Genomic DNA, 69,986 nt, shown 5'->3' with positions numbered 1-69,986 from the left:
TCAAATAAATCATGTAAATTAAACGGATCTTATGACATGATCAACTTGACCGATGATTCAAATTGGGCCCAAATGGGCCTTAAATCAATCACTGCAAACAGGCTTCGAAGTTGCTAAATGTTAAGGATTCTTTGATCCCATCAGTAAAATTGTTGCGAAGGCTAAAGCAAATCTTACAAACAATTGTTATATAAAGATAAATGTAATTTTGGCCGATATATTCGAGGAGTATCTTTTTGCCTTTCATAATGTGACTTGCCAAATCTAGAAAAAGTCTCATCAGTAAATTTATTGCAAAGGTTAAATCGATCTCATGAATAATATTATTGCAGACTAGAAAGAGGTTCACACCCTAAAGGAGCATGCATGGGAAGGTTCATCCCACAGTCCAACAAAACCTAGTTCTGCTGGCAGCAAAAGGAGCATGATCTTGATGTCCATCCATAACAAGAACATCATCAGGATTCAATGGAAGCAGCCACAAATGGCTCCCAGCAGTCTTTCCAAGTGCATGCATTCACTGTTAAGTCGGTCTTACTGTCTGTACAGCATGACAAAGTTCCTTCCTAGTTGACTTCTGCAAGCCCTGTTCTTGATGTCCATCGCATCAAGAACATCAATCAGATTCGTTGAACGCCAGCCGCAAATGCCAAGAATCGAGCATCTAGATTTCCTCCCAGTCCATGTTTTGGCAAGTCCTTAAGCTGACCGACCCATAGGAACTTGTGAGAATTGGAGAAGAAGAGAAGGGATCAATGTACCTTTCTCCTCTTCTCCGACTGCTGCACCCACCAAATGAGCTCGTCTTTCACGGTCATTTGGGGCCTTGTACGTTCTGGTGAGGAAGACCACCAGTTTGGGTGGCGCACGTTACCATAAGCGACCTGGGCAGGAGAATTACCAGCGGCAGGGCTGTCAGATTCCTTTAGCCATAATAATAAAGAAATGATTCCTTGGACCGACTGCGGATGGAGACGGGCGGCCTTGCGGTGAGATGAAGGGAACGTGGTCCGGGTCGGCCATTGGCTTCATTTACCTCAACTGCGACGCCGTTTTCGCTCCCCTGTTCCTGTTCACGTTCTTCACCCCTGTTCGCCTATAAAAGGTTACGCGTGTGTCTATGAACCATTTCTTCCTTCTTCCTCCCACTTTCTCGAGCCCTCCCGATTCCTTGCTTTAGTCTTTGGCCATGTCCATCGCAGCCGAACGCGACGGTAAGGCCTTCCTCCTCGCCTCAAGCTTCCGATGCGATGTGTGATGAGGTTGTTCTTTGGTTTGGCTTGACAGCACGAGTCTTATGGTTGTTTTGGTTCGACAGTTGAAGGGACTAGCGGTGGCTCTTGCCGGCGACCGGAGAAGAGGAGGAGGACTGACTCTCCGTTCAATGAGAGCAGAACAGATCAAGGCCGAGGGCAGGATCTGATCAGCAACCTGCCCAACGATTGCCTCTTGCTTATCTTCAGTTTTCTTCCGAGTCCCAGAGATCGCTGCCGGTGTTCTGCGGTGTCGAGGAGTTGGTTCGCGCTGCAGACCTTCCTGAGAAGGTCTGAATTCAGAGCCAACGTGGTGCTTCCCCCTCGATCGCGACAAGAGAGCTCCAGATGCCTCCAGGGAAGCAGCGCCAACGACTTGAGGCTGGGCGCCATGGCCATCGGGATGGACGAATGCGGAATCTTAACGGAGCTATCTGTGATCGACACGCTTCCTTGTTCTCTGCTTCCTCTTCATCATCATCATCATCATTGTCACGTTTCGGACGTCGGCCTCTCAGCCATGGCGCAGGCTTGCAGCAACCTCAGGTCTCTCGCGCTACACAACTGCACCAAAGTGAGCGATCGGGGCCTCGCGACGGTCGCACAGAACTGCACGGCGCTGAAGAACCTGGAGCTAACCCATGCGGCGTCGGTCGGCGACCATGGCCTCGTCATCCTTGCAACCAGATGCCTCAAGTTAGCATCGTTGAGCCTGACCGCATGTCCAAGAGTCACCGATCGTTCGCTAGAGGCTTACTCCAAGCATTCCACCCACCTTAAGTCGATCACAGTGGCGCAGTGTCCTTTCATCACAGACTACGGCATTCTTTCGATCGTCGTCTTGCTAACGAAGCTAGAGACCGTCAAGATCTCGTCGATGAAGCTGGGCGACGGCGTCCTCCGAGCAATCGCACGCAGCGGCGAGCAGATCAAGACGTTGGCTCTGGAGCACGTGTGGGGTGTATCAGTGACGGGCTACCGTTGCATCGGAGAGACCACAAGGCTCAAAGGGCTTTCTTTAGACGCTTGCACCGGGTTGACGGATCGGTGCTTCAGAAGGTTATCGCCCACCAGCTTTGCCGGCCTCAAGAAGGTGGCGATGACGAGCTGCTCCTCGCTGACAGATTCGAGTCTCCTCGCGCTCACAGGACTTGCAGTGGAACTGGAGAGTCTCCACCTGGATACTTTCGAAGCTTTCACATACAGGGGTTTGATGATTGCTCTGGGAAACTGCAGCCGGACTCTGAAGGTGTTGACTCTGGTCAAGTGCGATTTCCGTGGCCGTGGAGCACTTGAGCAGCAAGAGGTCTACCCCCCTCGTCTTCTTCCTCTTCCTGCGGAATGCCCGATGCTACAGACTGTGAAACTGGAAGAGTGCGAGGGACTGGGAGATGACTTCATCTCGTGGGTCGGCCTGGCCTGCAAGAGCATCACCGACGTCAGTTTCGTGCGCATGGACTCCATTACCGACCGTCGCATCGAGTCCTTCATGAACCAGCTCAAGGGGTGGAACAGGATCAGCAGGGTGGACCTGAGCGAGAGCGCCGGCATCGGCAACAGGAGCGTGTGGGCGGTGACAAGGGAGTGCAAGGCGCGGCTGAGGTCGCTGGTGCTGCGGGGGTGCGAGCGCGTGTCGGACCGGGGCGCGGCGGTGATCACCAGGCGATGCACCAAGCTGGTGGAACTCGACCTAGGCGGGTGCAGCATCAGCGACGAGGCGGTGGAGAAGGTGGTGGGGGAGGACCCGCCGGACCTTGAGGTGCTGTCGCTGGCGGGGTGCACCAGGATCACGGACCGGAGCCTGGACGCGTTGGATGAGTACGGGGGCCTGGGCCTGAACCGGCTCGACCTGACCGGTTGCTCGGGACTGAGCCAATTCCGGGTCAATTTCATCAAGATCTACATCGATGAGGTCGATTACTGACGGCATGCACCAAACCAAACCTTGACATCCATGTGCTCATCCAATCCATGTTTAGTATTTGCGTCTTTGTACTCCTTTGTGGATGATATCGCGCTTTTCTGTGATTATTAATGAACCTTTATCTCATTCCATCTTCAGAGAGAGAGAGAGAGAGAGAGAGAGAGAGAGAGAGAGAGCGCTATAAAGACCTTTGGTAGGAAGAATGCTATATATTGATGATTCGAGTGAAAGAACATGATCAAATTCATCTTCTTTCTCATCATTAGAAAGAAAATTTATTAAAATTAATATTAAAAAGAGCCTCCATTTTGATTCTTGTACTTCATCCTCTCAAAATATTGATAGAAGATAAGATTTTTTCAACTATAAATAGGAGAGGGATATGTTAAATGTATTTAAGCCTTTTCACTTCTTCTATAAAATTTCTTTAATAATTGTTCTTTTCTTTTATTATTTTCATCAAATATAAGTGAATGTGTGCTTATATAGTAAAGTATAGAGACAATATGAAAAAAAGGAATGGAAAGAAAATATGAGTGAAGGTGTGCAAATATAGTAAGATATAGAGACAATATGAAAATAAGGAATTGAAAGAAGGAAAGTGATGTGAAATTAATCACCTCACGTGATCGATTTACATTTGTGTAAATTCTTACGATTCATCAACTTGTATTCTTTAATTTAACACGAAATGTTAATTGTTTGATATGTGGAGTAAGTTTTGAGTTAATGCAGATCTACTTCCGTGTTCGTCTTGGCTTATGGTGTTGGGGAGGCTAGAGATTCGAGCAATGTTCCTATAAGGCTTACGTCGGAGGCTTATATGATAAAGCTCTATCCAATATAAATGTTAGTACATAATTAAGAAGATTCATTAAAATGATAGGAAAACTAAAGAAAATTATCTCTAAGAACACACGTAAGGCTCTATTATATTGTATCGGAGTGATTGTTGAATTAAAACCACGATAAATAAGAGGACCATCAATGAATCATAAGATCGTGCATCGAATTATCATACTATGATTATGGGACAACGTATAGTACAACCTTATCTTACAACTAGCAACTATCGTTATCGAATCAGCACTCCTCGCTGTGTGATAATTCATCATGATCCCATGGCATCGGAACATGATAGACGGATCAACCGAGTGATGCAATATTTCATCGAGCTATGTTGTCGATAACATAACGTAAGATAGAATCAATAATTTGTCAAATAAATTTTGGATACAAAGTGTGACTATGCTAAGTGCTAACACCAATCGTTGGGTGGTTAGGATGTTTGGATGCACCAATCTCATAAATTCCTAATTCAATCTTATTTTTTTTCTCCTTGTCTCTGCACACAAGTTTGTGTTGCTAATGTAAGACTAACATACGACTCATCATAGAGTTGCAAGCTAGAATTAGGCTGTATTCACTGATGTATTAATTTGCGATGCTTGTTCGTCACCATGCAACCACTCCCAATGCGACAATATATATATCATGCATATCCAGTCCAATATGAAATGAATCATGAACATGTAGATTCATTATCTTAGACGCCGATCTGTAGCTGATATGGCCTAATATTGCCGTTTACGTGCCCCCAACAAATGACGATAAAACTTGAGTTGCACGACGCGTGTACTCTTATCATAAACAATCGGGCAAGGAAATAAGTATACAACACAACAGTGAGTGTTTTTGCCGTACGGTAGCTTTCCCAGTTGTGATCAACTCAACCACTCCATTCAACTCTGCTGCCATACATCTCACTGCCCTACTGTCGATGTCCAATGAGACCGTGGCTGCTGCGTAGAGGTCTCAGTACCTTGCAGCGGCAATTTCGAAGCCATGGCAGTGAGAATTAACTATGGGAGACGGCTTCACGTGCAGAGGGAAGGAGAAAGAGGCTGAGGAGGAGGGGGTGGGTGGGGGGCGGTGGTGCATGGTTTCGTGGTCATTTCTGAGGACAGCCCAGCTGTAGAGTCGCGGTCTGCCGCTCCTCTGCCTCGTCTTTTATTCACTTCTTTATCTTTGCTGTTGTTTATGCCTTCATTGCAAGTAACCCCACAGCCCACCACTCTCTCTCTCTCTCTCTCTCTCTCTCTCTCTCTCTCTCTCATCTCTTATACCGGGTGAAGGTAATCATTCCCTTCATCATCACCTCCTACGCCACCCATATCAGGACCCTTGCTGCCTCCGCTCGACTGCTGCCCTCAATCCCCCTTGAAAGAAGCCGGAAGTCTTGGGGGGTGGGGGAGAGGAGGAGATAAAACCAGGCAAGGGAAGCTTGATCTTTGAGGGGAATGTTGTCTGGCTCGAGGCCTTCGTTTCTCTTACAGATCTGTTTGAAGAGATCTCGGACCAGGCTTCATTCCCCCCAATCGTAGCTTCCATCTCTCTACCTCTACCGAGCAGTCACCATGGCCTCAAGATCTGAAGGTGCGTTATTTCCGTTCTTCTTTTCGTTTGGCCTTTCCTGTTGTTTCTGCGATGAGCAGATTGGAGCAATGATGGAGGGTTATGATGACTGACTGTCTTCCGAGATCTTCTCGTCTCATGTTTTCTTCCCCTTTCCTGACATGAAGGCTAAAAGGCCTTCATCATTACCTCCCGAAAGGGGTTTATCTCTTGTCTTGCTTCCCTTTCTCCCCCATGGCAAATTTGCATGCTGAGTTAGCTGGAAGATTTCGAGGTAAACCCACTTCAGATCTCTGTTCTCCTTTTCCGTTCCTTTTCGGAGGGGCACATTTCAACCTTCTTTATGTTCTTCATGTTGCAGTCCACAGTGCAGATATGATCACAAGTTACAAGCAAGTGCATGTGGCATCTCTTGCTACCTGTCGATCTCCTCCTCATCTTGACTGGATCTTGTTTGGTACTTTGCATTTTGATATGGAAATGTCAGATTAGGTTATAGCATTTTGTTTTTCCATCACAACCTCGATCTTTATGCTCAGACCAAAACCTAAATCCATTCCCAATGCTACGCTTAGAATATTATCCTGATGCCACTTCTCAAGAGATAGATGCCTTCGGTTCTCACGCTCCAAGACGTACATCTGCCTGCTGTTGTTGTGTGTAGCCAACACATCTCGGCCTTCAAAGTTCAATGTCATTGTATCTTCTTTTTTAGGTTAATCTCATTTGCATACTTCTTTCCTACTAGTGGAAACAGGAAAAGCTCCCGTCCAGCTTCAGGTTTCGCTGTAAGAATGCTAGAAACTGAACCTGTCCTTGCGTCGCATAACATGAATTTGGAAACACGCGTTGCGGTGGCTTCTTCTTCTTCTTCTTCTTCTTCTTGCACATGGAGAGTGTTGAGAACACAGTACTGTAGGGTTTTGTTTGGACACAGAAGGGTAAACATGACAGCTTTCAAATCGGAAACTCTCACACGGAACCAGGGAAAACGTCAGCTTGCACCCATTGCATCCCATCTCGCAGGCTCACGCACCATCACTCACAGTAGATCTCGGGGTGACTTTGCCTCCGTTCTTAGCATCACGTAGTATGTCATCTGAGCTCACAACCACACTCAGATTAGGTTATACATCTGATAACCAGAAAAAGAAGAAGTACGCACTTACTTCCACACCGAACGAACATCTCAGTTCCAATAAATCCATTTTCTCTGTCAGTAGATCAAGCTCTACTGAATGACATCAAGATTTTGTTAAAAGGGATGAAGATATCTGTGATGCACAGACTTGGAATGTTTTGTTGAAGGTCAAGTTAAGGCTTTTGGACGACTATATGCGGCCACTTTTGTGGACATCTTTACTGTTTGGCTTGTCGGCAGCGGAAGAGTTTGAATATAAGCTCTTCGGTGCTTTCTTTTCCATGAGTTCGCCGTTCCAGGAAGAGCATTGGAAATGGTGTCCACGGTAATCCGACCAATGTTTCTTTGTGTGGAGGCGAGGGTACTATCAAATTGGATTTGTGGCAGAGAAATGATGTTAAGCATTGCACTTTTGTTCTTGTAATTATTTGCAGTAGAATAACATTTGTTAAGCAACAGCTTCGGAAAACATTTCTGGTTCATTCCTTATATCTCATATTTGTTCTGCTCTTTCATTTATCACATCTGTTCTTCTAACAAGTGACGGATTCAGAATGCGTGAATTCTGATCCGAGAGGATCCTAATTGGGTCAAGATAGATAATGTGATCTGTGTGTGCGTGATATCCTCTTCTGTGCTTGGAAGAGATAGTGAACGATGCTGTACATGGATGCTTCAGATAGATGTTGCACGCATTCTTTCGTTTCATCCTATTATCTCGTGCTCTCGTCTGCCCCCCGTGCGTAGCACTGCAGTTAGCACTATCACGGCCATCGCCGTCTCCTCTTGTTCGCCTTCATCCATTCATTACTCGGTGTATCTCAGCCACATCCGGCAGTAATCCATGGTGATTAGGAACGAATATAAGATATCAAATTTGATATGACATATTTCTGTACCATACACGTGGCTGCGGTTGGCGACCACGATAGCACTGACAAAGGAGCTCCAGGTTGGCATAACACGATACTTCATACCCGAATGAGGCGACCATTTGCTCTCGTACTGTTTGGCGTCATACAAGTCAACGTCACATACCGTAGAGCCATTCCGGAAAGCTCAGAATGGCGCCACACGAGGTACGAGCCAGCCACCCGAGGAGTCGGCAACCATTAACGGAGTATGTACGATCGACTCTCGTTCATAGGTATAAAAGCCAACCCCCTGACCAGCACCGGGAGGAGGACTTTGAGAATTCAATTCCCTCTTACTCCACTCAACACTAATTTAGACTTCAGAGGAGTCGAGTTGAGAAATCTCCCTCTCGACCTCAGATTGTGTGCAAGAGCTCGGCGATGAAGAAGTAGGTAACTTGCCGAGAGAGAAGACCACACTTGAGAGACGAGGCTCAAACTCAACCCAACTTGATGCTCACTTCCACCATCCGAGCATCCGTGTGGGCAACCTCACGCATTTAGGATTGGACTGAGCCGTGCTAACACCGCGTGGGCAACGAGCATCGCTATTGCGATTGCCTGGGCTTGCAAGCTGCCGACCGCTTGCACACAGATGGTGGCCATTTGTGAGGGCAACAAGGGCAAAAATAGTTGTTGCCCTTTCTCGCTTTTGCGTCAATAATTTTGATATCTAAAGCATTTCTAAAACACAACACATACAGTTTAAAATCCAATCTTCACAAGAATAACTTGGCTCTGATACCACTGCAAAGAAATCTAGGGTGACATCACATACGCAGCGGAAGAACATAAAACAAAATCTTAGAATTTTTTTTGTAGAAAAGAAGGTTGTATCATCGTGCGAAGATTGATACGCAAAAACTCACGAAACTAAAAACCATGCATGCGCAAAAACTTACCTAGGGAGATCGTATATTCTTAAAATCTTACAAATCTGTGAGAGAGGATGAAGAAAGTCAATTGTCCTCATCTCTAAAGGTAATCCACACGGCAAGGGCTATAAAGACGTTTCTCAAATTGCTGCCCAAATCTCCATACGCCCCAAATAGGGGCTGCTAGCAGAGAAGAAGAAAGGGAGAGGAGAACAAGATGTGGCAGCCAAAAAGGTCTAGTCTATGACTCTTTGGTTTCCTCCTATTTGTAGAGGCACCATATCAATTTAACCCTGATGAATCTCACTCTATTGGGTTCTAGATCTCCATCCAACTATCCAAGCCTCTTATATTGGTGGATCTCTACCTAATAATATCTTATTGGCTCTTATTTGATCTCATCCATAAGCCCCACCTCTACCAACCACTCCTTGGTCATATTTCTAATCACTCGGGAAAAAGAGAGAATCTCCTTCAAGTGCCCAAGCTGCTCGTACTCGTCGTTAGATAGACCCAGGGGGAATTATTAATTGACCAAGACAACCATCGAAGACCAAAACCCCAACCACGACTACAACTGATAAAAAGGTATCAACTCTTCCACTCCTTATTATTGGAAGGAGCCCCACTCACCCTAAAACCTCCTCGAGATGACAATAATAGCCGCCCGCTCCCTTGGAAAGACGAAACCAAGAGAAGAAGAGTGAGCGGGTTGGGGTGATACCTACCCCTCGGCATTCCCCGAGGAAGACTATCAAATAGGCCACGAGTTGGGCGTCATCTGCGACAGAGAGATCCACCACCATGAGAGGCAAGCCTCAATAATGGGGTGCAGGGGAACCGAAGTCCCGCCTCGAGCGCATCCAACATCAAACCAAACCCGTTCGGAATAGGGTCATAGGCGCATTTCCCAGACCAAGGAGCATGAAGCTCGTAATTGCCCGGGATGCTATAACCCTCTCGGACGCGGTCGAGCAGTTCCTCGATCATGATGGAATTGAAATTATGTAGCTATTTTGAAACCTCAAGGGCCCGAATGGCCTTCTCATTCATCGAGGAGGCTTCACCCTTCGACGTCCTTGATCGATCACTTGAGGAGGAAGAAGAAGAAGAGGAAGAGGAGGAACAAGAAGACACCCTGACCGACCTGGACGGCTAAACGACCGAAGAAGAAGAGAACTGGGGAAATTGTAGAACAAGTGAGCGAAATAGAGCTGATGGAGGGACTTATAAAGAGAACGACACATGCCCAAAGGAACCCTTCACCTACCCAGAAGAGGAAGACATCTCATCTCATCATAATGACTTGTGAGAAGGAGTGCCTAGACCCAAACTCCCAAGCAGGATGGTCGGAGGATGTGCGAAAGAACTCAAAAATCCTGCTCAAAATATTTGAAAATCAAAACTCCCGCCAAGGCCAAGGTCAAAGTCAACTTTCCCTCCATTTCCCCAGAAGGCTGAAGATTCAAAACCTCCCGCTCAAAGACTTGTAGTGCCCGAGTAGCGGTGCTTGGCTAAACATGGGCCCGAGTGACATTGCTCGATTACACCAGTCTTCAGTACCCGAGCTATGGTGCTCGGCTACATCAGACCCCAGTGCCAAGCTTTGGTGCTTGGTGTTAGAAAATAAATAGATAAACAAGTTGTAGAAGAAGTTGATTGTTATTAACATATCCCCCTTCCTTTTATACAGGTTAGAAGGGAGAATTTTCCTCAATAGGTTAGAGGATTTCCCTCAATAGAGTAGAGAGATTTCCTCAAACAGTTAGGGAAATCTCATCTACTTATCATGCCCTCGCAAGATGGTACTTCGATCAAGGAGGCCAATCTTGGACAGATGTAATGCAAAAAGTTTACGAGTTAGAGGCTTCGTAAATGAGTCTGCCAATTGATCAGCCGTATGAACATGAGAAACACGAAGTTGACGGCGAACAACTTGATCGCGTACAAAGTGGAAGTCGATGGCAATATGTTTCATGCGGGAGTGGAATACCGGATTAGCGTACAGATAGGTAGCTCCAATATTATCACAATATATTGTAGGGGTGGAATCGATGTTGAGTTCCTGGAGTAGATTCGTGATCCAATTGAGTTCTGCAGTGGTAGCGGCAATGGCACGGTATTCAGCTTCAGTTGTAGACCGGGCGACTATCTTTTGCTTCTTAGAACTCCAACTAATTGGATGAGCACCAAGGAAGATAATATACCCCGATGTGGATGTTCTATCATCAAGGTTACCTGCCCAATCAGCATCGGCAAAGGCATGAAGACAAAGTGGAGAGTGTTTACGAAAAAAGAGACCATGATTTAGGGTCCCTTTAAGATATCGTAGAAGTCTCTTGACTGCAGACCAGTGTAGAGTAGATGGTTGCTGCATAAACTGTGATAATTTGTTGATAGCAAATGAGATGTCTGGACGCGTGAGAGCTAAGTATTGTAAAGAGCCAACAACTTGGCGGTATTGAGTGGGTTCCGTAGTAGGACTTCCATCCGATAATTTGAGAGAACCACTAGTAGAGATGGGGGTTGTAACTGCATTTGCATCCTGCATGTTTGTCTTTAATAACAAATCTTGAATGTACTTGCGTTGTGATAAAAGGAGACCGGAAGACGTGAAGGTAGCTTCGACGCCCAAAAAGTAGCTCAAGGGTCCGAGATCCTTAAGTGAGAATCGAGCTGCCAGCTGTTTGATGAACGCTTGGATGCTGATGGGATTGTTTCCTGTGACAATAATATCATCCACATATACTAGAATATACATTGTGTTTCCATGATGATGTCGCAGAAACAACGAAGTGTCAGATTTGGAGTTAAGAAAGCCGACAGAAGTAAAAAATGAGCTAAGTTCAGTGTACCAAGCTCTCGGAGCCTGACGAAGACCATAAATGGCTTTCCGAAGTTTGCAAACATGCTGTGGATACCGAGGATGAGTAAAACCAGGGGGTTGTTGCATAAAAACATCTTCGGATAGAGATCCCTGTAGAAAGGCATTATTAACATCTAATTGTCGTAATTGCCAGCCTTTAGTGGTAGCCAGACTCAAGATAAGTCGGATTGTAGTGGGTTTAACAACAAGACTAAACGTCTCAGTGAAATCAACTCCAGGTCGTTGATGAAACCCTTTGGCGACCCGGCGTGCCTTATATCGGGCAACAAAGCCATCTGGGTTCCGCTTAATTCTAAAGACCCACTTACACCCGATGATGTTTTGTGAAGGATGGAAAGGAATGAGATCCCACGTTGAATTATAGAGGAGGGCATTATATTCCTCACTCATGGCAGTACGCTAATGCAGAGATTTTTGGGCTTGAGTAAAGGTGGTGGGTTCAACGTCGGGGGATGAGGAATTCATGATAGCTTGTAGGTTAAATACCTGACGAGGTTTAAAAATACCATGCTTAGAGCGAGTGGTCATAGGATGATTGGAGATGAGAGGATTGGGAGGTGATGTTGGGTGAGGATCTATGGCACAAGCCGGGTCAAGTGGAGACACGTCAGGGGCACTTGGGCGAGAAGGAGGTAAAGAGGATGGTTGTGTTTCGGAACATATTGCCCCATCAATTGGGGAAGAGTGGAGTGGAGTAGGAACAGAGGAAACGGGCAAGTGTTGAACTGGAGTGATATAGTGCGGATCAGGAGGGGAGGAAGTAGACGAAGTCATGGGAGGCTCGTCCGATTGGTCCGAAGGTATACTCCAGTGAGATAGTGAAGTGGTCCGTATGGCAGGATATGGAAGGGTTTGGAAAGGAAAGTTAGACTCAACAAAGACAACGTGACATGATATGAAGATTTTGTGAGTGTGGAGATTATAGCAGCGGAAAGCATTATGTTCAAGTGAGTAACCAATAAAGACGCAAGGAGTAGATCGAGATGTTAACTTATGAGAGGCATAGGGACATAACCAAGGATAACATAAACAACCGAACACTCGGAGTTTATGAAGGTTAGGGGGTTTGTGAAATAGTGTGTCAAAGGGGGACTGGTATTGTAGAACTGGTGTAGGCATTCGATTAATTAGGTAGACAACGGTTTGAAAGGCTGCTGTCCAAAAATTTGAAGGCATGGAAGCCTGATGTAGAAGTGTGAGTCCAGTTTCTACTATATGCCGATGTTTGCGTTCGGCAGAACCAACTAGTTGAGGAGTATATGGGGGAGACTTGAGGTGTTGAATGCCACAAGCTGAGAGATGGGATGCCAGGGCTTGTTATTCACCGCCACCATCAGAGTAGACTGTTTTAATGGTAGACTGAAAATAGTTTTTGACCAACTTTTGAAAAGTGGAAAAAATGCGAGAAACGTCAGATTTATGAGAAAGAGGATATATCCATGTGTACTTAGAGAAGTGATCTACAAAAATAACATAAAATCAAAACTTATTAAAAGATAAGATTGGAGCAGGACCCCAAACATCAGTATATATAATTTCAAAAGGTTTAGAGGAGGAAATGGAAGATGAGCCAAAAGGCTGCCGATGACTCTTATTACTAAGATAAGCATCACAATGCATCATAGAATTAGTAGACTTAAAAAGAGGAAGAGAGTGACGAGATAATAATTTCTGCTGAATAAAGGACGAGGGTTGACCAAGCCGACGATGCCACACATCAACTGGAGCCGCAATAGAAGAATGAACAGTGGGCTGGGTTATTCGAGAGGCTGACGGCCATTCGTAAATGTTGTCTTTATTCGGGCCTTGGACCAATGATGCCCCCGTGCTCAAGTCCTTAACAAGAAATGAATTAGAAAAGAATTCAATGGAAGTATTGTTATGTTTGCAAAATTGAGAAACAGAAATGAGGTTGCGTTTAATATGAGGGGCGCATAAAACATCATCGAGGGTAAATGTATTAGAGTCAGAATTAAGCGTTGTGGAACCAGTATGAGTTATAGGAAGTCATTTACCATCACCGATGATGATATCTTCATCGCCGCCATAGGGATTGTGAAGAGACAAATTCTGAAGATAAGCGGTGATGTGATGAGAGGCACCAGAGTCGACAATCCAGTTGGACTGGCTAGGTGTCGGAGAAGTTAGGAGATTTGCCTGAGGCCAGTGTGACGGAGCAGGGAGGCGGGGACGAGACCGGCAAACTTTAGCGGAGTGGCCGACTTTGTCATACAGTTGGCAAACGACTCGTCTTTGATGGCTCGGTAGGGCAGGACGCCAAGACGAATGATGGCTAGAGTTACCACTTTGCGAGAAGTGATGACTAGGAGGATAGGAGGGGTGTTGCATGGAACTCACATAATCAAGAGGCGCATTAGCCAAACCTTGGGTGATGTTCGGCGAGTAACGAGTGCTCTTCCGTTTAGACTTATGACTGACTTGAGCTGTGATAGTTGATCCAGGCAGTTTGTCCGCACGCTTCAAGTACATCTCGTAGTCAGTCAGTTTATCATAGAGATCTTCAAAAGAGACTGGCGAGTCGTGTGCCCGAGTTGCAGCAGCCAATTCCTTGTAGTTGGTGTCGAGACCATTGAGGGTATGAATGACAACCTCTTCGTCACATAGGGAATGACCTATCAAGGCTAAGTCATCAATGATAACCTTGATATGTTGTAGATAATCAGAGATAGTACTTCCCTCTTGTTTCGTCACCATAAGCTTGGATAGAAGACTGAGCTTGCGAGTATGCGAATGATTTGCCAGGGTGGTTTGCAGTGTAGACCATGCATCGGCAGTTGTCACACATAAAGATATCAAGGGAGCAACGGATCCAGCAATTGAAGCTTGAATAGCTTGGAGGATCAGACGATCTTAACGTTGCTAGTCATAAGTGCCCAGCAAGCCAATCACGTGAGTGATGGCACGTGTGACTTGATACAGAATCTTTTTGCTTATTATATTTTTGGCGTATATCACTTTATAACTATTGCATAAATGCATATGTATTGTGATGTCCTTGGATTTGTGCAATGGGAATCGGATCGTGATGAGATCACGATAATGAGATCGATTCACCTTTAAACACATATCCTAAATAATCCCGGTCATAGGTTACTCGAGAGGGACATCGTGATAACCGGATAGACTGGTGTGCTGTATACCCGTCCATATGATGGATGCAGCTGGTCTCATAGCTGCTCGTGTAGGGACACTAGGGATACAGTACAGGTGCTCATTGGAGAATGAGTTCACTGATTGATCCGCTTACGGAATGCTGGATGGTTGATGATGCCTTATTGTCAGACAACGATTCCGTAGTCCTAGTGGTGTATCTGGTTCTTAGACTTGAGACACCAAGGATGTCCTGTATGAGTGCTCCACTCTTTGATACCAGACTTATAGGTTTGGCTGTTCCCAGATCTAGTACAGCTGGTCATTGGGAGTGGTAGTCGACCTTACGAGGGCTATTGAGTGTCGATAGAGGATCAACCACTCTCGGTATCATGAGAGGAATATCCCATGTGTTCTTGCTCAGACAAATCCCTAGCCAGGGTCATTCGGGTTGAGAGAGAAAGAGTTCTCCGGGAGAATCCGATTAGAGCGAGACTCGAGTAGAAACCGTATGGGTCTGACAGCACCATGCTCGATATACGGTCTCTGGGATATTAGATGGATGAGGGACTATAGGTACATGGTAACTGAGGACAGACAGGTCCAATGGATTGGATTCCCCTGTATCGTCTGGGGACTACGGCGTAGTGGCCTAGTACTTCCGTAGTCGATGAGTCGAGTGAATTATTACAGAGATAATAATTCACTTAGTTAGAAGGAGTTCTGACAGGTATGACTCACGGCCAGCTCGATATTGGGCCTAGAGGGTCACACACATATGGTAGGCATTGCGATGAGTAGAGGTTCGGATATGAGATATCCGACGGAGCCCTTGTCTTATTGTATGCAGATCCAATACCCACTAGGGAAAGGACCCATTAGGGTTTTGACACGGGATCTCTATAAATAGGAGGGATTCACAGCCTCATAGGCTAGAGTCTTTGCTTGCCCTTCCTATTCTCCTCTCCCTCTCCACCTCAGAGTAGGCCTGGAGTTTTGAGGAGCGTCGTCGCAACCCTGCTGTGTGGATCACCGCTAGAGAGGAGAACGCTTGACCTCCTTCACCCTCTCCTGAGGATCTGCAAGGAAACAGGGATATACGATCTCCCTAGGTAACACAATCTCTATACACAGTTTTGTGTTTTGCGGATTTTGCGCACCAATCTTCGCACGACGACGAACATCTTTTTGGGAATCGGGGATTTTTGTTTTCTTGTTCTTCCGCTGCGCATATGATGTCGCCCCCCATGATTTCCCAACAGTGGTATCAGAGCCAGGTTGTTCGTGCGAATGATTGGTTTTTGAACTACGTGTGTTGTGTTTAGGAAGAATATTGACGTCAAAATCGTTGACGCAAAAGCAAGGAAGGGCAGCAACAGTTGCTGCCCTCGATCTGCATGCCTGCAGCCAGCCGCAGCCGCAGCCAGGCAGCACAGCGCCGGCGCATGCGCAAGCGCTGTGCCTGCAGTAGCCGGCCGGCGATCTGCTTGCAGCAGGCTTGCGGCCGGCGGGGCTGGGAGCCCGCTCGGTAGAAGCGCCTGCGGCCACTGAGCCCGCGGGCAGAGGCGCCGCGGGGCAGCAGCGCGGGCTGAGGCACCGCAGGGCAGCGGCGCCTGTGGCCGCTGCTCCCACGGGCAAAAACCCCGCAGGGGCGGCCGCCAGCGAGACAGCACCACCTGCGGGCGCTGACTCGCGGGCAGAACCGCCCGCGAAGGCGGCGGCGCCCGCGGGGGCGCCCACCTGCAGCGGCAGCGACCCCAGCGGGCGTGCCACCTGCAGGCGAGGGCAGTGCCCTCGCCCTCGCCGCACAGGCCGCCGCCAGCAGGGTGGCGGCGGCGGCGGCGCAGCAGCGAAAAGGGGAAAGGGTATTAGGGTTTTCTGCGCAAAAGACAGTTTTGCCCCTCGGAATTTGAGAAATTCCAGTTTCTGTCTTTTGTCCAAATTACGAAAATACCCTTAGGAATTGAGAAATTCCCTATATATCCCTGATTTCAGAAAATATTAATTAATTAAAAGGTTTAGTTGATTATTATTTTTATTATCTAGTAGTCCTACATAATGACGATTATTTATACATGTGATGTATGATGAGTGGACGGATGATCATGGACCGTGTGATGTGTGTACTTGTGATTATTATTATTGAGGTCTGCGAACCTCCATTATATTTCTCGTTTATTGTCGGGCCTGCGTGCCTATGATTAAGTTGTAATCACATGAGGAGGCGCAGCGGGAGCGTGGATGCGATAGCGGGACCCACGAGACGGACGATCGTGATGCATGGAGATGCATCAAGATGTCGACGGAACCGACGAGGACGAGATGGACGATCACAAGGCATGGAGATGCACCGTTGCACACATAGATCTTGATGTGAGTGATTAGGCCTACTGGCTCGGGCCTAATCATATTAGGTTGTGGTCCATGATCATCTGGTGTGATTGCTTATACACATACTAGATATGTATATATATTTGCATGCGATGTAGATATATATTAAATATGTACATGTGTGACATGTCATAATAGGAGACCAAATCATAGAAACATCTCTCGATAATATTAAGTCGGTAAATGTGAGGCAATTAGATTGACCCACGTGGCCTTCCATCGTTATGAGTAGGAACCGAATCCCGGTGTAGGTTGAGTTGGTCGAGTCCCTCGAGACTCACCTATATCGCGATTCGCTATCTTGCTTACGACATAGAGATGTCACCGGTGACCTGAGGGCATGATATGCTTGGTCGAGTCCCTCGATGGTATATCATCAAATCAGACTCATCTTGTAACGAAGGTGTTGACTTAACCGAGCATCATGGTTGGTCGAGTCCCTCGAGGCCATGGTGATTCGGAGGCCGAACAGGACGGGAATCACAAGGAGTTGTGATCGGCAAGAGTTGTCTACCTTTTAGGCTTAGTGTGATTGATCGAGTCCCTCGAGGTTACACTAAGACGCTGATTGGATCCTGATCCCCACTAGAAGTCTGCCGGAGACTTCCGTTTCACGTGCTGAGGGTGTCGCGTGACTCGTTAGTAAAATAGTGGGAGCATATTAAGATAGAAGTCCATATCTTGATAGTTTATTTCTTGCAAAATCTGCATGTTATTCATTTTTGCTACATCTTTATTTTCAGAAAATGTCGCTTTCAAATCCCTTACGTGGCATACTTGATGTCAACCGCCTCACTGGTCCAAATTATACGGATTGGCTCCGTAACTTGAGAATTGTTCTCACAGTGGAGAAAATCGTGTACGTCCTTGATACAGTGATGCCTACGCCCGAAGAAGGGGCAAGCGAGGATGAGATCGCTTGCTACGTGAAGTACATTGATGACTCCACTCTTGCTCAGTGCTATATGTTGGGCTCTATGACTCCAGAGTTACAGAGACAACATGAAAAGATGGATGCCAGATCCATTCTCCTACATGTCCGTAAATTGTTTGAGGAACAGGGAAGGACTCAACGATATGAGATATCCAAGAGCCTTTTCCGCGCTAGGATGACTGAGGGGACACCGGTTCAGAACCATGTCCTAAAGATGATTGAGTGGATAGAGAAACTCACAGGTCTAGGAATGGTCCTAGAGGATAACTTGTGTGTGGACATTGTGCTTCAGTCCCTACCAGATTCCTTTTCACAGTTCATAATGAACTTTAATATGAACAAGCTTGAGGTGACTCTCCCAGAGCTCCTCAATATGTTGAGGGAGGCAGAGAGTACTATTAAGAAAGAGAAGCCAGTTCTCTACACTGGTGAGACCAGAAAGAAAAGGAAAGCAGAAAGGTCCCTTAAGAAGGGAAAGGGCAAGGGCAAACAAGGTAAAGCAAAGGTTGCTAAGAAAGACCCAACAAAGGACAAAGGCCAGTGCTTCCACTGTGGTAAAGATGGGCACTGGAAGAGAAACTGCAAAGAGTACCTTGCAGAAAGGGCGAAACAAAAGCTTGATGAAGCTTCAGGTACATTCATGATCGGTCTCCATTTGTCAGACTCTTATGATAACACATGGGTATTAGATACCGGTAGTGCTTATCATATATGTAATTCGTTGCAGGTTCTGGCAAGGCCTAGGAGACTAGAGAGAGGCGAGATGGACCTCAAGATGGGTAATGGAGCAAAAGTTGCTGTTTTAGCTGTTGGCGAGGTCGCCCTACATCTGCCTAGTGGAGCTTTTATTGCATTAGATGCATGTTATTTTGTTCCTTCTATTATCAAAAACATTATCTCCATTTCATGTTTAACAGTTAGTGGATATAAATTTGTTTTTGAGAACAATGGTTGTTCGATGTTATTAGATGATAAGATCATCACGAAAGGAACATTGCATAATAGTTTATTTATGTTAGACACCACTCCACATATCATGAATGTAAATGTGTCCAAAAGGAAACGAGATGAGTTGAACAGTACATACCTGTGGCATTGTAGGCTAGGTCACATCCATGAAAGAAGGATTCAAAAGTTGCTAAATGATGGATATCTAGATCCATTCGACTATATGTCTTATGCAACTTGTGAGCATTGCATTCGTGGAAAATTGACCAACTCTCCATTTAGTGGAATTGGAGAGAGAGCCACTGAGTTGTTGGAACTCATACATAGTGATGTATGTGGACCCATGTCAACTCATGCCATTGGAGGTTACTCCTACTTCATTACATTTACTGATGATTTCTCAAGGTATGGATATGTGTACTTAATGAAGTACAAGTCCGAGGCCTTTGAGAAATTCAGAGAGTATAAGAATGAGGTGGAGAACCAGACTGGAAAGAGTATCAAAACTCTTCGATCAGATCGAGGAGGTGAGTACTTAAGTACAGAGTTTACTCAGTTCCTCAAGGACCATGGGATATTATCCCAATGGACACCTCCTTACACACCTCAGCTCAATGGTGTTTCTGAAAGGAGAAATCGTACGTTATTAGATATGGTACGGTCCATGATGAGTTTCGCTGACCTACCCATCTCATTCTGGGGATATGCCCTAGAAACCGCAGCTTACCTTTTGAACAGAGTTCCAACTAAGTCGGTGGTGTCTACACCATATGAGATATGGAAAGGGAAGAAGCCTGATCTTAAAGTAGTTAAGATTTGGGGCTGCTCTGCCCATGTTAAAAGACACAACCCCGATAAGTTAGAATCAAGGACAGGGCGATGTAAATTTGTGGGATACCCCAAGGAAACTTGTGGGTATTACTTCTATCATCTCGAGGACCAAAAGGTCTTTGTAGCTAAGAGAGCAGTGTTCCTTGAGAAGGAACACATTCTTGACGGAGACAGTGGGAGAATGATAGAATTGAGCGAGGTTGGAGAACCAAGCTCAAGCACCACTCTACAGCCCGAGTCTGTTCAGGTATCTAATACACAAGTTTCAACTTTACGCAGGTCTGATAGAGTATCCCATCCTCCTGAGAGATATGTGGGACATATTAGAGCAGAGGATGTAGAGGATATTGATCCTCAGACCTACGAGGAGCCTATTATGAGTATAGACTCCGGGAAGTGGAAAGAAGCCATTAATTCTGAGATGGATTCTATGTACTCCAATAAGGTTTGGAACCTAGTTGATGCACCCGAAGGTATTGTACCCATCGGTTGCAAGTGGATCTTTAAGAAAAAGATCGGAGTAGATGGAAAGGTAGAGACCTATAAAGCAAGGCTAGTGGCTAAGGGGTATCGTCAAAGGCAAGGTGTTGACTACGACGAAACTTTCTCACCCGTAGCAATGCTAAAATCCATCAGAATTTTATTGGCTATTGCAGCACACTATGATTATGAGATCTGGCAGATGGATGTGAAAACCGTATTCCTCAACGGGAACCTCGAGGAGGAGGTGTATATGATGCAACCTGAGGGATTCGTGTCCAAGAACTGCCCAGATAAGGTGTGTAGGTTGCTTAGATCTATTTATGGACTAAAGCAAGCTTCCCGAAGTTGGAACATAAGATTTGATGAGGCAATCAGATCTTATGACTTCGTTAAGAACGAAGATGAGCCTTGTGTATACAGGAAGGTAAGTGGGAGCGCTATCACCTTTTTGGTGTTATATGTGGATGACATCCTCATCATTGGGAATGATGTAGGAATGCTATCCATAATAAAGACTTGGTTATCTAGACACTTCTCCATAAAGGACTTAGGGGAAGCATCATATATCTTGGGGATTAGAATCTATAGAGATAGATCCAAGAGGATGCTTGGCTTGTCCCAGTCCAGGTACATAGAAACCATTGTCAAAATGTTTGGCATTGGAAATTCTAAGAAAGGGCGAACATGGATATGATACCTTATCCCTCAGCAATAGGGTCTATCATGTATGCCATGCTATGTACTAGGCCTGATATAGCGCATGCTCTGAGTGTCACGAGTAGGTATCAGGCGGATCCAGGCTTAGAGCACTGGAAAGCAGTAAAGTGTATCCTTAAGTACTTGAGAAGGACAAAGGATCTTTTGCTAGTATATGGAGGTAATAGCCTTAAGGTTGAAGGCTACACTGACTCAAGTTTTCAGTCTGATGTCGATGATAGCAAGTCGAATTTAGGGTATGTGTACACCTTGAATGGAGGAGCAGTGTGCTGGAAGAGTTCCAAGCAAGATACCACTGCTGACTCGACCACAGAGGCGGAGTACATTGCTGCATCAGATGCAGCAAAGGAGGGAGTCTGGTTGAAGAAGTTCATCACAGATTTGGGAGTCGTGCCGGATAGTGAGGAGCCGATTTCCTTATATTGCGACAACTACGGGGCGATTACTCAAATAAGGGAACCCGGGTCTCATCAGAAGTGTTCTGAGGAGGTTCCAACTTATCAGAGAGATCGTAACCCGAGGAGATGTAGTAGTGGAAAGAGTTCCATCCGAAGATAACATTGCAGATCCACTGACAAAGTCGTTGTCTCAGATTGTCTTTGAGCGTCACAGGGGTCTGATGGGGATCAGACACATAGGTGATTGGCTTTAGGTCAAGTGGGAGATTGCTAGTCATAAGTGCCCAGCAAGCCAATCACGTGAGTGATGGCACGTGTGACTTGATACAGAATCTTTTTGCTTATTATATTTTTGGCGTATATCACTTTATAACTATTGCATAAATGCATATGTATTGTGATGTCCTTGGATTTGTGCAATGGGAATCGGATCGTGATGAGATCACGATAATGAGATCGATTCACCTTTAAACACATATCCTAAATAATCCCGGTCATAGGTTACTCGAGAGGGACATCGTGATAACCGGATAGACTGGTGTGCTGTATACCCGTCCATATGATGGATGCAGCTGGTCTCATAGCTGCTCGTGTAGGGACACTAGGGATACAGTACAGGTGCTCATTGGAGAATGAGTTCACTGATTGATCCGCTTACGGAATGCTGGATGGTTGATGATGCCTTATTGTCAGACAACGATTCCGTAGTCCTAGTGGTGTATCTGGTTCTTAGACTTGAGACACCAAGGATGTCCTGTATGAGTGCTCCACTCTTTGATACCAGACTTATAGGTTTGGCTGTTCCCAGATCTAGTACAGCTGGTCATTGGGAGTGGTAGTCGACCTTACGAGGGCTATTGAGTGTCGATAGAGGATCATCCACTCTCGGTATCATGAGAGGAATATCCCATGTGTTCTTGCTCAGACAAATCCCTGGCCAGGGTCATTCGAGTTGAGAGAGAAAGAGTTCTCCGGGAGAATCCGATTAGAGCGAGACTCGAGTAGAAACCGTATGGGTCTGACAGCACCATGCTCGATATACGGTCTCTGGGATATTAGATGGATGAGGGACTATAGGTACATGGTAACTGAGGACAGACAGGTCCAATGGATTGGATTCCCCTGTATCGTCTGGGGACTACGGCGTAGTGGCCTAGTACTTCCGTAGTCGATGAGTCGAGTGAATTATTACAGAGATAATAATTCACTTAGTTAGAAGGAGTTCTGACAGGTATGACTCACGGCCAGCTCGATATTGGGCCTAGAGGGTCACACACATATGGTAGGCATTGCGATGAGTAGAGGTTCGGATATGAGATATCCGACGGAGCCCTTGTCTTATTGTATGCAGATCCAATACCCACTAGGGAAAGGACCCATTAGGGTTTTGACACGGGATCTCTATAAATAGGAGGGATTCACAGCTTCATAGGCTAGAGTCTTTGCTTGCCCTTCCTATTCTCCTCTCCCTCTCCACCTCAGAGTAGGCCTGGAGTTTTGAGGAGCGTCGTCGCAACCCTGCTGTGTGGATCACCGCTAGAGAGGAGAACGCTTGACCTCCTTCACCCTCTCCTGAGGATCTGCAAGGAAACAGGGATATACGATCTCCCTAGGTAACACAATCTCTATACGCAGTTTTGTGTTTTGCGGATTTTGCGCACCAATCTTCGCACGACGACGAACATCTTTTTGGGAATCGGGGATTTTTGTTTTCTTGTTCTTCCGCTGCGCATATGATGTCGCCCCCCATGATTTCCCAACAAACGTAGCCACAGCTTGTGAGCTGGATTGGGTACTAGACTGGGATCGCCGGGGATGTTGAGCATGGCTGGAGGATAACTGAAAGAGCCATCAATATAACCTAACAAGTCGTATCCAAATAAAAGATTAGAAAATTGAGCTCGCCAGGACGTATAGTTGCCACCCTTTGATAACTTAAAGGGGATCAGCATGGCAGCATTGATGGAGATAAGCCCTGTAGAAGAACAAGAAGTAGGAGTCCCTATAGGAACTGAAACATCAGAAGAAGTGAATGAAGACATTTTTTTTTTCTCGTATGTTTTTTTTTTTTTTTAGAGGAGATGCAGCGAACCTTGTGTGATAAGGTCACACAAGGTGGAGAATGAGGGAGGGGGCTGCTGCTGTAGATTGCTGCAGCAGATTGGGCAATCTACAACAATGCCCAAAGCTGCCGGCAGCTGCTGTGGATTGCTGCTTGCTACAGCAGATTATAGAGGCTGCAGTTCGCCGGAAGATGGCCGCGAAAACTATAGCGGTACTCAAGACTACTGTTCGCTACTGTGGATTGCTATTTGCTGCAGCAGATTGTAGAGGCTGCAGTTCGCCGGAAGATGGCCGCGAAAACTACAGCGGTACTCAAGACTGCGGATCGCCGAGAAATGGCCACGAAAATCTACAGCGGTACTCAAGGAAACTGCAGTGAGAGAAATCTGCAGCAATTAGATGTATATAGGAAAGTAGCAGCGAAAGCTGCTGCGATAGAGGAAGGAAGATGCAGCGGTTGCAGCTGCTGCTGGCCGGGAAGCGGCTGCGACAGCGAAGGAGGAAGACACGGCAGCCGTCGTTAAGCAAGGAAGACTGAGCAAGGAAGACACCGTTGTTCGTCGTTCGTCGCTATTGAGGAGGAGGACACCGCTGTTAAGGAGGCGCCGTTGTGTAGAGGGAAGCGGCAGCGAAAGCTGCTGCGGTAGAGGAAGATGCAACAGTTGCGACTGCTGCTGGCCGGGAAGCGAGGAAGACACCGCTGTTCGCCGTTCACCGCTATTGAGGAGGCAGTGAGAGAATGTTTTCCTCCTTGCGTGATGGCGACGGAGAGTGTCTGCTGTAGGCAGCAAATAGGAGAGGGAGCAAGGCCGGCGATGAAGGAAGAGAAGGAGTGGATGAGCAGAGCCAAGACGGTGCGACAATGCTCGTTAGCATTGGCTCTGAATCTGTGTCTTGTGCTTCTTCAATGACTCCGCTTGAGGCAGCGTGTTACTGTGGCCGCTTGGCTAACATACGGCGATACTACTGTCGCCAAGGAGGAACTGCTCTGATACCATGTTAGAAAATAAATAGATAAACGAGTTGTAGAAGAAGTTGATTGTTATTAACATATCCCCCTTCCTTTTATACAGGTTAGAAGGGAGAATTTTCCTCAACGGGTTAGAGGATTTCCCTCAACAGAGTAGAGAGATTTCCTCAAACAGTTAGAGAAATCTCATCTACTTATCACTTGGTTACATCAGTCTTTAGTGCCCGAGCTATGGTGCTCAGCTATATTAGTCCCTAGTGCCCGAGCTACGATGCTTGGTTACATCAGTCTTCAATGCTAGAGCTATGGTGTTCGATTGTATCAGTTCCTAATGCCTGAGCTATGGTACTTGGTTACATCAGTCTTCAGTGCCCGAGCTACTGTGCTTGGCTATATCAGTCCCTAGTGCTCGAGCTATGGTGCTCGATTACATCAATCTTCAGTACCTGAGCTATGGTGCTTGGTTGTATTAGTCCCTAGTGCTCGAACTATGGTGCTCGGTCGTATCAATCCCCAATGCCCGAGCTATGGTGCTTGGAGACATTAGCCTTCAGTGCCCGAGCTACGATTGTCACGCCCCCCCCGAATTATCACATTCAGGAGGTGTGACCCTGTCTAAAATCAATTATATTATAATTCATCATCAATTCAATCCAGGATCCAATCTAACAATTTGAGGATACTAAGAATCATTCAAAATCAATATTCACAATTCATAAACCTGAACGTTACATAAATCATTATCCACTTCACTCAAAGATTCGAGAAATCTAAAGGCAACTCAACTAAACATCAACCACAACACAAATCCATAATCATAGAAGTATATACAATCACAAAAAGATAATTATTTACTATGAGTTCTTATCCTTACACATCTTAAACTCATCATTCCATACACATGAGCGGTCCTTTAACATTTTACAACACATAAGTATCAATAGATCCTTAACATTACATCAGAAGTAAAGTTTACTATACAACAAAAACCATCATCCAACAAAGATTAGCTCAAAAATCTTCTAGCCTTTCACTGCTTTAACCCAATTCTAGCTTTCAGTGCGTGGCAAGCTACCCTGAAAATTTTATATAGCAACGGGGTGAGCATAAAGAGCTCAGCAAGTGTCTAACATATCCATGGCGATAGGAGAAGTTCAAGCAGGTTTAGTATCAAGATATAAAGTAGAAATACAAATGTTCATTTGAAGTCATCTCATTTGATATAAAATCACAAAGGTTTACCTCGTTCAAAAACAGGCATTAGACATAACAATAGGAGAAAGGAAATTGGAGCATTTCATTGGCAAAAGAAACATTTAGGCATGTATCAAATGGCACATGAGGCATTTAGGTACATATCAAAGGCATAAGAGTGTTTGAGAGCATAACAATGACATACGAAACACTTCAAGGTATAACAAGTGAACCGAGTAATAAACACAAGCTTGTATGTCATTTTTGATGTAGCATGCATTCCATTTTTATCCAAAGCATAATATGAACTCATAAACAAAGCTTTGGATATCATATCAATAAACATAGATGGCGCTGTGGGACCAATACATAATGTGATTCATCCATTTCTGGATGACCACCAAGCATAAGTCTCCCACGTCTGGGAGCTCCATCCACCCACGTCTGAGTGAAGTCAATGGGGCCGGCAGAGCAATCGCGGGCTCTAAGCATAACTCCCTTTACCATTTCTGGCAAAGGTTCACAATATCCCACAAGACACCAGAGTACAAAAAGGGTAGTATGAACAATAACATTGGCACATATCAGAAGCACATGCGGAACAACAAAATATACATATGCCTTTCGAGTCAATACGATACAAACATAATCTTTCATAAATGTATTCAGATTTGAAAGAAAACAAAAGCAAGAGCATACAAGGATTTCAAGAAATCACATATAGCTCAATTGAAATAAGAAGGTTAGGTGAATTCAATGTCCAATGAAATTAAACTGGAAGAGGCACATATCGAAAGCAAATGCGGAACAATGGGATGCATGTGCCGAATCATTACGATGCAAACATGATCTTTAGATGATAGCTGCAGATGTACAAATAAATAAAGGACAAAAGTATACAGGAATTAAAGGTAATAATGTAAAGCTTAACTGAAGTAAGAGTTTTTGCCGAAATCGATTTCCAAAGAGAAGAAACAAAGAAAGCTGAAATCGACCAAAGCTCGATTCTGGCAGAATTTGATAGGAACATTATATGAACGATTTGGATGACCAATTATGCTCCAATTTATACAAAATAGGTGTCATTAGAAAGCCGTATCAATCTATTTTTCGATGAACTCAGATTTATAATTTTTTGAGTTCTCAACAGGATGTTACAACAAATAGAGTAAAGGAAGGTCAGAAATGATCATCCCTATTTTGCAGACTTGATAGGATCGATTTAAACAGAAGTTTCAGAAGGCAAACATACTTCAAAATTTCCAACTAGGTGTCAAAAGAAAGATATACGAATCTAGTTTTCGTAGAACTAAGTTTTGCTTAGTTCAGAATTTTCTCTAGAGAGTTATGAGCAATTTAGTAACAGAAGGTCAGAAATTTCAGTCCCTATTTTGCAGAATCTATAGGGTTAATTGAAATAGAAGTCTTAGTAGGCATTTAAACTCCGAATCATTCAATCTTAGTGTCAAAATAAAGATATTTGAGTCTACTTTCAAATGGAATAGGTTTGTCTAAATAAGAGTTTATTACAAAATGTTATGACCGAAACATTGAATAGAGGTCAGATTACCGAAAAATTTCAGATTCATGGATTTGTATCAAAAGGAAAGAACGGTTTGGTACTAAGCTGAAATCTTTTGCATTATGAAGAATTAAAAGGAAAATAAAGATTAGGAATTCTGTAAGAAGAGATTAGAACACTTGCCTTAAACAAATTTGATTCCCAAATGGGGGGAGTTGATGCAAAACCTCAATCAAATCTTCTTCTTCAATTCCTCTTCTTCTTCTTCCCTTCTCGTCTCTTCTTAAACTCACGTTGGATGCAGCATCTGAAGGTTACATTTAGTTTCTCCTTTAATCTCTTACTTAATTACTTTTGGTTAACACAAGAGTTGCAAAGTTTCAAGGTGGCAAGCATGCATGAAAAGTGCTAGGTGTCATCCTTAGGGCAAACTTAGGTGGCATCATTAAGCTAGCTAGTGACACATGTCCACTAAATTTTATTTTATTTTATTTTTATTTACTCAATTCTGAATATTCTATAAATCATATCAAAATTTTAATATTTACTCTTAGGTCCTTGGCCATAAATTTTAATATAATATTATTTAATATAAAATAATTATTAAATAATCCTTATTTTTTACAAACAAATATTTTACTAAATTTTTAAAAAAATGGGGGATGTTACACTCTCCCCTCCTTAGAATAAAATTTAGTCCTCTAAATTTGTCATATCTCTTTCAGCGAAAAGATGAGGATAAACCAGATTTGTTGTCAAGGAATCCCCAACAACAGTAGTTACGTGTAGCAAATAATCTAGTGGTTTAGGTTGAATGCCCAAGTGACAAGCAAAATATTGTGAAACAAAAGGCAAGTTGGAGCCAGGATCAAATAAAACTTTTGCATTTCTATTAGAAACATGTAGAATACCTTCAACCACTGATTTAGAGGCTCTGGAATCTTGTTCTGTGATAGCATATACTCTAGCATGGGCTGTCGGCTTAGGGAGTAGTGGCTCTTTCTTCTTGTTTAGTGGGCAGTCTCTGACTTTATGATCTAACTTTCCACAGGCAAAACAGGCTCCAGTCACCCAAAAACACTCACTTGTTTCATGATTTCGTCCACATTTTGTACACGATAGAGTTCTTTGCGATGGAGTTCCTTTCTCAAATCTAGGTACCTTTACCTTATCGTTACTTCTTTCTACTTCATTTCCTCTCTTACTTTTACCAACAAACTTATCCTTGCTATTCTTGTCCCTGATTTCTTGGATCTCCGCCAAGTCTTTTTCAAGTATGAAAGCTCTTTCTACTACATCAGTGTATACTTGGAGTTTCAAAGCTGATATCCGGCTTCTTATTGCCGGCCTTAATCCTCTTTCAAATCTTCTTGCTTTCCTATATTCATCATCAATCATATGTGTGGCAAATCTAGAGAGCTCGGTGAATTTAGACTCATATTTGGCTACTGTCAAATTTCCCTGGATGAGATTCAGGAACTCCAATTCTTTCTGCTCTCTGATACAATCCGGAAAATATTTATCATTGAACTTTTCTGTAAATACCTTCCAAGTGATTGGCTCCTGTCGAGCTTCAGAAATCCTCTTCATGGTTCGCCACCAGTGCTCAGCCTCTCCTTCTAGCATGAAGGTAGCAAGAGGAACCTTCTTATCATCTGGGCAATTTAAAACATCAAATATTTTCTCCATCCGCATCATCCATTGTTCTGCTACCATTGGATCAGGCTCACCACCAAAACTGGGAGGACTAAGCTTCTCAAACTGTTCAATTCCCAACCCAGTCTGGTTTGAATTCCCACCTTCATCATTTCTTCCTTGTCGGACTTGTTGTTGCATTACTTGTGTCATCGCCTCTAGAGTTTTCATAATTCCACTCAATTGATCAGAAGTAGATGCAACAGGAGAACTAGATGACCTCGTCATCCTTGCTTCCTAAAAATAACAAAAGAAGACTTTTGATCAGTCTCTAAATAGAAATCACTAAACCTCAAAATTTATTACACATCTAGCATATCAAAATTCTTAGAAATCCTCAAACCATGCTCTGATACCACTCTGTCACGCCCCCCCCGAATTATCACATTCAGGAGGTGTGACCCTGTCTAAAATCAATTATTTTATAATTCATCATCAATTCAATCCAGGATCTAATCTAACAATTTGAGGATACTAAGAATCATTCAAAATCAATATTCACAATTCATAAACCTGAACGTTACATAAATCATTATCCACTTCACTCAAAGATTCGAGAAATCTAAAGGCAACTCAACTAAACATCAACCACAACACAAATCCATAATCATAGAAGTATATACAATCACAAAAAGATAATTATTTACCATGAGTTCTTATCCTTACACATCTTAAACTCATCATTCCATACACATGAGCGGTCCTTTAACATTTTACAACACATAAGTATCAATAGATCCTTAACATTACATCAGAAGTAAAGTTTACTATACAACAAAAACCATCATCCAACAAAGATTAGCTCAAAAATCTTCTAGCCTTTCACTGCTTTAACCCAATTCTAGCTTTCAGTGCGTGGCAAGCTACCCTGAAAATTTTATATAGCAACGGGGTGAGCATAAAGAGCTCAGCAAGTGTCTAACATATCCATGGCGATAGGAGAAGTTCAAGCAGGTTTAGTATCAAGATACAAAGTAGAAATACAAATGTTCATTTGAAGTCATCTCATTTGATATAAAATCACAAAGGTTTACCTCGTTCAAAAACAGGCATTAGACATAACAATAGGAGAAAGGAAATTGGAGCATTTCATTGGCAAAAGAAACATTTAGGCATGTATCAAATGGCACATGAGGCATTTAGGTACATATCAAAGGCATAAGAGTGTTTGAGAGCATAACAATGACATACGAAACACTTCAAGGTATGACAAGTGAACCGAGTAATAAACACAAGCTTGTATGTCATTTTTGATGTAGCATGCATTCCATTTTTATCCAAAGCATAATATGAACTCATAAACAAAGCTTTGGATATCATATCAATAAACATAGATGGCGCTGTGGGACCAATACATAATGTGATTCATCCATTTCTGGATGACCACCAAGCATAAGTCTCCCACGTCTGGGAGCTCCATCCACCCACGTCTGAGGGAAGTCAATGGGGCCGGCAGAACAATCGCGGGCTCTAAGCATAACTCCCTTTACCATTTCTGGCAAAGGTTCACAATATCCCACAAGACACCAGAGTACAAAAAGGGTAGTATGAACAATAACATTGGCACATATCAGAAGCACATGCGGAACAACAAAATATACATATGCCTTTCGAGTCAATACGATACAAACATAATCTTTCATAAATGTATTCAGATTTGAAAGAAAACAAAAGCAAGAGCATACAAGGATTTCAAGAAATCACATATAGCTCAATTGAAATAAGAAGGTTAGGTGAATTCAATGTCCAATGAAATTAAACTGGAAGAGGCACATATCGAAAGCAAATGCGGAACAATGGGATGCATGTGCCGAATCATTACGATGCAAATATGATCTTTAGATGATAGCTGCAGATGTACAAATAAATAAAGGACAAAAGTATACAGGAATTAAAGGTAATAATGTAAAGCTTAACTGAAGTAAGAGTTTTTGCCGAAATCGATTTCCAAAGAGAAGAAACAAAGAAAGCTGAAATCGACCAAAGCTCGATTCTGGCAGAATTTGATAGGAACATTATATGAATGATTTGGATGACCAATTATGCTCCAATTTATACAAAATAGGTGTCATTAGAAAGCCGTATCAATCTATTTTCCGATGAACTCAGATTTATAATTTTTTGAGTTCTCAACAGGATGTTACAACAAATAGAGTAAAGGAAGGTCAGAAATGATCATCCCTGTTTTGCAGACTTGATAGGATCGATTTAAACAGAAGTTTCAGAAGGCAAACATACTTCAAAATTTCCAACTAGGTGTCAAAAGAAAGATATACGAATCTAGTTTTCGAAGAACTAAGTTTTGCTTAGTTCAGAATTTTCTCTAGAGAGTTATGAGCAATTTAGTAACAGAAGGTCAGAAATTTCAGTCCCTATTTTGCAGAATCTATAGGGTTAATTGAAATAGAAGTCTTAGTAGGCATTTAAACTCCGAATCATTCAATCTTAGTGTCAAAATAAAGATATTTGAGTCTACTTTCAAATGGAATAGGTTTGTCTAAATCAGAGTTTATTACAAAATGTTATGACCGAAACATTGAATAGAGGTCAGATTACCGAAAAATTTCAGATTCATGGATTTGTATCAAAAGGAAAGAACGGTTTGGTACTAAGCTGAAATCTTTTGCATTATGAAGAATTAAAAGGAAAATAAAGATTAGGAATTCTGTAGGAAGAGATTAGAACACTTGCCTTAAACAAATTTGATTCCCAAATGGGGGGAGTTGATGCAAAACCTCAATCAAATCTTCTTCTTCAATTCCTCTTCTTCTTCTTCCCTTCTCGTCTCTTCTTAAACTCACGTTGGATGCAGCATCTGAAGGTTACATTTAGTTTCTCCTTTAATCTCTTACTTAATTACTTTTGGTTAACACAAGAGTTGCAAAGTTTCAAGGTGGCAAGCATGCATGAAAAGTGCTAGGTGTCATCCTTAGGGCAAACTTAGGTGGCATCATTAAGCTAGCTAGTGACACATGTCCACTAAATTTTATTTTATTTTATTTTTATTTACTCAATTCTGAATATTCTATAAATCATATCAAAATTTTAATATTTACTCTTAGGTCCTTGGCCATAAATTTTAATATAATATTATTTAATATAAAATAATTATTAAATAATCCTTATTTTTTACAAACAAATATTTTACTAAATTTTTAAAAAAATGGGGGATGTTACACTCTCCCCTCCTTAGAATAAAATTTAGTCCTCTAAATTTGTCATATCTCTTTCAGCGAAAAGATGAGGATAAACCAGATTTGTTGTCAAGGAATCCCCAACAACAGTAGTTACGTGTAGCAAATAATCTAGTGGTTTAGGTTGAATGCCCAAGTGACAAGCAAAATATTGTGAAACAAAAGACAAGTTGGAGCCAGGATCAAATAAAACTTTTGCATTTCTATTAGAAACATGTAGAATACCTTCAACCACTGATTTAGAGGCTCTGGAATCTTGTTCTGTGATAGCATATACTCTAGCATGGGCTGTCGGCTTAGGGAGTAGTGGCTCTTTCTTCTTGTTTAGTGGGCAATCTCTGACTTTATGATCTAACTTTCCACAGGCAAAACAGGCTCCAGTCACCCAAAAACACTCACTTGTTTCATGATTTCGTCCACATTTTGTACACGATAGAGTTCTTTGCGATGGAGTTCCTTTCTCAAATCTAGGTACCTTTACCTTATCGTTACTTCTTTCTACTTCATTTCCTCTCTTACTTTTACCAACAAACTTATCCTTGCTATTCTTGTCCCTGATTTCTTGGATCTCCGCCAAGTCTTTTTCAAGTATGAAAGCTCTTTCTACTACATCAGTGTATACTTGGAGTTTCAAAGCTGATATCCGGCTTCTTATTGCCGGCCTTAATCCTCTTTCAAATCTTCTTGCTTTCCTATATTCATCATCAATCATATGTGTGGCAAATCTAGAGAGCTCGGTGAATTTAGACTCATATTTGGCTACTGTCAAATTTCCCTGGATGAGATTCAGGAACTCCAATTCTTTCTGCTCTCTGATACAATCCGGAAAATATTTATCATTGAACTTTTCTGTAAATACCTTCCAAGTGATTGGCTCCTGTCGAGCTTCAGAAATCCTCTTCATGGTTCGCCACCAGTGCTCAGCCTCTCCTTCTAGCATGAAGGTAGCAAGAGGAACCTTCTTATCATCTGGGCAATTTAAAACATCAAATATTTTCTCCATCTGCATCATCCATTGTTCTGCTACCATTGGATCAGGCTCACCACCAAAACTGGGAGGACTAAGCTTCTCAAACTGTTCAATTCCCAACCCAGTCTGGTTTGAATTCCCACCTTCATCATTTCTTCCTTGTCGGACTTGTTGTTGCATTACTTGTGTCATCGCCTCTAGAGTTTTCATAATTCCACTCAATTGATCAGAATTAGATGCAACAGGAGAACTAGATGACCTCGTCATCCTTGCTTCCTAAAAATAACAAAAGAAGACTTTTGATCAGTCTCTAAATAGAAATCACTAAACCTCAAAATTTATTACACATCTAGCATATTAAAATTCTTAGAAATCCTCAAACCATGCTCTGATACCACTCTGTCACGCCCCCCCCGAATTATCACATTCAGGAGGTGTGACCCTGTCTAAAATCAATTATATTATAATTCATCATCAATTCAATCCAGGATCCAATCTAACAATTTGAGGATACTAAGAATCATTCAAAATCAATATTCACAATTCATAAACCTGAACGTTACATAAATCATTATCCACTTCACTCAAAGATTCGAGAAATCTAAAGGCAACTCAACTAAACATCAACCACAACACAAATCCATAATCATAGAAGTATATACAATCACAAAAAGATAATTATTTACCATGAGTTCTTATCCTTACACATCTTAAACTCATCATTCCATACACATGAGCGGTCCTTTAACATTTTACAACACATAAGTATCAATAGATCCTTAACATTACATCAGAAGTAAAGTTTACTATACAACAAAAACCATCATCCAACAAAGATTAGCTCAAAAATCTTCTAGCCTTTCACTGCTTTAACCCAATTCTAGCTTTCAGTGCGTGGCAAGCTACCCTGAAAATTTTATATAGCAACGGGGTGAGCATAAAGAGCTCAGCAAGTGTCTAACATATCCATGGCGATAGGAGAAGTTCAAGCAGGTTTAGTATCAAGATACAAAGTAGAAATACAAATGTTCATTTGAAGTCATCTCATTTGATATAAAATCACAAAGGTTTACCTCGTTCAAAAACAGGCATTAGACATAACAATAGGAGAAAGGAAATTGGAGCATTTCATTGGGAAAAGAAACATTTAGGCATGTATCAAATGGCACATGAGGCATTTAGGTACATATCAAAGGCATAAGAGTGTTTGAGAGCATAACAATGACATACGAAACACTTCAAGGTATAACAAGTGAACCGAGTAATAAACACAAGCTTGTATGTCATTTTTGATGTAGCATGCATTCCATTTTTATCCAAAGCATAATATGAACTCATAAACAAAGCTTTCGATATCATATCAATAAACATAGATGGCGCTGTGGGACCAATACATAATGTGATTCATCCATTTCTGGATGACCACCAAGCATAAGTCTCCCACGTCTGGGAGCTCCATCCACCCACGTCTGAGTGAAGTCAATGGGGCCGGCAGAGCAATCGCGGGCTCTAAGCATAACTCCCTTTACCATTTCTGGCAAAGGTTCACAATATCCCACAAGACACCAGAGTACAAAAAGGGTAGTATGAACAATAACATTGGCACATATAAGAAGCACATGCGGAACAACAAAATATACATATGCCTTTCGAGTCAATACGATACAAACATAATCTTTCATAAATGTATTCAGATTTGAAAGAAAACAAAAGTAAGAGCATACAAGGATTTCAAGAAATCACATATAGCTCAATTGAAATAAGAAGGTTAGGTGAATTCAATGTCCAATGAAATTAAACTGGAAGAGGCACATATCGGAAGCAAATGCGGAACAATGGGATGCATGTGCCGAATCATTACGATGCAAACATGATCTTTAGATGATAGCTGCAGATGTACAAATAAATAAAGGACAAAAGTATACAGGAATTAAAGGTAATAATGTAAAGCTTAACTGAAGTAAGAGTTTTTGCCGAAATCGATTTCCAAAGAGAAGAAACAAAGAAAGCTGAAATCGACCAAAGCTCGATTCTGGCAGAATTTGATAGGAACATTATATGAACGATTTGGATGACCAATTATACTCCAATTTATACAAAATAGGTGTCATTAGAAAGCCGTATCAATCTATTTTCCGATGAACTCAGATTTATAATTTTTTGAGTTCTCAACAGGATGTTACAACAAATAGAGTAAAGGAAGGTCAGAAATGATCATCCCTGTTTTGCAGACTTGATAGGATCGATTTAAACAGAAATTTCAGAAGGCAAACATACTTCAAAATTTCCAACTAGGTGTCAAAAGAAAGATATACGAATCTAGTTTTCGAAGAACTAAGTTTTGCTTAGTTCAGAATTTTCTCTAGAGAGTTATGAGCAATTTAGTAACAGAAGGTCAGAAATTTCAGTCCCTATTTTGCAGAATCTATAGGGTTAATTGAAATAGAAGTCTTAGTAGGCATTTAAACTCCGAATCATTCAATCTTAGTGTCAAAATAAAGATATTTGAGTCTACTTTCAAATGGAATAGGTTTGTCTAAATCAGAGTTTATTACAAAATGTTATGACCGAAACATTGAATAGAGGTCAGATTACCGAAAAATTTCAGATTCATGGATTTGTATCAAAAGGAAAGAACGGTTTGGTACTAAGCTGAAATCTTTTGCATTATGAAGAATTAAAAGGAAAATAAAGATTAGGAATTCTGTAGGAAGAGATTAGAACACTTGCCTTAAACAAATTTGATTCCCAAATGGGGGGAGTTGATGCAAAACCTCAATCAAATCTTCTTCTTCAATTCCTCTTCTTCTTCTTCCCTTCTCGTCTCTTCTTAAACTCATGTTGGATGCAGCATCTGAAGGTTACATTTAGTTTCTCCTTTAATCTCTTACTTAATTACTTTTGGTTAACACAAGAGTTGCAAAGTTTCAAGGTGGCAAGCATGCATGAAAAGTGCTAGGTGTCATCCTTAGGGCAAACTTAGGTGGCATCATTAAGCTAGCTAGTGACACATGTCCACTAAATTTTATTTTATTTTATTTTTATTTACTCAATTCTGAATATTCTATAAATCATATCAAAATTTTAATATTTACTCTTAGGTCCTTGGCCATAAATTTTAATATAATATTATTTAATATAAAATAATTATTAAATAATCCTTATTTTTTACAAACAAATATTTTACTAAATTTTTAAAAAAATGGGGGATGTTACACTCTCCCCTCCTTAGAATAAAATTTAGTCCTCTAAATTTGTCATATCTCTTTCAGCGAAAAGATGAGGATAAACCAGATTTGTTGTCAAGGAATCCCCAACAACAGTAGTTACGTGTAGCAAATAATCTAGTGGTTTAGGTTGAATGCCCAAGTGACAAGCAAAATATTGTGAAACAAAAGACAAGTTGGAGCCAGGATCAAATAAAACTTTTGCATTTCTATTAGAAACATGTAGAATACCTTCAACCACTGATTTAGAGGCTCTGGAATCTTGTTCTGTGATAGCATATACTCTAGCATGGGCTGTCGGCTTAGGGAGTAGTGGCTCTTTCTTCTTGTTTAGTGGGCAGTCTCTGACTTTATGATCTAACTTTCCACAGGCAAAACAGGCTCCAGTCACCCAAAAACACTCACTTGTTTCATGATTTCGTCCACATTTTGTACACGATAGAGTTCTTTGCGATGGAGTTCCTTTCTCAAATCTAGGTACCTTTACCTTATCGTTACTTCTTTCTACTTCATTTCCTCTCTTACTTTTACCAACAAACTTATCCTTGCTATTCTTGTCCCTGATTTCTTGGATCTCCGCCAAGTCTTTTTCAAGTATGAAAGCTCTTTCTACTACATCAGTGTATACTTGGAGTTTCAAAGCTGATATCCGGCTTCTTATTGCCGGCCTTAATCCTCTTTCAAATCTTCTTGCTTTCCTATATTCATCATCAATCATATGTGTGGCAAATCTAGAGAGCTCGGTGAATTTAGACTCATATTTGGCTACTGTCAAATTTCCCTGGATGAGATTCAGGAACTCCAATTCTTTCTGCTCTCTGATACAATCCGGAAAATATTTATCATTGAACTTTTCTGTAAATACCTTCCAAGTGATTGGCTCCTGTCGAGCTTCAGAAATCCTCTTCATGGTTCGCCACCAGTGCTCAGCCTCTCCTTCTAGCATGAAGGTAGCAAGAGGAACCTTCTTATCATCTGGGCAATTTAAAACATCAAATATTTTCTCCATCCGCATCATCCATTGTTCTGCTACCATTGGATCAGGCTCACCACCAAAACTGGGAGGACTAAGCTTCTCAAACTGTTCAATTCCCAACCCAGTCTGGTTTGAATTCCCACCTTCATCATTTCTTCCTTGTCGGACTTGTTGTTGCATTACTTGTGTCATCGCCTCTAGAGTTTTCATAATTCCACTCAATTGATCAGAAGTAGATGCAACAGGAGAACTAGATGACCTCGTCATCCTTGCTTCCTAAAAATAACAAAAGAAGACTTTTGATCAGTCTCTAAATAGAAATCACTAAACCTCAAAATTTATTACACATCTAGCATATCAAAATTCTTAGAAATCCTCAAACCATGCTCTGATACCACTCTGTCACGCCCCCCCCGAATTATCACATTCAGGAGGTGTGACCCTGTCTAAAATCAATTATATTATAATTCATCATCAATTCAATCCAGGATCTAATCTAACAATTTGAGGATACTAAGAATCATTCAAAATCAATATTCACAATTCATAAACCTGAACGTTACATAAATCATTATCCACTTCACTCAAAGATTCGAGAAATCTAAAGGCAACTCAACTAAACATCAACCACAACACAAATCCATAATCATAGAAGTATATACAATCACAAAAAGATAATTATTTACCATGAGTTCTTATCCTTACACATCTTAAACTCATCATTCCATACACATGAGCGGTCCTTTAACATTTTACAACACATAAGTATCAATAGATCCTTAACATTACATCAGAAGTAAAGTTTACTATACAACAAAAACCATCATCCAACAAAGATTAGCTCAAAAATCTTCTAGCCTTTCACTGCTTTAACCCAATTCTAGCTTTCAGTGCGTGGCAAGCTACCCTGAAAATTTTATATAGCAACGGGGTGAGCATAAAGAGCTCAGCAAGTGTCTAACATATCCATGGCGATAGGAGAAGTTCAAGCAGGTTTAGTATCAAGATACAAAGTAGAAATACAAATGTTCATTTGAAGTCATCTCATTTGATATAAAATCACAAAGGTTTACCTCGTTCAAAAACAGGCATTAGACATAACAATAGGAGAAAGGAAATTGGAGCATTTCATTGGCAAAAGAAACATTTAGGCATGTATCAAATGGCACATGAGGCATTTAGGTACATATCAAAGGCATAAGAGTGTTTGAGAGCATAACAATGACATACGAAACACTTCAAGGTATGACAAGTGAACCGAGTAATAAACACAAGCTTGTATGTCATTTTTGATGTAGCATGCATTCCATTTTTATCCAAAGCATAATATGAACTCATAAACAAAGCTTTGGATATCATATCAATAAACATAGATGGCGCTGTGGGACCAATACATAATGTGATTCATCCATTTCTGGATGACCACCAAGCATAAGTCTCCCACGTCTAGGAGCTCCATCCACCCACGTCTGAGGGAAGTCAATGGGGCCGGCAGAACAATCGCGGGCTCTAAGCATAACTCCCTTTACCATTTCTGGCAAAGGTTCACAATATCCCACAAGACACCAGAGTACAAAAAGGGTAGTATGAACAATAACATTGGCACATATCAGAAGCACATGCGGAACAACAAAATATACATATGCCTTTCGAGTCAATACGATACAAACATAATCTTTCATAAATGTATTCAGATTTGAAAGAAAACAAAAGCAAGAGCATACAAGGATTTCAAGAAATCACATATAGCTCAATTGAAATAAGAAGGTTAGGTGAATTCAATGTCCAATGAAATTAAACTGGAAGAGGCACATATCGAAAGCAAATGCGGAACAATGGGATGCATGTGCCGAATCATTACGATGCAAACATGATCTTTAGATGATAGCTGCAGATGTACAAATAAATAAAGGACAAAAGTATACAGGAATTAAAGGTAATAATGTAAAGCTTAACTGAAGTAAGAGTTTTTGCCGAAATCGATTTCCAAAGAGAAGAAACAAAGAAAGCTGAAATCGACCAAAGCTCGATTCTGGCAGAATTTGATAGGAACATTATATGAACGATTTGGATGACCAATTATGCTCCAATTTATACAAAATAGGTGTCATTAGAAAGCCGTATCAATCTATTTTCCGATGAACTCAGATTTATAATTTTTTGAGTTCTCAACAGGATGTTACAACAAATAGAGTAAAGGAAGGTCAGAAATGATCATCCCTGTTTTGCAGACTTGATATGATCGATTTAAACAGAAGTTTCAGAAGGCAAACATACTTCAAAATTTCCAACTAGGTGTCAAAAGAAAGATATACGAATCTAGTTTTCGAAGAACTAAGTTTTGCTTAGTTCAGAATTTTCTCTAGAGAGTTATGAGCAATTTAGTAACAGAAGGTCAGAAATTTCAGTCCCTATTTTGCAGAATCTATAGGGTTAATTGAAATAGAAGTCTTAGTAGGCATTTAAACTCCGAATCATTCAATCTTAGTGTCAAAATAAAGATATTTGAGTCTACTTTCAAATGGAATAGGTTTGTCTAAATCAGAGTTTATTACAAAATGTTATGACCGAAACATTGAATAGAGGTCAGATTACCGAAAAATTTCAGATTCATGGATTTGTATCAAAAGGAAAGAACGGTTTGGTACTAAGCTGAAATCTTTTGCATTATGAAGAATTAAAAGGAAAATAAAGATTAGGAATTCTGTAGGAAGAGATTAGAACACTTGCCTTAAACAAATTTGATTCCCAAATGGGGGGAGTTGATGCAAAACCTCAATCAAATCTTCTTCTTCAATTCCTCTTCTTCTTCTTCCCTTCTTGTCTCTTCTTAAACTCACGTTGGATGCAGCATCTGAAGGTTACATTTAGTTTCTCCTTTAATCTCTTACTTAATTACTTTTGGTTAACACAAGAGTTGCAAAGTTTCAAGGTGGCAAGCATGCATGAAAAGTGCTAGGTGTCATCCTTAGGGCAAACTTAGGTGGCATCATTAAGCTAGCTAGTGACACATGTCCACTAAATTTTATTTTATTTTATTTTTATTTACTCAATTCTGAATATTCTATAAATCATATCAAAATTTTAATATTTACTCTTAGGTCCTTGGCCATAAATTTTAATATAATATTATTTAATATAAAATAATTATTAAATAATCCTTATTTTTTACAAACAAATATTTTACTAAATTTTTAAAAAAATGGGGGATGTTACAACGGTGCTCGACCATATCAGTCTCCAGTACCCGAGCAATGCTGCTCAGCTAGTCATGCATTCCTCCATCATTTGTTGCCAACCAGTCCAGCGTCCGACTGATACCCATTCCCTGAAGTTATGTTGCCCAACTAATCCAACATCGATCGGTGATCAAGTCAACAATCCCTGTATGACGGTCGACTCATTTAGACAAGGACACTGAGCCATGCTCCGAAGGAGCCAAAGCATGGCCCTCTCTCGGGTGGGGGGGGGGGAGAAGAGAATGATATGGCATATTTTGGTAACACGCTCTTTGGCAGCAGTCCACAGCCACTACAACACCAGCGTGGAGCTTAAAAGCTGATGTGGCGGACCACGTCGACGCAACGCCTCAAACTTAGCTGACTCAGCCATCCTCCCGTGCAGTACAAGATTGTGCAAGGTATGCTGTCAGGTACGAAGCCACCCCCGAAAAGCTTAGGATGGTGTCATCGGGTACGAAGCCGCTCCGGAAAACTTGGGATGGTGCCGTCGAGTACAAAGCCGCCCCAAAAACTCAAGACAGCATTGTCGGGTACAAAGCCACCCCGAAAAACTCAGGACGACATCCTCGGGTACAAAGCCGCCCCGAAAAACTCAGGATGGCGCCACTCGACATCGTGCCGTACAAGTCGACCGACATCCGCATAGAAGATATGAGCAAGCCGCCTAAGGGGTTGGCGGCCATTAATGAACCAGGTACGACCAACCCCTATGTGCAGGTATAAAAACCCATCACCTGGCCGGTGCCAAAGGGAGGAAAAAAAAACTCTCTTTGATTCCGCTTCAACCTTGACTTGAGCTTCAGAGATGTCAAGTCAGGAAATCTCCCTCCCGACCTTATCCTGTGTGTAGGAAACCGGCGACAAAGAAGCAGACCACTCGTCGAGGGTGAAGATCGTGCTCGGAGAGTGGAACCCGAACTCCACCCGACCCGACCCGACGCTCGCTCTCGCCACCGGAGTGTCCACGTGGGCAGCCCTACGCATCGGGGACTGGACCAAGCCGTGTTGACTCCCCGACCACACCGTAAAGGTTCAAGACAGTGAGAGTCGAACCAATACAATGATCGGGTGTGTTCTTGGGGGCAAACACTCCACCGGCTTTTCATTTGTTCCACGTACAAAGATTGGATCTGACTATCAACCAATCTTGTGAATCCTACTGCGCATTCTATTGATGAGTTTTGGGTGGTCGGCTCTTACAAAAACAAAGTCATGAAGCAGACTCCCAATATCAAGGCAATTAAAAGAAAATTCATCCTGTTAACCATATGAATCCGATCATGTTCCAATCCAACAATTTAAGCTTTTAGAAATAATGACATCCATAAAAACATTTCCCATATTTGTTGACTAGTCAAATCCAGCAAATTCTGCATTTGCTCTCCACATGAAACACCAGGAATGATTACAGATTGTCGAATGATAACAGATATTGTCACGATTGATTCACCAAGTTTATGATCCAGTGGCACTCCTAACATCTAGAATCCGATTGTTTCTTATTTCACATGAAGAACTAGTACAGCAAAATCTGCTCATGCCCTGGACAAAAGTTACAGTACATCAACTTCCATATGAAATAGAGTTAGGTTGGTCGATAGTCATCTCTCCGATATTCTACTTCTTGACCTCTTCATATTCTGCTTCGGAAGCCTGACCACCACCTTGAGAGCCACCAGAGGATGACCCACCTGAGCCTCCTGCCATGTGTTGCCCGATCTTTGAGACTGCTTTGTTTGCTGCGTCAAGCTTGGCCTTGATATTATCAACACTGTCTCCGGCCATCTCTTTGCGAAGATCAGCTACTGCAGTCTCGATCTCGGTGACCACCTCAGCCGGAATCTTATCCCTATACTCGCTTAAGCTCTTCTCGATACTGTAGATTGTCGTGTCAGCACTGTTCTTGATATCGATCAGGGCTTTCCTCTCCTGGTCCTTTTGAGCATGCAGCTCAGCCTCCTTGACCATCTTCTCAATCTCTTCCTCGGAGAGGCCACCAGATGAGCGAATAGTGATCTGCTGTTCTTTTCCAGTAGCCTTGTCTTTAGCTGAGACTGTCACAATTCCGTTGGCATCAATATCAAAGGTAACCTCAATCTGCGGCATGCCTCTTGGAGCTGGTGGGATGCCAACAAGCTCAAACTCGCCTAGGAGCTTGTTGTCGGTAGCCATTTCACGCTCACCTTGCAGCACACGAACACCAACCTGGGTCTGGTTATCAGCTGCAGTGGAGAATACCTGATTGATGGAAGAAACCAAATAACCTCAGTATCAAGTAAAAATTGACATCCTATTGCACATCTATCAAAGCATGAAAATGCTTCTCCCAAAATCCACATAAGACAAACCATTTCCAGTGCTAAACAAATGTTTTAACAAAATCCCGAAACAGACATGCCACAAGCTAAAAACAAATTCAGGTTGATGAAGAGTAATAAACAAGGTACGAAATATAAAAGCATAGGTTCAAAATTCAGTATTCATCTTCTTTTAAGGTGAAACAATTATTGCTCTCATAAATTTCAAAATCTCAATGGCTTTGGCTGTCATTTCAGTCAAACCTAATATAATAGCAGTTAAGCTATACCATGATTTAGGTATCCTGTTATCACTACCTTGATAACAGATTCTTGATGAAATAGCAACGTAGGATGCTTGTATGGACAAAATATAAGGAAACAAAAAAAGGACTTGCATTTGCCATTCAAGTAGATTAATTATGATGAGACTTTGCTGTTGGAGTCGCATTTCCTTCTGGTCCTATGTTTTCATGAAAACCCCATATACGTAGCTTCTTTTATTAAACTTTCTACTAATAATTTTTTTTCATCAATCATATTCTTACCTGACTCTTCTTCGTGGGAATGGTTGTATTCCTGTTGATCAGTCTCGTAAAAATACCACCAAGGGTCTCAATACCTAGTGACAAGGGAGTTACGTCTAATAAAAGGAGCTCTTTAACATCTCCACGAAGTATACCACCCTGAATGGCAGCTCCCATTGCAACAGCTTCATCTGGATTCACTCCCTTGCTAGGGCTCTTTCCAAAGATTTCTGAAACTATTTCCTGGACTTTCGGAACCCTAGTCATTCCACCAACAAGAAGAACCTCATCAACATCCTTGCTGCTTATGCCAGCATCCTTCAAACAGCTTCTACAGGGATTTTTGGTTCTTTCTATTAAATGATTCACCAAAGTCTCAAACTTTGATCTTGTGAGTGTTATGTTCATATGCTTTGCTCCGGAAGCATCAGCTGTTATGAATGGAAGATTGATCTCAGTCTGGGATGTCGATGAGAGTTCAATCTTAGCCTTCTCAGCCGCTTCCCGGAGCCTCTGTAGAGCCAGCTTATCCTTTGAAAGGTCTATTGCCTCAGTTCTCTTAAATTCATCAACCAAGAATTCTACCAATGCATTGTCAAAATCTTCTCCACCCAAGAAGGTGTCGCCATTTGTCGATTTAACCTGAAATAAAGAAATGAGACCATTAACAAGACCTAACAAAAAGAAAAAGCAGACCCTCCCTACCAAAGGCAAGAAAAATAAAGACCATATACCTCAAATACACCATTTGATATTTCCAAGATTGAAACATCAAATGTTCCACCTCCAAGATCAAAAACTGCAATGAGGCCCTCCTTGTTGTTCAACCCATAGGCAAGCGCAGCAGCAGTTGGTTCATTGATAATTCTTTGTACATCAAGACCAGCAATCCTCCCTGCATCCTTTGTAGCCTGACGTTGGGCATCATTAAAATATGCAGGAACAGTGATAACAGCCTTTGAAACTGACTTCCCAAGATAAGATTCAGCAGTTTCTTTCATCTTTGTCAAAACAAATGCACCAATCTGGCTGGGAGAATACTGCTGACCATTTGCTTCAACCCATGCATCCCCATTGGGTGCCCTCACAATCTTGAAGGGGACCATCTTCATCTCTTTCTGTGTTTGAGGATCATCAAAGCGGCGTCCTATCAGTCGCTTGGTTCCAAAAAGGGTGTTTGTAGGATTGGTAACTGCCTGACGTTTTGCTGGAGTTCCAACAAGTAGTTCTCCCTTCTGATTAAAAGCTACAACTGATGGTGTGGTACGAGCTCCTTCAGAGTTTTCTATGACTTTAGCATTCTGTTATACACAAGCATAGGAGAGTATTATTCATTATCAGAGTTACAGATGACCAAATACAAACAAGACTATCAGAGATCTACCTTTCCCTCCATAACTGCGACACATGAATTTGTTGTTCCCAAATCAATTCCAATTATATCATTTCCAGCTGGTTTTGTGCTGGATAAAAAGAGAAGTCATGGGTAAAGCAAACCAAAAAAAGAAGAAGCAGAAAACAAGCATATTAGAGAAGCGACATTAAAGATGCACTTCAAATTAAATACGTGAGACAATACCTGAACGATCTAACCAAATTAGCCCATTTATGACCCAGAGGAGGAGGACACCAGGGCACACTTGCATTGCCAGATAACTGCATAAATAAACATGAAATATGTAACGCTACAAGTATAACTATGTTACTCAACATAAAAAATAGCAATAAGCTATACAAGTACTAAAACAGAATTATCATAATTTAATACAAACAAGAGATAGCAAAGTGATGGATAGTAGGGCAACAAACAAGAGGCAAAAGAGATAATGGTGCTCAAAGGGGGTGCCCAGTGACATCAAAGAAACAAATGAACAACACGAAACTAACTTAAGAATTATCACCTTGATTCTGTTGTTTTAGAAAACTGCAAAACATGATTATGCAATCCATCACCATGAAAGAAGCTTCCTAGCTGGGTGATCATGGCAAAACTTCTATTTTTTACTTTTCACTCTTTTATTTTTCCAGTTATGGAAACAGTGAAAGCGACGCTGCTACCCAATGTTCAATTGCATGTGCCTTCCACTTTCTAACAGTACAACACTCCCACATGCATGGCATATGCAAATGATTAACCATTGCTAAAGATTTGGGATTATGAATAATAGCTAGAAAATTTGAGAACAGAAAGTTCACATGCAAAATCAGATTAATCATTGCATGTTGAAAATAAGAAACACTTCAATTATGAAAAGAGTGATAGTTAAGAGAAGATACTACAGAAAGAGAGATGAAAGAAATGAATCCAGAGTATCAGTTCAAAGAAGGAAGAAAGTAGAAACAAGAGGAGTTAAATATATGGAAAAGAAGGAATAAGAACTGCACCTGATCCTCATGACTAAATAACAAGTGATAAAGATCAGATGCACAGCTCCATATGAACAAAACAAAAACTTCTAAAGATAAATAATAAAAGGAAGCACTTTTCAGGTTAGAAAAATGCTCTTTTACACCCACAACGGAAGCACAAAGGGACAACCAGATGACCCAAACTATCAGTCTCTTTACACCCACAATGGAAGCACAAAGGGACAACCAGATGACCCAAGCTATCAGTCTCATACTGACAGTATGCCACTACGTTCCCTGATTATGTCCATAGTTCACACTGACGAGGGTGCCCTTGTTTGGGTTCCTCCTGTAGGCATCTGAAGCAGAGCTCTAAGTCATGAACCCAACTTTGAAAATCAGCTAAACAAAAAGCCATTAATTTTGATATTGATCAAGATCTGATTTGCTAAATTTTAGAACGAAATATAGTTCACAAGACCTATATCACACAAATTCCGTAAGACTATTAATAAACAAACTTGTTATGGTCTGTCCACCATTAAAAGATGAAGGGAAAGGAACAAAGAAGTAGAAGATAAGATTCACTTCATGGCCATTGGCTACTAATACTTGTCCATTACAATACCACAGGCTTGGGAACAAAAGACCTGAGCAGCGACAGATCACTAACACACTACCATAAGAAAAGAAAATTCAGCCCAGACTCAGCCCTATGATAAACAACAGGGAACAAGATTGCTAGTATGTGTACCAGTGTTGTCTCTCTCCCTTTGCAGGACCGACTAGGACAGAAGCTGCAGATCACCAACCGGGTAATGGACTGGGGTACTGAGAGGGTTTTAGTGAGAAAAAAGGGTACAAAAGGTGAGGACAAGTTTGCCGGAAGGAGCATGGTGGAACAAAGAGGGAGACACACACAGAAGGATGGGTAAATCAAGCCGACAAAAAGGAAAGAAAGACAAGTACAAACGCCACTTTGGCAATGATTTCTTGTATTATACACCACAGTGAACCAATATTAATAACAAAATGCAACTACGCAATGCCTGATTGCATCAAATAAAAAACTCAAATTTCAGATTTGTGCATGCTTTTACATCAAATATTAAACCGGTACACTCAATCTAAAATACAATCTCTGTAAACATTCCACCTCTTATGAGCTAATTTTCTATGATTTCAGTCTTAGACAACCCAGATGATAAAACAAAAGATCTCAAATAGATATAAACCATCAAAATTATGTTCACTTTCGTGACTCCAAATCTTCCTCCTGAACCCTCTAGAATTTATTGGAAAGTTTTTGTAGCTGAAACTTCTGGCACCAGAAAAACAACCAAACGTACTACATCTGGCTTCAACAAATATACTGTCAGCACGAAGAATATAAAACACGGAAGCTTCAACTATCAATCAAACTCTGAGCTCGATGTCAATCACACTTCTCAAATTAAATTTTACGATAAAACAATATTAATCAGGTTTGTGCAATTTATCATTTTTATATGAAAACACAAAACATAAAAGATGAAAATTTCTGACCATGATGATAACAAGAAGAGGAAAGCATTATTGGGCCTGCACCAACTCACAGCAGAATCACAATAACACAATAATGGTGAAAATGAGGCTAATCGAAAGTCTAACTGATCCGTAACAATACAAAAGCTACATATAATCTTCCAGGAAACGGTACAGAGGCACCGTGCAAAGACTACAAGAAATTTTACGACAGGAAGGTTACTAATCCGGGCCGCTTCGAAGGGGGCAACAATCCGAAGAGAGAAAGCGAGCTTACGCATCTAAGGCGAGAGGACAGAGATGGCGGCGATAGATCGCCCCGCCTCAAAGCTCGAAGCATCATGGATGTCGCCATCGATCTCCTCCGACGACGCGAGAGACACAACAAGGGGTCGGGTGGGTTTAGGGCTCTGAGGTGATTCTTCGAGGCCGGTCTTTGCTCATTCCCCTCGAGCTGCTCTGTGGCCGCAACTCGCGCTATCTTTTCGGTCTACGGCCGCCCGAACCGGGTTGGATTCTTGGACCGAACTCCAAGATCACTCGGGGTCCGATTCATAATACATGTCCCGACCGGCCCACCCATCACATTAATGGACCCTAAGCGTGGGAGATGAACGGTCCATAATACATTGCCCGACCGCCCAGTTCATCCTCTCCAATGCTCGATCTGCTCCCCATCAACATACTTTAGAAGATGAACGGTCGTTTCCTCCGTTCTCACAAGAACGCGCCATTTCTAACCGTTGAGATCCTGATGAACGGCTAAAGAAGTTTTGATTCCGGGCTTTCTCGATTTAGGCAGGCAACAGGAAAAACCCACTTAACTGGGTGGGGCCAACACCGAAGCGTCGCCTCTCATTCGTCGATAGTGGCCTCTTTACCTCGGTGTCACCTGTGCCATCCGCAATTTGGGATGTCGAAGACAAAGATTATTTAGAAACGTAAGGATTACTATTAATGTTTCTCCTCCTCTTCTCCAAAACACAAATTATGCCATTAGCCACTTGCAGATTGTCTTACAACAGTAAACTGGCACATACAATTAGATGCAATACCACAACATGTGATACATATATCTAGAATCACTTTTTGTCTTGATGAGTACAGTGGAGATGATACATGGTTGACTAGCGTATGATTGATGATGGACATATATCATGCTCTTTTTACTGCCAATTGAAGCATCGGACTTACATTAAATCTGCAATGAAAACAAACAAAGAGACCAAGAAACTGTTAGCAAACAAGCCTTGATGGTGATGGATATTATAAGCTCAACGTATATGTCTGCCAACTATTTGTGTTTGCATGGGCTACCCATTCAATCTTCTGTGGAGATCAAGTGGCTTAGATCAACGACAAAGCTGAGAGAGAGATTACCAGTGGCTTCTTGTTTCTTGGGTCTGTGTTTCCGATGATTTGGGCATCACTGCAATCTCTGGATGGATCTTCTTCTTCAACATTTTTGTCATCAGCTACCCATTCACCACAAACCAGTCAACAAAACATCGAGATCAGGAAACTGCTAGTAAACAAGTTTTGCCATTCACGGAGAGAGGGTGGCTGAGAACAGCATTGACACTCACAGACCATGCATGAGAGAGTGGCGAATCGTACCTTCTGTAGCTTTGTGTTGGTGGTGGTGTTGGCTTTGGCTTTGGTATTGGCGGTGCAGGGTGATGTCCGCTTCTCCTGTTTCTTTGTCTTCGCTGTCTTCTTCCTCTCACGGTTGCCATTGGCTCCCTCGTTGAGATTCTCGGCAGCAAACAGATCAGCGAGCGTCGTCCTTCCCCGCTCTCTTTTCTTCTTGTCCTCCTCCAGCAGTGGGGACTCTTCCACGTCTTGCACCACCACCTTCACCTCTTTCACCTCTGCTTCAACAGGTAGTTTGACCTTAATTGACTCGATGATGGCCGGCGCAACTTCCGTTCCTTCTTCTCTCTCCTCTACCTCCATGTCTGCTTCGTCCTCCTGCAGGAGATCGCCTTCCTGGATGGAGTAGGATCGAGAAAGAAAGTTGCCTTGGTGTCCCAACGTGCCAATGGTGAGAATGCCATCGAGGACGTCGTGAAGCAGTAATGGTTCCTTCTCCATCAGACCCTCGAAGACCACCTCCTGCTTCTCTTCGTCATCTCCGCCGAAAGCATCTGGGAATCAGAAACCAAAAAAAGGGCATCATCTCGCATTCCCGAAACCGGGGAAAGCTACGAGGAAGGAAGTCCTCAGAGTCTCCCCCAACCTTTCTTTCGAGAAACCTGGGAGTATTTGACGCTGGGGTGCAGCTTGCGACGCATCCAATCGAAGATGATCTATGCCACAATAGTCACAGTAACAGTAGCTGTATAACCAACACAACAACACAGTAGCAGAGAGGGATCTGCTCACTCACCTTCATCGTTTTCTCTCTGGGAACCACCGAAGTGCATGCAACACAAGGAAGGCCACCGCAAGGCTGGAGTGTGGTGGTGGTCTGAAGAGGGGGGGGAGGACTTTAAAAGAAGGAGATGCGGACACGATAAGGAGATGGCGACGCAAAAATCGCGCTCATGACAAGCCACTTGGCCATCTCTTCCGTTCCAGGTAAATGGAAGTGCGATCGGGAATTGCCTCGTGATTAGTGAACAGGAGGTGGTCCCGAGGGGTTTGGTTGGCATCGATTTGGCTCGATTGAACCGGCGAGATTCGTACAATGGGGTCTCCGCGCTGCTCGGCCATGTGAGGGTAGGGCCCGGTCAAAATCAATATCAGACTCATCCAAACTCGGTCAAAGTGACATCAACAATGCAATGCACTTGCGCTGCAATTTATATTCAGGTAGCATAATGGTTTGGTGTCGAAGGGAATTGCTTTTATAGGTCAATTGTCAGATATTTCGGTATGATGTCTTATGCTCATGTTTTTAATCTATGTTCGTCTTCTAGTACGTATATATATCTGGTAGGAAAAGAACATGCCATGTGTATGTGTGTGTGTGAGAGAGAGAAATAAACATGTCATGTGTTGGTGGTCCTTTCATTGGATGTGAGCTCGAGATGCAAACTGTGTGCAGGTTCCGTTGTACATGAAGGTTATGGTGAGTGTTCCCCCATGTCCCATCTTCTCCTTTTGATCTCGACCGTCGATTTATACACATCATAAAAGTTGACATAACAACTTCCTATCACATCACTGGTGATTATATTTAAATTAAAAATTATTATTATTATTATTATTATTATTATTATTATTATTATTATGATAAGTTAGTTATCCAATCGAATCGAAGACTACGGATGGGACTAAAATACATTACGACATAAAAGCTCCAAAGCTTACCAAGTTAATGTATGATTTATCCTGTTGGATCAAAGCATGACAATTAAACAAGTTAATGTATGATTTATCCTGTTGGATGAAATATGATCACTTCTCCGCATCTAAAAGAATATATATATATATATATATATATATATATATATATATATATATATATATATATATATATATATATATATCCTTGTAATTGTAACTATCCAATGACAGATACCTTACCAAATAAAATAATATATTACAACAAGAGTAATGTAATTAGTCAAATTGCACTCTTTAACACAAGCATTATCATGATCCGATGGGATAATTGACCCATTAACAGTCTAAATGATTGTTCCAAAAAATATTTAGTCCCATTCAATTAGTCCTTAAATATAGATATCACAAGTGAAAAACTCATAATTGCCTTTACTTTCTAAGGCCCCAATAAGAAGAGCATTCATTTATTCTGATGTGAACTGTCAGAGTCTGCTAAAGAATGTATGTAAAATAACACAAACATTTACAGAATGATATTATGAATAAAGGCTGCAGGGAACAAAATCCTAGAGCCACAATTTTACATTGTGATCTTGCATCTCATTCTTCTTCTTCTGCAGCAGCAGCAGCAGGCAGGCCTTCTTTGAACCATGTGTAGAGCCCTCCCTCCAGGTGGTATACATTTTTATACCCATTCAGCACCAGCAAATATGCTGCTATTAAAGACCTGCCAAAATCATACTTTCTCATCAATAACATGGAAGAAGTTAGGACTAGTGTCATCATGTGTCACGGATGATGGCCTAAACATCGATCAATCAAACTTGAAATGCTGACTGACACTGTTAGATTAGATGAAAGGTTCAATACACCACATGCAGAGATTGGATGATGCTTGATTGCTGAAATAATATACTTTAACCAAGCTACCTGGACTGTTGGCCCTCTGGAAGATTTTGTGATGGTTTCGTTGTTCCTCCGGTTGAACATGCTACAATGATTTTTGCATCCTTATCAAGTTTTGACTCCACACCTGTTTGCAGATGAAAATATTTATCATTCACGATTCAACATATCTACACAAAAAGATGTGTTACAACCCTAATTAGTTTACTCTGGATAAACTCGGGATTCTCTTCTGTGCCAGAGAATATGCCAAAGAATGCGAAAGCAGCGCGCCTAGCAATATCCCATGCGGTCCATTCCTTTATAAGCCTGTATATTTGTACATTGATTGCACCGGGTGGATGAGCCTAAAGAAGTTTTCAAGAATCACAATTAGAGATGTGAAGCATTCACCAAAATTCACTGACAAGTCAATCGAACTTAAGAAAATTAATATAACATATTTGGCATAAACCTACTCAAAGTCAAGTGGTCAATCCCTGGAATGACTTTTTAACATCTGATGAAGTACTATGATTTCAGAAAGAAGCATGATATTATCATGAGAACACAAAGGTGTATTATGGAAATGGATATAATAAGCAACACAAAGCACTCATAGAAAGAACTATGGATGGAAGCTAGAGATGGTTCTTATTTGTTGTGGTCCAAGGTTGAATCATTTGAAAGGACAAAGAGGTGACGCTAAAAACATTCAGCTTCATCTTTAAATAAAATTATCCCTCAAAAAAGAAAGGAAAAAGAAAATCTCAAGCATAGCCAGTAATTCCCTTGTTTTTCAAGACCCCCTTAAATGTATTGGAGTTTCGTACAGTTGCCCCTTAGTTTCATAAAGTTAAACTTCCGTCACATACACATTCTTACTCTCCCGCTAACCATTAGGTCTTGGGCAAGTCATTTTTCCTAAATTTGCATTGGATAGGTTAAACACTACAGATAAGTGTTGATGATGGCCTAACCATATGGCCACAAGACCTAGTTAACTCTTCCTTGAAGCTTTCTCCAACCGATGGAATTAGACTTGCACAAATAAGAATTTAGTGATGAAAGATGAGAAACTTTCTTATAAATGCAAGTGCAAATATGTTATAGAACAAAATTAGCAACAAAAGGTTGTTGATGCTTGTAGGTTTATGTATCTCCATTTGTTACCCCATTTTCTCTTTAGCCAATTCTGTTTGTTAGATGTCATTTTTTGCTTTGCCCCAATTAAGAGTTGCAAAATGACTACATTGCATTTATACATTTTATAACGAAAGCAATTAAAAAAAATACCTCCTTAAATTCTGCTTCAGGACGGACATCCAAAATTACAAAATTGTTTTCTTTTTGGAGACGCAGTGCTTCCTTTACGTCAACACTACGGACCTGCAAACAGATCATGTTATCATACACAGATGGAGATCACATCATCCAATTCAGAAAAAGAACAGCAGATTCACCAAAATGTTCTTTAGCCAAAATCACAAACTCCCTTCTAGCAAGATTTACCTACATGAACTCACAGTCACTCATTCCGAGAGCAAGAGCACCATTACAGGACAACCAGAAGAGCATTGTCTCTCCTACTGGCACTTATAATAGTGATAAGAAAAGGTAGGATAATAAGCAAGATCCTCCATGTAGAAGAGTATCTTTTATGCATTACTCTGATTGCATGTTGTTGATGAGAACTGCAAACTTAACATGAAACCTGACAAAGTTCTAAATTACATGGAATAATACACTGCTGATGAACTAAGTCATTGATGACCAAAAGATATGTACCAACAGCTTAGCAAATCGTCACAAGAATCAGATCTCTTCATCAAAAACAGCATTGGATTGCTAAAAAGGAAAGAAGAAGACCTATACACTGCATCAAGAAGTCATCAGTGACGAGAAATGCCAACTAGTCTATATGAGTATAGTGTTAAATTAAGCAGAAAAATCATCTAAACAATAGAGCACATGAAACGGGAATTACCCTCTTCTGAAGGAGAAGCTCACGCTTGGTCTTCCAGTCTTCTTCGGCTGAGTGCAAACAAGATAGAACATGTGACCAATTCGATGCACAAATGAGGAAATTGACAAGAACAGGGATGATTTGGTCATATTATACCAGGTGATTTCGCAGGTTTCGTGGCGGCGCTTCTGACGCGGAACGAGCGAGCGGCGGAGCAGGAGGACCGGAAGCCGGCCGCGGCGGCCACCGGCGTCGAGGGAGGGATCGAATTGATGTCGGAAGAGAAGCGAAGTCCGGAACAGGAGAGGCTTGGCTTTGTGATGGTAGTAGCAGCAGCAGCAGAAGCAAGCATCTTGCTTTCTCTCGAACTTGGTACGAAGGAGTACTGCCTACTACCGTGATGGAATGGGCGGCGAGGAAAATATCAAGAGGGGAAACATTGGGCAGTAGCGGATTGGTGGTGCCACGATATCTCAACTGGTGGTGGAGGTTGAGCGGCGGCCCTGCTTTCATCTGGATTTCTTGCGTTCTTGTGGCCCACCGATCCTCTTTCTACTTTCCCGCCCCTTCCAACCCAATGCCATCCCAGATTGAATCCTAAATCAGTTTCGCAACCCTAATCCAACCCAGTCCGATCTGCTGATTGAGCTCGACCGATCGATCTTGGATTGGGCCCGGCTCGGTATATGTGGGACGGATAGATCAGGTTGGGCTAGAGAACGGAAGGACGCAGCAGAGGGAGTACAGGCGATCGCAAGCTTGGCGATGTCAACCCTGCCTTCCACGTAATCGTCGAAATGCCGGGCTGAGATTTCCATGTTCACTGATTTGTTCCTAACTTACATATTCCAATTCAATGATTTATACATCTCCACTGAAGTATGAATGCAAATCTAATAAGGAAACAAAGAACTAGTAGCTCCACAAGCATCTCAGAACACGGGGCAACCTTCGACGACGACACCCGGAGATGTTGGGCAGGAAGCCAGAGGACACCCATCCAAGTGATTCCCCCACCAATTGAGTCTCACCTTCTCCAATCCCAAGCACATATACAGCAACACGCCCATGAATGCCAGCCCTGCATCCAGAGCACCAGAGAGCACATAGTTGTGCCGCTGCCACCACTCACGCCTGTACCTGTAGATCACATAACCTGAGAGGAAACCGACAAAGACCCATGTCGTGTAATTCACGGCTGTTGCCGGCGGCATCGATCCAGTGGCGCCGATCAGTACGGGCATGTTTATGAGGCGGATCCACTCTTGCTCTGGGAAGGCTTTATGCGCAAGCCAGACGAGCAGAGGCGCCAGCGCACCAGCCAGGAAGAACCAGTTGATGTTGGAGTAGGTGCCGAGGTCTCCAAAGATCCTGCGTGGACCAATGAGACCCCAGATGACAGAGGCGTCGTAGAAGACGTGGTCACCGGGGCACGTCCATGGACTGTCCGAAGGCAGGAGCTTGGTGTTGCAGATGTCGGGAATGGTCTCCATAAGCCACCATGCAGTTCCCAAATATACGAGTGCAGCAATCAAGGTGCCCACAACCTATATTTCCTCATCAGTATGAACTCAATCAATACTCTTTGGCAGCCAAAGGACATGGAAGTGTCAACGAACCTGTGCCACGAACATAGTTCTGGGTGGTATCTTCATGTAGTGCCCCAATTTGAAGTCTTGCAAGAACAACAAGGCCTGTTTCATGCTGATGAATCCGTATACCTTAAAGCACATGTTTGCGACTGGGCGTCCGGGATACAAGTATCCGATGATGTACTCTGTAATGACGTTTAGTCCCGGTGTCTTGGTCAACAAACAGGAGAAGCCATTGATCAGGCTAGCTAACTCAGAAGCTGCAGGGAGCTGACACGGGGAAGGAAACTAGCAAGCAGATACCTGGTTCGTGGTGGCTTTGATGATTCCGAAGGGGAGCGTGAAGAAAATGGCGATGAAGCAGGCTAGTAGTACTCCCCACCATGGCAGCTGGAGCTGATCGATGAAGTACTCACATGCGAAGATGGTAAGAGCAACGTTGGCAACGAGGAGGATGATGAACCACCAGTGCGGGACCTGGTCGTATCTGCTCATTAGCCTCGTATGGATATCCATCTTCTCTTTGAATGCTGACTTGCTCATCTGCCATATTTGGCTACAAGCAAGCACAACTGTGATCGATCGAATACTTGGCATTCGTTGCAGGCAAATCGAGTGTCACCACGCACCTTCCATGGAAGAGAAGAACATGAGAGATGGTCGCCGTGAGAGAGGCAAAGCCGACGCCGTAGGTCATTGCGAAGAGTGCGCTCAGGTAGAGCGGACCATTCTTCTCGTAGGTCTTGATGTCGAGGTGGAAGTTGGGGTCTATGATGCCGGAGATGTTGTAGCTCTGCCCGGTGGATGTGAAGAGGCCATCGGAGAAGATGGGGAAGGTCTTGGCGTTGTAGAGGTTGAGCCAGTACGCAGCGGGCGTGATGACATACATGATGAGCGCAAAGCCAGCCGCGACATTGGCAGTGGCAAACCAAGGGCTGGCCAGGGGGCTGCTGAGGTAGGAGGAGATGGTGGCCCAGTCCAGGCCGATGGCGCCGATGCCGAGGCCATGGAGGCCAGAACCGAGCTGCTGGGCAAGGACGGAGCGAGGGAAGATCCAGCACATCCAGGAGAGGGAGGTGAGCACGGAGAAGAGATGGCCTGGGAGAACGTAGTAGGCAAAGCTACAGAAGAAGGCCACCATGAAGAACTGGTTCCGAGTCATGCCACCTTTGGGGCGACCTTCTTTCTCGTGCAGGGCTCTGCATGTAGATGAAAGGAAAGCAATTCAACGCTTGCAATATGGACCAGGGTGGCCTTAAAAGTTGATTCCATCTACATGTCCCTACCACTGGCAAGTGGATGTTAATTACATGGCCTATATGTGTCGGTAAACTACGCGATATATGAGTCTTATGAGACCCCGCTGGGCATGGGCATTGAGTAAACTATCTGAGTCTGTAGTCACCAACCGCTAATCAGATGTTCTAAGCTCGCATCATCGTTTCAAGCCAGAAAATGCAAGGATTTAAAAACTAAAAAGAGAGACCACTTACCTGAACAGTGAGACCTGCACCAGATTTTGCGGCCACCACATCGCCGCCGGCTCCACCAGGTACCGCCGGAACATCCCAGCCCACCCGAAGCCGAGAACCTGTGTCATCAATATCAACAGCAAGACGAACGAATTATGCGATGGCTACACAAAAGGATCGAGGGAAGGGATGCGGATGAGGCAAGACCTGTGTGGTGATGACGACGAGTAAGGAGACGAAGAAGGTGATGTGCTTCTGGTAGAATATCCTGACGGCGCTGACGATGTGGATGGCGTAGACGCTGCCGGCGCCGGAGTTGGCGAAGATGGTGATGAGGACGTGCTCCTTCATGTTGAAAGGGCCCGGGTTGAGGGTGAACTCCCACCGGCTCCCCCTGAAGAAGACGCGGTCGGTGATGGTGGAGGCCATGAGGTGGCCCAGCGGCACCACCGCGATCTGGGCGGAGATGGAGGTGATGGAGAGCGGCTCCTTCCGGTACCAGAAGAACTGGTTCAGGAAGGCGAGCAGCACGCAGGAGGCTGTTCCCAGGACCCACATGCGGAAGGTGAGGACGGGCGTCGCGGGGTCGTCATTGACCGGCACCGTCAAGGCCACCTGCTCGATGGGCGAGTTCTCTTCCTCTTCCTCCTCCTCCTTTCGTGGTGGTGGTGGAGATGACGAGGACGACGCCGAGGTGGAGGGATCGGAGGCGACTGCATGATGCGAAGGATGAGAGAAGGGAAGAGAGAAGAAGCGGAGGAGATGATAAGCTTACGCAGGGGAGATGTGATCTGACGCTGCTCTTCTTCCTCTTGAGGCTTGTCCATTTTGGCAACCTATTCTTCTTCCGCAGGGTAGAAGAATATGGTGTTGTGTCGGAAGAGACAGAGAGAGAAGGGGAATCAAGTATACCAATTCGGGTGTACAGATCTGTGCAATCTGTCAAGGGGAGCCGCTCGAGATGATGCAAAGGGCGTTGACTGCAAAAGATCCACGTATAATTAAAATAATGAAATAGAAAGAATGCGTATGTGGGTGTAACATATGTACCGCACATCTACGAGCAATCATACACTTGAGGATACGAGTAATAATAGATAAGTCACCGGCGAATTTGTGGTAATCTTCATGTATCTGGTAATATCTATTAAGGAAATTGCAACCGTCACGAAGGAAAGAAGCCAAAAACAATAGAAGGAAAGCGAGATAGGGTACCAATGTGACCCACATGGAGCACAAGTCCGCAACCTACCCCAATCTTGCTTGCCGTCCACGGAGCGTCGCTTGTGATGGAAAAGGCACAATCTAACTCCATTGACACCACATCCGACGACCACAGAGTACCCATGGAACCAATTGGTCGTGCCACAAAACCGGACGGGTCGCCCAATGTGCTTCTCGCACTGGGAACGCATGGAATATTCTGGGCCGAGTGGCGGCCCAACACGTCGGATTTGCAAAGATTTTAAGAATTGGGTCCCACAGTCCCAAAGTGAATCTGAATCACAAATGCGGCCGTATTCATCGGCTTCACCTCGGAGACGGATTCCAGTGCAGCATTCATATAAGAATTCAATACGCGGTCGGTTGTGACCTTGCATAAGAGAGATTATTATAAACGTATATTATATTAGTTTCTGTAAGAATGAATGCCAAAAAGTCTAGTGCATCATACATGTTTCTACATCTTTCACTAAAATTCATCCAAGAAAACTCAACCATGATTACAACATACCAATCAAACGATAATCTTTATTAATGCTAATTAGAGTTTTAACTAACTTATATGATAATTAGACACGTACAATTTTGGAACTTAAAATGGACATACATGCTAAACTTAAATTTTAATATTATAAACGTACAAACGCATACAAACTTTCCCTTTCATAAATGTATTCGAGCGTTCTTTATGATGAAAATGAGTAAGACTTGGGATGTAAATTTTCCTCGTTGCAAAAATGGCTGGATTATGAAGTTCGATATTAGAGTAGGTATTATAAATAGATGACCCAACCAGCCGTCCTAATGCACCAATCATAATCGAGGAAAAGAGAGATAGCATTACTACCTCAAAACACGACAAGCAGAAAAGTCCACCAAACGTGAAATCTCCTTCACCTCCTCAGTATGGGTTGCAAATAGTTTCGAGAGAGACGTCATACCAAACGACCATTCCAAAAACTTCCATTGTATGCCGACACAACATCGGTTTTCAACCTCTCCGTTTGACTGTTTTGCAAATATGACCTACAGCAGATAAAAACGAGTCAATCTCATGTTTTGATCATAGAATAGTGTGTAGTTGACGACTAAGTTACAGAGCGTAACAACAAAGGCAACACCAGTCTTGTTGCTTGATAAATTTCAAAGATGTACAAAGCTTTTCTCATAGATCCATGACTTGCGAGACATTAACAAGACCATTAACAATGAGGTACGCATGAACCCTTGCATCATAACTTCACGTTGTACATGCTAAAATCACAAAACTTATCATAATAACCTAACATATTCAATTAGCTTGGCTGAAGAAAACATTTGAAATGTAGTTTTTTATTGGACGATGAAAAACATGAAGACTGTTTCACATTGAACTCAAATGACCAACCAATCAAGTTCACCAAAAATAGTCTTTAATGTTCCATACTAAAAAAGGTTGTCCTTTTATGTTGTGATGGGAGACACAGAATTGCAGCAACCATACTGAAATATGAGTGCACGGCCCTAAGGTCATCAAAGCAGGGTTGCAACTCACGGCAGTTAATATATCTGAGAACTAGCATGCCTGGATGAATCTAAACTTTAAAATGCACAGTAATGACAAACTTATGAAGTTGATGAAGCAATTGATTCCTACAATAGATTCCCAGAGCACAAATTACTGCAAATAAGGCCAACAATTAATACCTGTATCAGGCATAGATAAGACTTCAACAACTCCAGGCCATCATGTATCTTCTCGGAACAGTGTAAGCACCATAGCTTCAGGTGTCCTAGTGGTGAATGTACTGGGTGGTCAACATACTCTTTCTGTTTCCCCTGATTGCAAGGCAAGCATACTATGATTTTGAGCATTAGCCTTAAATCCAGAATCTAGCATAAACTAGCAGACACATCTCTACTCCTGTGGGCATAAAACTAAAAATCAAAATCTAGCATAACCATGCATACACATCAATTCCACAGAAATATACCTATTCGTGAGGCGGTAAATGTAGAGCATAGAAGCCTATTGCTGAGGCAGTAGAATGTTCTGGTCTTGGCCATCCCGGATCCCAAAATTTGCAGGGGTTGATCTTGACAGTTCAAATCACACTGGTCCTTAATGTACTTGTTCGATCTCAATGTCTCAGTAATATGAACCTCATACTCTCATACTATCTTTGCTTTAGGATTACCAAGACCAGAACTAAACAAATTTTGCATCATTGAAAAATATCAGCTATACCGTAACCATACATACAAAGCTTTAGTAGCAAAACATGCACTATCCAACAATTCAGGATTTTAGCCAATTTCTCAGTCTTATAGACTATCTAATCAAAATCAAACAGAATCAATCAAATCCAACTGACAAAAGTTACAGCCAATTCTAGGAAATTTGACAACCTCAAAAGAAAATAAAAAGAGAGAAATGGAAGAAAAGAAGAAGCCAAGTTAGAAGACAGGCAAAATAAAAAAAACACATACAGCTATGAGCCTATGACTGTGAAATAGGAGGCCAATACTAGTACTGGTTAACTATGTTTTACATTCATCATTCTTGTATGTTTCACCATTTTGCTATAACATTCATGATCCACCGTGATAAAAGACAAGAAGTACATTGAGAGAGAAAGACTAAGTATTAAAAGTATATATTATCATTTCGTCTAGCCCATAAATAACTAGCCAATAACTTTCCACCTATATCATAGTAAAAAAATAATACTTGAATTGAGTATATTTGCCTATAATTGTTTTCCAAGCCTCTTCAAAACAATTCAGGCTCTGGCCCACTTTCCGCCTGCAAACCAACTTACAATCATAGAGGGGAACTAGTTATGCTTTATCCAGAAACTAGAATTTAGTGCCGTCTCATCCTCAACAGAAAGCCACGAAACAACGGTCATGGGCTCCAAGGTTTCACATATCAAGTCGAATACCACATCAACTACATGAAGAACGCCGTGAATTTTATATCATATTGACACAAACCACCACATGTGAATATACATGCATAGTTCAATATATTAACCATAATAACTTCATTTAAAATGCTACCATAGAAAATCTAAAAGGAATCTGAATCACCAGTTTTAGCGCATTAACACAAACTAGGGCATGTACATATACATGCACAATCCAATACATCAACCAGAATAATTCGCTTTAGTGCTACCATAAGAATCAGAAAAAAAAGTTTACTGTAATACACTGCAGAAGCAATACTTCCCAATACATGCACATGTCATCAGTTAAATGATAAAATTAAAGCCAAACTAAAAACATGTATCAGATAAAAGAGTTTGCTTGATCATATCATAACTGTCAAGTTGCCAATACTAAGATAAGGGTCAAACAGAAGGTCAAGGTTTAAAGCATGCTCACATATGGTCCATGCTTAGTAACCACTTTAGAGAGAATACACCAACCAAATTTAGGCAGATGGCATAAGCCACAGCATGGCTATATAACTATGCCAGTTACAACTATTATAATAATTATAAGGGATAGGAAACCGTGAATGGATTATCTAATAAGTGTCTCGTCACGGAAGTCTCCCGAATTGACTGGACCTACAAGAAAGTGACCGCACAACAATGATTGAGTTCAACTTTACATTGCAACAAAACGCCTTTCTTGAGCACATCTTACGTATATGGTAAAGCGTAGATTTCGCAAGTCACCTGGATTAGGAAATCCCACGATCAACGCCTGCCACGAGGTCCACTGAATGACCTCGGACCAGGAAAGCGAGCAAACTGCAGCCTCAAGTTGGCTGATTCTCGATCGCTTTCGTCAAATTTATAACCTGCAAAATCGAGTCGTGACTACTTTACAATGCGGACAGGGCCATACTTTACGGAAGATACGCAGATTGCCGTAGAACGGAAAGTTGCAGCATAGCGCACTATCGAGGACGTGATTGCACGCGCATAACTAATGAAGACAAAACAAAGACACTACTAAAGCATCGCAAGTTCTTCAACATCTGCCAATTATTAAGGCTGACTCTTTAGTAATCAACAGTGAACCAACATCATACAGTCAATTATTAAGGCCGACTATTTAGTAATCAACAGTCAACCAATATCGTGCGTACTAATTTCAAATGACTCTGATAGCTTTATCATGACAAAAATCTGAAGCTATCATGTCGCCTCCTGTTTGTCAAAATTTTGACAGTATGCAAAGCAAGTTCTGCCACTCGCAGGTCAGAATGAAGAGTTAATTGACGAAATGCCCACAGTCTCAAATCTAATCTATTGACTTGGAACATATTCTGTTATTCTGGCCGTGGCGGAGAATGTAAAACTTTCAAAGTGCAAAAAAGAAGATCCAGTGCAAGGACCTCGCCACTAATCACCTATATCGTAAATGAGCAGCCTTAACAGAGACCAAGGCTGATCGTCCAAGCTTGTAGCAAGTAGTTAGTAGAAAACTAGATACAACGGAATACCAAAGTAAGGGGAAGTTTAATTTCAGCATTAAATCCTCTTTGTACTAAGAAATTAAGAAGATAAATTTGAAAAACATCAAGCAGAAAAAAGGGTACTAAAAATCCACACACCGAACTTACATCGCATGACAGATTTGCATGTTGCCAATAAACACTACACCAATAACTGCATTTATCACCATGGCATCAGACTGCTATTTTAACCCTCCAAGCCAACAACTATTACTATGAACTTGCGATACTCCTAATTAACTGTTCGAAATAATGACCGTCATAACGATTTGGGTTGCTGCTATTATGGAATATATAAAAGTATGGCCAAGATACTATAACAGGTGTCGCCTAATCTAAAACAGGAAGAGCAGCAATTGAGTTCGATCACTCTTAACCAAATAGAGAAACTAATTTATACCCCAAATCATGATGATATGGGTTAGAACCAAAATTCTTGCTACTGTACCCTTGATATATTCAATAATAGTCATTTTTTCCTGTGATAATTCATTGCAATGATCCAACTATTATGACTGAACATGTAGTCATCAAGCTCATCCAAAGTGTTGTTTAGCGGGTAAAGGTACATTACAACTCTCATGACATGAGATTACAGATTTAAAGGGCGTACAAAACTGCGTTTAACAGATTTCCCTGATCTTTGTGTGATGACAATGTGAAAGTGAACCAACGCATGCAACAACCATGCCTTTATTCCAACTGCCCAAATAGACTAAGTTGATATCTTCTTTACATCCGCATCATATCAAATGTTCCTCACAGGTATGTTAATGAATAAAGTTCAATTAGCCTTGGACTACCTCAAGCAATTAAGATGTTTTTCGCCAATCCTAAATATTTAAGGCCATTGCATTGCACTTATCGAAATTGAAACACCAAAAAATCAACAGATATTAAGCCATATATTCTTCTCTTCAATCTGCTCCCTTAGTGCAAGCAAGATTATACTTGATATTATACATGACCATCAAGTAGACAGGTCAATGAAAGACTCGACAAGGAAAGAGGGTCCGTGAAGCGCCTATGTATTAACAAACAATACCTTCTGCAGAAGCATCAAAGACAATAGCAATAACAGAACTACTATAAACAGCAAAATTAAAACAAGCATGATATCAAGTGTACTAAGATTTATGGATGTCATTAGCACCTTGCAAAGCTTCCAATGCAATTGCAGCTTGGGCTGTAGTGGCGAAATCAACAAAGCATAGGACAAGTGGATCAGCCCCAGGCTACACGAACATTGAACCCCAAAGAAAATGAAGTTAGTAATATCGAATGTGAATACCAAAGGGCCCTCAATAAAGTTCGAGACTCACATGTCTGGATTCCTTGTTCACAAGTCTCACCTCTTGGAACCCTACAAAAGGGCGGAAAATGTCTGCAAAAGGATGAAGGAATAGCAAACAACTAAAATCTAGTAGCACAAAAAGACACAAACTGTCAAAAGGATACGAGAGACTTCCCTGCGTGTACAGTCAGCAGGGAGGCCCTCCACAAATAAAGTATTTGAAGCATCTGGAGGAAGCGGAGGTTCAGGCCTTCTGCCACCATATCCAGCACTCCGACCATCCAAGCTTCCGATACTGATGATTCGTCGATCATCAATAGGTTGGTTATTAATTCCTCCACCCACAGGCCTAACAGACTCACCAGCACCATAAGAAGAAATCTACAGTAAAATATCAAGGTTAGCTGCCAACAAGAAGTTAACACCCATGGTAGAAAAGCATTCATGAAAAATACCCCATTGCGTAAGTAACGATCATATGAAGCCCCAAGGGACTCAGTATCCCTGACAGTAGGATGCGCAGTCCCTTCATCCTCACGAGGGTAATAGGCAAACACGTCGGAACCACTAGGCACATCTTTAATTCAAATAAGATTAGTTTAATAAGGAATTATGTAATATATGCAGCAAGTACAATTATTTATACACCTATGTTTTTGCTCCTTGCCCGAAAGCATTTAATTAGAAAAGAAGGCTACCATATATAAAGATGATCTGACTACATATCTTTTAGGGAGCAAATCATACAAGGAGATAAAAAGAGCAAGCACAACTAGATATCTAGGAAAAATTCATAAAAATTTGTTGCAAGTAACACGAAAGTCATTCTTGTTCAATTTGATGGTATCTCTAACAATAAAAATGATCCAAATGATAAAAGTTGAAGTCATCTTCTGGAACTAAAGAACTATGGCAACTGACATTGGAGTTTAATATAGCATAACATCAACATGAGCAGTTACCAATGCATGATCTCAAACAACTTTATTTCTTTTAATAAAAATGTAACCTGTCTTCAAAATATTAAAAAAAAATATAAAAAAAGGGGTTTTCCACCCAAAATGATCCACCGAGAAAATGTGTTGCTTCAGCATCATGTAATTGAACGGCAAGAAACCAATTCGTGTTCAACTAAAATAACCAAAATTACAAGCATTTCACTATGCTAAACTATTGAAAGCAATTCAACCACGTATAAGATCTCAACCACAGAATCATTTCTAAGCGAGTGTGCCGTGTTGCTTGTTAATCTTTCCAAACTCTACCCCTCATACTAGAGAAAACAACACCAGATAGGTAACTACGGATGAAACCTGCATGTAAGTTTCCCCTATTCTACCCTTAATTAACAGCAACGAATCTTTCGAGATCAGAAAAATTCAAAGAACCCTAGCCTCGATAACCACAGCAACCTCATGAATCACCGCCCATATTCCCCTAACAGACACCCAGAAGGATTGATCTCTATAGACCCTCTTTAAATATGAGGCAAACTGCCACAAAGGAAACCTAGCAAATCCGATAGGTAGAAAAGGAAAACATGAAACGAAGACAGATCGAAGCAAAAGATACAGAAAGAGAAACGCGCGTAGAAGCCAGAAAAGGTCAGCGGTGGGAGCTGGGAGATACGCACACTGGTACTCCGCACGAGGTCGCTTGAGAGTGGCGGGGGGAGGGGCCATCGCCGCCGCAGCCGCCTGGTGGCGCGCATCGCCGTACCTCCAGTACGCATCGGCCATTGTCGCGGGGTCGGAGGAGGGCAGGATGCAAGTCTAGGGTTCGTCCCCGGTTGGAAGTGGGGTGGCCCTCGTAATGGGAGGGAGGTAGGCGAAAGGAACGGTGAGTACTCGCGGTGCGCTCCAAGAATGATCTCGAAGAATGATCGGGAGCCCTAATTATAGATCCGTCTAAGTCGGACCAACAATTCAAATTGAACCGATCCGTGCCGTCGTGCGAGCCCAGCCACGGCCCGATTGGGCCGAGCTCTAAACCGGCTCAAATTTTCATCATCAATTCGATCTGGAGAAATTGATATTATCTATTATTCGAGTCGGGCCACACTGATAGTGTGATGTATTAGAATGCTCTAATTTAACGTTTTATATCATGCTGACATGAATAGTCGAAAAGAATTGTTTTATTATTTATCATCCTATTGTGCTTCAACATATCATTTTGTATATTCAATATTGCAATGTCTGTCTTGGAACATCAACAACAATTGTGTGGATGCTTTGGATCTTGTTGCTTCAAATGATTTTTATTTTTATTTTGGTCATAAGCGAGCGCAGTGAATGCAAAGAGAAATTTTGCTTAAGTCCATCGGACTAGTTGATTCTTATGTCCAAAGCAAAAATATCATGTATTTAAAGATTTTTTTTATACAATAAGATCTTTTAAATATTTTGATGTATTTATTATTGGACGAATGCATCATGCGGACAAAAAATACTTTACGACACATTATTATTTTTTACATACTTTAATAGATGTGTCGTATGTAATAGGATACTTTGATAATGTTTGGTGCTCTGTGTGTCGTTGGGAAAATTTTTTACCAATGACAACTCAACATGTTATTATACATGGAATAATTTGATTGACGTTCATCAACTTGAGCACTAGACGGATTAGGTCAAAAAATCGATACTCAATCTTCTCGATCTTCGTGCATGTCATCTTTGAAGCATGTGAGTATATGTAACTTGGCTCTCAGGATAGCTCTAGAGGTATCTTGATAATCATCTCATCCTTCTAAGCACTTCAATTCTTTTTTATAAATATTTTAATATTAGAAGAAGAGCTCATGCCGTTAGAATGTTGGCCCCGTTGATCCACTCAATGATCGTTCAAACAACGATGCTTCACCCCCAACCGATAGTATCATCACTCACGGGGCAAGAGCCGATGTTTCGTAACCTTAGCACATCTACCTCGATGTAAATCGTGAGACAATACTGACATGTATTCAACAACCCAAGCCTTTCTCCTCTAATAATGACCTCAAGCCACATGCCTTCCCTATCGGAGTCTTCCTAGACCTCACTCAACAAGTGCCAATATTGATAGGGATAATGTAGACTATCGTCTCACTCCTACCTTAATTGATCTAGTCGATGATGATTTGAACCTCATAGCAATTCGTGGTACTGTCAATGCCTATCGAGGTTCCCTGACTCGATGTGGCATCGACCCCCCAAGAGTATCGGAAGCTTATCGAACACTCAAAGGATTGAGCACTCTAATATTCGAATGTGGAGTTTAATGAGCCTCATCGACCATAATCCACCTTGCTTGAGTCTGAGGCACAACCAACAAATTCTATAGAAGATACTCTTCAGGCATAGCTATAATAGATGGATCGACACCTAGAGAGCATGCGTTGGGAGTTTTGTCTGTCCAAGGATGAAGATTTGGTTGAGAACATCTTCGATCGATCCTCGTTTATTTAGAAGACTCAGGAAGAGCTCATTCTTACTAGCTTCAAACTGCTAACCTTGCAAGGGTTCGATAGAGATATAAACCTAACCGATCACATATTGGCCATTTATGCTCAAATGTTCTTATACGACACATCGGATACCCTGATATGTCATACATTCTCTACCTTGCTATGTGGCTTGGTTCTAGAGTGGTATATGATAGCAAATGAGATATTCCTAATTGTTTGAAGAAATCTCTCTACTCTGTTGAGGAAAATATTCTCTCTCAACTTGTATAAATAGGGAGAGAACATGTCAATGCAAAACAGCTTCTTCAATCTATTTTAACATGATATCGGAGTCATAGCCCTAGTAATTTGAGGGCTCTATCTCGCCTCAGAACCATGGTAACCAAGTATTCCACCACACTCGTCCATCCTTCTTCGAGGAGAACCTCGGCAGCAGCAGTGTGCTCGAGGAGGGCGAGTTCGAGAAGCCTGTCCATACGTATACCTACGTTGCTACTTGTGAACACCTGCGCCGCTGTTCTTCTGCTTTGGCTGTAAAAGGTAGCGCCACTGTGCCGCTGCGCCGCTGCCTGCGTACACCTGCGCCGCTCTTCTTCTCCTTCAGCTGTAAAGAGCAGCGTCGTTCTGCCGCTGCTCCTCCTCATCTGGCTGGAAAGGGCAGCGCCGCTGTGCTGCTGCGCTGCTGCTTCTCCCCTTCCAGCCTCGCCAGAGGCCAACGAGACTCCTCCACCATGCAGCAGCTTCCTCTACTGCATAATCACAAGGAAGCTGCAACTGCGTTCTCAACCGTATATCAAGTACAAGGTTCGCCTCCTTCTCCGATCTCTTTCCTCTCTCGCCGGCTTCGATCTCCCTTTTTCAGCTCGCTCCGCGAAGCTCGCTGTGCACCCTCATGGGGAACCGCCGCAGCCTTCTGTCTAGCCGCCAAGTGCATCTCAAATCGCGACGGAAGCAGCGTAGATCTACCTGAGATCTGCCTCTCAAACCGTAGCCTCTACAATCTCCGGGACGCTGTGACATCTCCGCAGCCATTTCCCGGCCCACAGCAGCTGCCGGCAGCTTCCTCTGCTATGGTCGCTTCCAGGCTCCCTTCTGCAGCTTCTTTGCCGCAACAGCTTCCACTACAGCAGTAACGATCTACAGCAGAAGCGATCTATAGTAGCTGCAGCAGTAGCAAACTGTAGCAGTACTGTGCAATTTGCAGTAGCAGCAAACTACGGCAGCAGTGCGCAAATCTGTAGCAGCAAACTGCAACAGCTGCAGTAGCTGCAGCAGCCTCTTCCCTCCCTCATTCTTAACTTCTGTGACATGAGCGTTTGAGATGTTGCTGTATAGCAAAAAAAAAAAAAAAAATTTAGATGTTCTCTTCTTTTGATATTTCCTGTAGGGACTCCTACTTCTTTTTCTACATGGCTTATCTTTTTCAATACTGCCGCGCTAATCCATTTCAAGTTATTAAAGGGTGGTAACTATGCATCCTAGTGGGCTCAATTTTCTAATCTCTTATTTGGATACGACTTGTTAGGTTACGTTGATGGTTCTTTCAGTTGTCCGCCAGCTATGCTCAACATCCCCGGAGAACCTAGTCCAGTACCCAATCCAGCTCACAAACTGTGGCTATGTCAATATCGTCTTATCCTCTAAACTATTCAAGCCTCAGTTGCTAGATCTGTCGCTCCTTTAATATCTTTATGTGTGACTGTTGCCGATGCATGATCTAAACTGTAAACAACCTTGGCGAATCATTTATGTACTCGCAAGCTCAGTCTTCTATCCAAGTTGATGGTGATAAAACAAGAGGGAAGTACTATCACTGATTATCTACAAAATATTAAGGTTACCATCGATGACTTGACTTTGATAGGTCATTCCCTATGTGACGAAGAGATTATCATCCATACCCTAAATGGTCTCGGCAATGACTATAAGGAATTAGCTACTGCAATTCGGGCACGCGACTCGCTAGTCTCCTTTGAAGAACTTTATGATAAGCTGAATGACTATGAGACGTATTTGAAACATGAGGACAAACTGTCTGGATCGACTATCACAGCTCAAGTAAGTTACAAGTCTAAACGGAAGAGCACTCGGTACCCTTCGAACATCACCAAAGGTTTGGCCAATGCACAACTTGATCCTATGGGTCTCATGCAACACCCCTCTTATCCTCCTAGTCATTACTTCTCGCAAAGTGGTAACTCCAATAACCATCCATCTTGGCATCCTGCCCCGTCGAGCCATTTAAGACGGGTCGTCTGTCAATTGTGTGACAAAATCAAACACTCCGCTAAAGTTTGCCGGTCTCGTCCCCGCCCTGCTCCGTTACACCGGCCTCAGGCAAATCTCCTAACTACTCCGACAACTAGCTAATCCAACTGGATTGTCGACTCTGGCGCCTTCCATCACATCACTGTTGATATTCAAAATTTGTCTCTTCACAACCCCTATAGCAGCGATGAAGATATCATCATCGGTGATGGTAAAGGACTTCCTATAACTCATATTGGTTCCACAATGGTTAATTCTGATTCTACTATATTTACACTCGATGATGTTTTATATGCCCCTCATATTAAACGTAACCTCATTTCTGTTTCTCAATTTTACAAATATAATAATACTTCAATTGAATTTTTTTCTTGATTCATTTCTTGTTAAGGACTTGAGCACGAGGGCATCCTTGGTCTAGGGCCCGAATAGAGGCAACATTTACGAATGACCATCAGTTTCACAAATAACCTAGCCCACTGTTCATTCTTTCGTTGAGGCTCCAGTTGATGTGTGGCATCGTTGTCTTGGTCATCCCTTATTCAGCAAAAATTATTTTCTTGTTACTCTCTTCATATTTTTAAATCCACTAACTCTATGATGCATTGTGATACATGTCTTAGTGATAAGAGTCATTGGCAGCCTTTTGGCTCATCTTCCATTTCCTCCTCTAAATCATTTAAAATTATTTATACCGATGTTTGGGGTCATGCTCCAATCCTATCTTTTGATAAATTCAGATTTTATATTATTTTTATAGACCACTTCACTAAGTACACATGGATATATCATCTTCGCCATAAATCTGATGTTTCCACCATCTTTCCCACCTTCCGGAAGTTGGTCGAAAATCATTTTCAGTCTACCATCAAAACAGTTTACTCTGATGGTGGCGGTGAATATCAAGCAATGACATTCTATCTCTTAGCTTGTGAAATCCAACACCTTAAGTCTCCCCCGCATACTCCTTAACTAGTTAGCTTCACTGAACGCAAACATCGACATATAGTAGAAACTGAGCTCACACTTCTACATCAGACTTCTATGCCTTTAACCTTTTGGACAGTAGCCTTTCAAACTGCTGTCTATATTATTAATAGAATGCCTATACCAGTAC

The 69,986-nt window shown here is 42.2% G+C and overlaps 6 protein-coding genes and 1 long non-coding RNA gene across 16 annotated transcripts; 2 read left to right on the top strand and 5 right to left on the bottom strand.

Moving 5' to 3' along the window:
- The first annotated feature begins 994 nt into the window (after positions 1-994).
- On the top strand, positions 995-3,177 carry LOC103978124 (EIN3-binding F-box protein 1-like). Its single transcript, XM_009393824.3, has 2 exons — positions 995-1,090; positions 1,288-3,177. Exons 1-2 carry the CDS (start codon positions 995-997, stop codon positions 3,175-3,177), a joined length of 1,986 nt encoding a protein of 661 aa, XP_009392099.2.
- Positions 3,178-5,132: 1,955 nt separating this feature from the next.
- Positions 5,133-7,252, top strand: LOC135607306 (uncharacterized). The gene is made up of 2 exons (XR_010485140.1): positions 5,133-5,866; positions 5,954-7,252. It is a non-coding gene; the product is annotated as an uncharacterized LOC135607306 (long non-coding RNA).
- Positions 7,253-41,618: 34,366 nt separating this feature from the next.
- Positions 41,619-47,431, bottom strand: LOC135607303 (heat shock 70 kDa protein, mitochondrial-like). The gene is made up of 6 exons (XM_065099039.1): positions 47,251-47,431; positions 44,680-44,756; positions 44,485-44,563; positions 43,835-44,401; positions 43,122-43,742; positions 41,619-42,514 (listed from the first exon to the last, which is right to left on the bottom strand). The coding sequence occupies exons 1-6, from the start codon at positions 47,326-47,328 to the stop codon at positions 41,894-41,896; spliced, it is 2,043 nt and encodes a 680-aa protein (XP_064955111.1). The 5' UTR covers positions 47,329-47,431; the 3' UTR covers positions 41,619-41,893.
- A 530-nt stretch (positions 47,432-47,961) lies between these two features.
- On the bottom strand, positions 47,962-49,431 carry LOC135606460 (uncharacterized). Of its 3 annotated transcripts, XM_065097490.1 has the most exons (5): positions 49,363-49,431; positions 49,213-49,282; positions 48,591-49,120; positions 48,354-48,448; positions 47,962-48,174 (listed from the first exon to the last, which is right to left on the bottom strand). In XM_065097490.1, coding segments are annotated over exons 1-5 (702 nt in total). In that variant the 5' UTR covers positions 49,369-49,431; the 3' UTR covers positions 47,962-48,173. The 3 variants fall into 3 exon arrangements, with proteins under 3 accessions (XP_064953562.1, XP_064953561.1, XP_064953563.1); XM_065097489.1 differs by having other exon boundaries at positions 47,962-48,448; XM_065097491.1 differs by lacking the exon at positions 49,213-49,282 and having other exon boundaries at positions 47,962-48,448; positions 49,363-49,418.
- A 1,242-nt stretch (positions 49,432-50,673) lies between these two features.
- Positions 50,674-53,861, bottom strand: LOC135607304 (rhodanese-like domain-containing protein 14, chloroplastic). Its single transcript, XM_065099040.1, has 6 exons — positions 53,272-53,861; positions 53,137-53,183; positions 52,446-52,538; positions 51,379-51,517; positions 51,195-51,297; positions 50,674-50,991 (listed from the first exon to the last, which is right to left on the bottom strand). Exons 1-6 carry the CDS (start codon positions 53,465-53,467, stop codon positions 50,865-50,867), a joined length of 705 nt encoding a protein of 234 aa, XP_064955112.1. The 5' UTR covers positions 53,468-53,861; the 3' UTR covers positions 50,674-50,864.
- Positions 53,862-53,901: 40 nt separating this feature from the next.
- Positions 53,902-58,389, bottom strand: LOC103977991 (oligopeptide transporter 7-like). Of its 5 annotated transcripts, none has more exons than XM_065099036.1 (10): positions 58,251-58,389; positions 57,432-57,773; positions 57,230-57,323; positions 56,955-57,159; positions 56,387-56,892; positions 56,201-56,298; positions 55,337-55,906; positions 55,011-55,263; positions 54,735-54,917; positions 53,902-54,662 (listed from the first exon to the last, which is right to left on the bottom strand). In XM_065099036.1, the coding sequence occupies exons 4-10, from the start codon at positions 57,004-57,006 to the stop codon at positions 54,048-54,050; spliced, it is 2,277 nt and encodes a 758-aa protein (XP_064955108.1). In that variant the 5' UTR covers positions 57,007-57,159; positions 57,230-57,323; positions 57,432-57,773; positions 58,251-58,389; the 3' UTR covers positions 53,902-54,047. The 5 variants fall into 5 exon arrangements, with proteins under 5 accessions (XP_064955108.1, XP_064955109.1, XP_009391957.2 ...); XM_065099037.1 differs by having other exon boundaries at positions 57,235-57,323; XM_009393682.3 differs by having other exon boundaries at positions 57,230-57,773.
- LOC135607305 (RNA-binding protein 1-like) lies at positions 58,008-65,025 on the bottom strand. 4 transcript variants are annotated; one of them, XR_010485139.1, is made up of 8 exons: positions 64,784-65,025; positions 63,606-63,727; positions 63,315-63,531; positions 63,179-63,240; positions 63,010-63,091; positions 59,377-59,591; positions 59,090-59,221; positions 58,008-58,429 (listed from the first exon to the last, which is right to left on the bottom strand). XR_010485139.1 is itself a non-coding variant. In XM_065099042.1 (7 exons), the coding sequence occupies exons 1-6, from the start codon at positions 64,887-64,889 to the stop codon at positions 61,093-61,095; spliced, it is 693 nt and encodes a 230-aa protein (XP_064955114.1). In that variant the 5' UTR covers positions 64,890-65,025; the 3' UTR covers positions 59,093-59,221; positions 61,072-61,092. The 4 variants fall into 4 exon arrangements, 2 of the variants coding, with proteins under 2 accessions (XP_064955114.1, XP_064955113.1); XR_010485138.1 differs by lacking the exon at positions 58,008-58,429 and adding an exon at positions 61,072-61,196 and having other exon boundaries at positions 59,093-59,221; XM_065099042.1 differs by lacking the exons at positions 58,008-58,429; positions 59,377-59,591 and adding an exon at positions 61,072-61,196 and having other exon boundaries at positions 59,093-59,221.
- Between the last annotated feature and the right edge of the window lie 4,961 nt (positions 65,026-69,986).

Source organism: Musa acuminata, chromosome BXJ2-3, assembly GCF_036884655.1.
Source record: "Musa acuminata AAA Group cultivar baxijiao chromosome BXJ2-3, Cavendish_Baxijiao_AAA, whole genome shotgun sequence".
NCBI classification, from domain to species: Eukaryota; Viridiplantae; Streptophyta; class Magnoliopsida; order Zingiberales; family Musaceae; genus Musa; species Musa acuminata.
Note: the sequence above shows the minus strand (reverse complement) of the source record. Positions and strands in the feature narration are given on the sequence as shown.

Bases quoted from the DNA above. Each gene is read 5' to 3' on its own strand.
- LOC135607304 (XM_065099040.1), bottom strand. From the start codon at position 53,467: ATGCTTGCTTCTGCTGCTGCTGCTACTACCATCACAAAGCCAAGCCTC. The intron at 51,298-51,378 runs GTAAACTAATTA...ATCTGCAAACAG, and splicing joins GAATCCCGAGTTTATCCAGA to GTGTGGAGTCAAAACTTGAT. The intron at 50,992-51,194 runs GTAGCTTGGTTA...TGATTTTGGCAG, and splicing joins CCAGAGGGCCAACAGTCCAG to GTCTTTAATAGCAGCATATT.
- LOC135607305 (XM_065099042.1), bottom strand. From the start codon at position 64,889: ATGGCCGATGCGTACTGGAGGTACGGCGATGCGCGCCACCAGGCGGCT. The intron at 63,728-64,783 runs GTGCGTATCTCC...TTTGAATTAAAG, and splicing joins ACCTCGTGCGGAGTACCAGT to ATGTGCCTAGTGGTTCCGAC. The intron at 63,241-63,314 runs GTATCCTTTTGA...ATCCTTTTGCAG, and splicing joins TACACGCAGGGAAGTCTCTC to ACATTTTCCGCCCTTTTGTA.
- LOC103978124 (XM_009393824.3), top strand. From the start codon at position 995: ATGAAGGGAACGTGGTCCGGGTCGGCCATTGGCTTCATTTACCTCAAC. The intron at 1,091-1,287 runs GTTCGCCTATAA...TTGGCTTGACAG, and splicing joins TGTTCACGTTCTTCACCCCT to CACGAGTCTTATGGTTGTTT.
- LOC103977991 (XM_009393682.3), bottom strand. From the start codon at position 57,006: ATGGACAAGCCTCAAGAGGAAGAAGAGCAGCGTCAGATCACATCTCCC. The intron at 55,907-56,200 runs GTAAGTGGTCTC...ATCTACATGCAG, and splicing joins GTGCAGGTCTCACTGTTCAG to AGCCCTGCACGAGAAAGAAG. The intron at 54,663-54,734 runs GTTCGTTGACAC...GAGGAAATATAG, and splicing joins GAACTATGTTCGTGGCACAG to GTTGTGGGCACCTTGATTGC.
- LOC135606460 (XM_065097489.1), bottom strand. The intron at 49,121-49,212 runs GTTGGGGGAGAC...TCTGATTCCCAG, and splicing joins CCAGGTTTCTCGAAAGAAAG to ATGCTTTCGGCGGAGATGAC. The intron at 48,449-48,590 runs GTACGATTCGCC...GTGAATGGGTAG, and splicing joins CCAACACAAAGCTACAGAAG to CTGATGACAAAAATGTTGAA.
- LOC135607303 (XM_065099039.1), bottom strand. From the start codon at position 47,328: ATGGCGACATCCATGATGCTTCGAGCTTTGAGGCGGGGCGATCTATCG. The intron at 44,402-44,484 runs GTAGATCTCTGA...TGTGTATAACAG, and splicing joins TCGCAGTTATGGAGGGAAAG to AATGCTAAAGTCATAGAAAA. The intron at 43,743-43,834 runs GTATATGGTCTT...TCTTTATTTCAG, and splicing joins TATCAAATGGTGTATTTGAG to GTTAAATCGACAAATGGCGA.